We start from the raw sequence: 72,089 nt of genomic DNA, 5'->3' as shown, positions 1-72,089 counted from the left end.
GGCTGACCGATGGCTCTGGCAGCTCCTGGCTGACCGACGGCTCTGGCAGCTCCTGGCTGACCGACGGCTCTGGCAGCTCCTGGCGGACAGACGGGCAACTCTGGCAGCTCCTGGCGGACAGACGGGCGACTCTGGCAGCTCCTGGCGGACAGACGGGCGACTCTGGCAGCTCCTGGCGGACAGACGGGCGACTCTGGCAGCTCAGGACAGACGGGCGACTCTGGCAGCTCAGGACAGACGGGCGACTCTGGCAGCTCAGGACAGACGGGCGACTCTGGCAGCTCAGGACAGACGGGAGACTCTGGCAGCTCAGGACAGACGGGAGACTCTGGCAGCTCAGGACAGACGGGAGACTCTGGCAGCTCAGGACAGACGGGAGACTCTGGCAGCTCAGGACAGACGGGAGACTCTGGCAGCTCAGGACAGACGGGAGACTCTGGCAGCTCAGGACAGACGGGAGACTCTGGCAGCTCAGGACAGACGGGAGACTCTGGCAGCTCAGGACAGACGGGAGACTCTGGCAGCTCAGGACAGACGGGAGACTCTGGCAGCTCAGGACAGACGGGAGACTCTGGCAGCGCTGGGCAGGAGGAAGACTCTGGCAGCACTGGACAGGTGGGAGCACCTATAGGAAGGAGACGGAGAGACAGCCTGGTGCGGGGGGGCTGCCACCGGATAGACCGGACCGTGAAGGCGCACTGGAGCTCTCGAGCACCGAGCTTGCCGAACCTTACCTTGTTGAATGCTCCCCGTAGCCAGGCCAGTGAGGCGAGGTGGAATAGCCCGCACTGGGTACCCCGGCCCGAGGAGACGCACTGGAGACCAGATGCGCTGAGCCGGCTTCATGGCACCTGGCTCGATGCCCATCGCTGCTGCTGCTGCTGCTGCTGCCCGTTACCACGCTTGGTCCTTTGGTGGTGGGTGATTCTGTAACGGGATTCGTTCTCCTCTGACGAGGAGTATGAGAGATCGGACAAATATGCAGCGTGGTACGTGTTCGTCATGTTTTAAAGAACAAAATCACTGAACATGAAAATACAAAATAACAAATTGAAAGACAAAAATGAAAACCGAAACAGTTCCGTGTGGAACACACAGACACAGAAAACAATCACCCACCAAACACTGGTGGGAAAAGGCTACCTAAGTATGATTCTCAATCAGAGACAACTAACGACACCTGTCTCTGATTGAGAACCATACCAGGCCAAACGCAAAATACAACATAGAAAAACAAACATAGACTGCCCACCCTAACTCACGCCCTGACCATACTAAAACAAAGACAAAACAAAGGAACTAAGGTCAGAACGTGACAAACAGGTCCCTTTTAATAATTGAAATTAAAATAAAGAAAATATATACCAAGATATATACACACACACATGTACAGTACATATACATAAACATATTCACAGGACACTCAACGTATCTCTTATCTCTTTTCCTACATCAGATATGTAGGTGACATTTCCACCTGGATGACAGCACATAATCAGCAAGAAGGAGATGTTCTTCAATCCGAGGGAATGCCTGCCCATTCTCAGATGTTAGATAATCCGAGATGATCACATGTCATTTACATTCCAGCCCTAACCTGAACTTTCTGCTTCTTCCTCCACAACACCTGGCGATGTCACCAAGATACTAAGTCAGAGCCTTGTCAGCTCCAGATTTGACTACTTCAACTCACACCCTGCTGGAATCCCTGCATTCTCAGATTCCCCTCTGTTATTAATCTCTATATTGTAATCAATAAAGTGTTTCAAAATGTTGTACGTTTATTAACATATATGTTCAGATCATCTCTGAGAGAGAAGGGGTGTAATATCTCCAGATGGACATGTGGTACCCTTCCTCACCCATGCCAACAAGATGTTACTTCTTGTGGGGTCTTTGCCTTGAAAGTAAGTTTGAGAGTATAAGAGTATAAGTAATATACAATTAACCTACTGAAAGTATACTGACTAAAAGGCTAAATGGAACTGTTAAACTATATTATTGTCACGCCCTGATCTTAGAGATCCTTATTATTCTCTATGTTTGGTTAGGTCAGGGTGTGACTCGGGTGAGAAAGTCTATGTTTTCTATTTCTTTGTTTTGGCCGCGTGTGGTGCCCAATCAGAGGCAGCTGTCTATCGTTGTCTCTGATTGGGGATCATATACAAGTGGTAGTTTTCCGTTTGGGTTGTGTCTGTACCTGACAGAACTGTGCGCTTTCGTTTTCACTTTGGTTATTTTGTTTGAGTTTTTTTTTTTTTAAGATTGCCACTAAATTATTATATTATAAGAAACCTATACTATTCCCTTGTTCCCTGTTTGCTCAGAAAAATACATGTAAAGATGTATAGACTACTTGACATTATGTTCTTCTAGATTACCTGAGTCAACTGTGCCACTTCTGTGGGGAGGTGGACAATACTGAGGAAGACACTAACTGGGTAATTGCTTGTTCACTTCTAAAGGCAAATTTTTTTTCGAGTACGAATTTGTATGAGCAGTAATATTTCTAAAGGTAGTATCATCCGCTCTGTCTGATAATGAAATAACTGTAATTCAAGAAAATGTATTTCATGTTTTAAATATAGAAAACTTTGTCATCAATTTTAGATTGGTTGTGACCGCTGCCCACGATGGTTCCACCAGTCCTGTATGAAAACCATCCCATCATTGGAGGATTATGTCTATGCTGCCTGTCAGGACTAGGTTAGGCTTGAGTTCCAGTTGACGATATCACCTGAAACTTTTCATAACTTTTCATAGTGAACTAAATGTTCAGTCGAGCTGTTGCAGCTTTCTAATAATTGTTCATGTTTTTTATTGTCATTTTATATCTTATTATTGTCACAGTTGTGTGGAGAGACGGACCAAGGCGCAGCATGCTCTGAGTTCCACATAATTTTTTGTGAAACTTACAAAAACAAAAAAGGAAACAAACAACAACAAACATAAGAGGTGCAACATGCACTCACTCAAAACAAGATCCCACAAAACAGGGGGGAAATGGCTGCCTAAATATGATCCCAAATCAGAGACAACGATAAACAGCTGCCTCTGATTGGGAACCATACCAGGCCAACCTAGAAACAACCTAGATAGGAACAACACCCTAGTCACACCCCGACCTGACCAAAATAGACAATAAAAAAGGCTTTCTATGGTCAGGGCATGACAGTACCCCACCCCAAAGGTGCGGACTCTGGCCGCAAAACCTGAAACCAACTGGGGAGGGTAGGGGGGGTGACTTTTGTCGGTGGTGGCTCTAGTGCGGGTCTTTGACCCAGCCCAGACCACGGGTCCGGACATGGAACCGGGTAGAATGCCGTGCCTGGACTGGGTATTGGCGCAGAGGAGGGCCCCGGCCATGGAGCTGGGTTGGACGCCGCACCCAGACTGGGCACCGGCACAGAGGAAGGCTCCGGCCATGGAGCTGAGTTGGCCGCCATGCCTGGACTGGGCATCGGCGCAGAGGAAGATTTTACTGTAACGTTAGTTAGCTACAGTACTTGCTAATTTAGCTGCCTAATGTTAACGTTAGCTCTCTGTAATCCTCCATGGACATCTTACATTTTCATGTTGACCTGTTGTAGACCTTGGTTGTAGCTAGCTAGCAGACATTTTGATTTATGTTTAGTTAATTATAGTAAATACGTGTGTATGCGTGCGTGCGCGTGTGTGTGTGTGTGAGAGAGAGAGATATGATCACTAACCTTAGAAAACATTGTCATGTCAACGTTGTCATGCTAACTGTGTGTATCTGTGAGTGAAAGAAAGCGGGGGGAGATTATTATGATCACAATAACTTACAGAAAAGATTGTCATCATGTCAACCGTGTGTGTGTGTGTGTGTGTGTGAGAGATATTTTTATTTTATTTTGTTTTATTTCACCTTTATTTAACCAGGTAGGCTAGTTGAGAACAAGTTCTCATTTGCAACTGCGACCTGGCCAAGATAAAGCAAAGCAGTGTGACACAGACAACAACAGAGTTACACATGGAATAAACAATAAACAAGCCAATAACACAATAAACAAGTCAATGACACAGTAGAAAAAAGAAAGTCTATATACAGTGTGTGCAAAAGGCATGTGGAGGAAGGCAATAAATAGGCCATAGGAGCGAATAATTACAATTTAGCAGATTAACACTAGAGTGATAAATGAGCAGATGATGATGTGCAAGTAGAGATACTGGTGTGCAAAAGAGCAGAAAAGTAAATAAAATAAAAACTATGGGGATGAGGTAGGTACCCGATTGGGTGGGCTATTTACAGATGGACTATGTACAGCTGCAGCGATCGGTTAGCTGCTCAGATAGTTGATGTTTAAAGTTGGTGAGGGAAATAAAAGTCTCCAACTTCAGCGATTTTAGCAATTTGTTCCAGTCACTGGCAGCAGAGAACTGGAAGGAAAGGCGGCCAAATGAGGTGTTGGCTTTGGGGATGATCAGTGAGATATACCTACTGAAACGTGTGCTACAGGTGAGTGTTGTTATCGTGACCAGTGAACTGAGATAAGGCGGAGCTTTACCTAGCATAGACTTATAGATTACCTGGAGCCAGTGGGTCTGGCGACGAATATGTAGCGAGTGCCGGCCGACTAGAGCATACAGGTCGCAGTGGTGGGTGGTATAATGTGATTTGGTAACAAAATGGATGGCACTGTGATAGACTGCATCCAGTTTGCTGAGTAGAGTGTTGGAAGCTATTTTGTAGATGACATCTCCAAAGTCAAGGATCGGTAGGATAGTCAGTTTTACTAGGGTAAGTTTGGCGGCGTGAGTGAAAGAGGCTGGATCAGGGAATCACCCGCAGCAAGAGCGGCATCATTGATATATACAGAGAAAAGTGTCCGAGAATTGAACCCTGTGGTACCCCCATAGAGACTGCCAGAGATCCGGACAACATGCCCTCTGATTTGACACACTGAACTGTCTGCAAAGTAGTTGGTGAACCAGGCGAGGCAGTCATTAGAAAAACCAAGGCTATTGAGTCTGCCGATAACAATACGGTGATTTCCAGAGTCGAAAGCCTATGATACATGAATACACAAAACATTGTGTGGGTAAGACAGTAAGCTAGACTAATTATTGGAACTTGTACCCAATTTGGATGTGATTTTCTTGATTTATCAGCGATCCTTGTATTTTTGTGTATTTTGTATTTGAGAATACCATATTTTGCCAGTCCCTGCTTCCCCTCAACACACATTCTAACGTTACACCTCTCAACTGCCTTTGTCAATTCTTGATTCTCTGTTTTTGCAGGACTCTTCTAGCTTGGATGACAGGTTGGAGGAGGAAACAAAGGGAAGGAAGTTATCCAGCCGGCTAACTAAAAAAATTTAAATAGCCTATTCTTTGCTGTCTATCTCTCTATCTCTTTCCGTCTGTCTGTCTGCCAAATTGCTGAGGGACAGCATAGTCAATGCACTTGCTAGGCTAAGCCTAACTTAGTGAAGATCTTAGGTAATGGTTAATCATGATTTGTCTCTGTCTTTACAGTTCTTGAAACATGTCAATGATCTGATGTATGGCCTGTTACGGTGCGTGAATGAGGACCCAAAAGCGAATTAACGTAAACAGAACTTCTTTAATAACAAAACATAGGTAGGCTCAGATGGACCGGCAGATTCCGACAGGACAGGACAAGGTTGCAGCAAACATGACGATAGTCTGGTTCAGGCATGAAAAACACAAACAAGAATCCGACAAAGACAGGAACAAAAACAGAGAGAGATATAGAGGACTAATCAGAGGGAAAAAGGGAACAGGTGGGAAAAGGGGTGACGAGGTAGTTAGGAGGAGACAAGGAACAGCTGGGGGAGAGAGGGGGAGAAAAGGTAACCTAATAACGACCAGCAGAGGGAGACAGGGTGAAGGGAGAGGACAGAAACAAGACACAACATGACAATACATGACAGTACCCCCCCACTCACCGAGCGCCTCCTGGCGCACTCGAGGAGGAAACCTGGCGGCAACGGAGGAAATCATCGATCAGCGCACGGTCCAGCACGTCCCGAGAGGGAACCCAACTCCTCTCCTCAGGACCGTACCCCTCCCAATCTACTAGGTACTGATGACCACGGCCCCGAGGACGCATGTCCAAAATCCTACGGACCCTGTAGATGGGTGCGCCCTCGACAAGGATGGGGGGGGGGGGAAGACGAGCGGGGGCGCGAAGAACGGGCTTGACACAGGAGACATGGAAGACCGGGTGGACGCGACGAAGATATCGCGGAAGAAGAAGTCGCACTGCGACAGGATTAATGATCCGAGAAATACGGAACGGACCAATGAACCGCGGGGTCAACTTGCGAGAAGCGGTCTTAAGGGGAAGGTTCTGAGTGGAGAGCCAAACTCTCTGACCGCGACAATATCTAGGACTCTTAGTTCTACGCTTATTAGCAGCTCTCACAGTCTGCGCCCTATAACGGCAAAGTGCAGACCTGACCCTCTTCCAGGTGCGCTCGCAACGTTGGACAAAAGCCTGAGCGGAGGGGACGCTGGACTCGGCGAACTGAGATGAGAACAGCGGAGGCTGGTACCCGAGGCTACTCTGAAAAGGAGATAGCCCGGTCGCAGACGAAGGAAGCGAGTTGTGGGCGTATTCTGCCCAGGGGAGCTGTTCTGACCAAGACGCAGGGTTGCGAAAAGAAAGACTGCGTAAGATGCGACCAATAGTCTGATTGGCCCGTTTTGCTTGACCGTTAGACTGGGGGTGAAAGCCGGAAGAGAGACTGACGGAAGCCCCAATCAAACGGCAAAACTCCCTCCAAAATTGAGACGTGAATTGCGGACCTCTGTCCGAAACGACGTCTGACGGAAGGCCATGAATTCTGAAAACATTCTCGATGATGATTTGTGCCGTCTCTTTAGCAGAAGGAAGCTTAGCAAGGGGAATAAAATGAGCCGCCTTAGAGAACCTGTCGACAACCGTAAGAATAACAGTCTTCCCCGCTGACGAAGGCAGTCCGGTGACAAAATCTAAGGCGATGTGAGACCACGGTCGAGAGGGAATGGGAAGCGGCCTGAGACGGCCGGCAGGAGGGGAGTTACCGGACTTAGTCTGCGCGCAGACCGAACAAGCAGCCACGAAGCGACGCGTGTCATGCTCCCGGGTGGGCCACCAAAAACGCTGGCGAATGGAAGCAAGCGTACCCCGAACGCCAGGAGGAGAATCCCCTCGGGGTCAGTGGAGGCTACTGAAGAACTGAAGAGACGAGATAAAGCATCAGGCTTGGTGTTCTTAGAGCCCGGACGATAAGAAATCACGAACTCGAAACGAGCGAAAAACAGCGCCCAGCGCGCCTGACGCGCATTAAGTCGTTTGGCAGAACGGATGTACTCAAGGTTCCTATGGTCAGTCCAAACGACAAAAGGAACGGTCGCCCCCTCCAACCACTGTCGCCATTCGCCTAGGGCTAAGCGGATGGCGAGCAGTTCGCGGTTTCCCACATCATAGTTACGTTCCGACGGCGACAGGCGATGAGAAAAATACGCGCAAGGGTGGACCTTGTCGTCAGAGAGGGAGCGCTGAGAAAGAATGGCTCCCACGCCCACCTCTGACGCGTCAACCTCGACAACGAACTGTCTAGTGACGTCAGGTGTAACAAGGATAGGTGCGGATGTAAAACGATTCTTGAGGAGATCAAAAGCTCCCTGGGCGGAAACGGACCACTTAAAGCACGTCTTGACAGAAGTAAGGGCTGTGAGAGGAGCTGCCACCTGACCGAAATTACGGATGAAACGACGATAGAAGTTTGCGAAGCCGAGAAAGCGCTGCAGCTCGACGCGTGACTTAGGGACGGGCCAATCAATGACAGCTTGAACCTTAGCGGGATCCATCTTAATGCCTTCAGCGGAAATAACAGAACCGAGAAATGTGACGGAGGAGGCATGAAAAGAGCACTTCTCAGCCTTCACAAAAAGACAATTCTCTAAAAGGCGCTGGAGGACACGTCGAACGTGCTGAACATGAATCTGGAGTGACGGTGAAAAAATCAGGATATCGTCAAGGTAAACGAAAACAAAGATGTTCAGCATGTCTCTCAGGACATCATTGACTAATGCCTGAAAGACAGCTGGAGCGTTAGCGAGGCCGAAAGGAAGAACCCGGTATTCAAAGTGCCCTAACGGAGTGTTAAACGCCGTCTTCCACTCGTCCCCCTCCTTGATGCGCACGAGATGGTAAGCGTTACGAAGGTCCAACTTAGTGAAAAACCTGGCTCCCTGCAGGATCTCGAAGGCTGAAGACATAAGAGGAAGCGGATAACGATTCTTCACTGTTATGTCATTCAGCCCTCGATAATCTATGCAGGGGCGCAGGGACCCGTCCTTCTTCTTAACAAAAAAAACCCCCGCTCCGGCGGGAGAGGAGGAGGGGACTATGGTACCGGCGGCAAGAGCTACAGACAAATAATCTTCGAGAGCCTTACGTTCGGGAGCCGACAGAGAGTATAGTCTACCCCGGGGGGGAGTGGTTCCCGGAAGGAGATCAATACTACAATCATACGACCGGTGTGGGGGAAGAGAGGTGGCCCTGGACCGACTGAACACCGTGCGCAGATCGTGATATTCCTCCGGCACCCCTGTCAAATCACCAGGCTCCTCCTGTGAAGAAGAGACAGAGGAAACAGGAGGGATAGCAGACATTAAACATTTCACATGACAAGAGACGTTCCAGGAGAGGATAGAATTACTAGACCAATTAATGGAAGGATTATGACAAACTAGCCAGGGATGGCCCAAAACAACAGGTGTAAAAGGTGAACGAAAAATTAAAAAAGAAATGGTTTCGCTATGATTACCAGAAACAGTGAGGGTTAAAGGTAGCGTCTCACGCTGAATCCTGGGGAGAGGACTACCATCCAGGGCGAACAAGGCCGTGGACTCCCTTAACTGTCTGAGAGGAATGTCATGTTCCCGAGCCCAGGTCTCGTCCATAAAACAGCCCTCCGCCCCAGAGTCTATTAAGGCACTGCAGGAAGCTGACGAACCGGTCCAGCGTAGATGGACCGACAAGGTAGTGCAGGATCTTGAAGGAGAGACAGGAGTAGTAGCGCTCACCAGTAGCCCTCCGCTTACTGATGAGCTCTGGCTTTTACTGGACATGAAGTGACAAAATGACCAGCAGAACCGCAATAGAGACAGAGGCGGTTGGTGATTCTCCGTTCCCTCTCCTTAGTCGAGATGCGGATACCTCCCAGCTGCATAGGCTCAGCACCCGAGCCGGCAGAGGAAGATGGTAGTGATGCGGAGAGGGGGGCAACGGAGAACGTGAGCTCCTTTCCACGAGCTCGGTGACGAAGATCAACCCGTCGCTCAATGCGAATAGCGAGTTCAATCAAGGAATCCACGCTGGAAGGAACCTCCCGGGAGAGAATCTCATCCTTTACCTCTGCGCGGAGACCCTCCAGAAAACGAGCGAGCAAAGCCGGCTCGTTCCAGCCACTGGAGGCAGCAAGAGTGCGAAACTCAATAGAGTAGTCTGTTATGGATCGATTACCTTGACATAGGGAAGACAGGGCCCTGGAAGCCTCCTCCCCAAAAACAGATCGATCAAAAACCCGTATCATCTCCTCCTTAAAGTCCTGATACTGGTTAGTACACTCAGCCCTTGCCTCCCAGATTGCCGTGCCCCACTCACGAGCCCGTCCAGTAAGGAGAGATATGACGTAGGCGACACGAGCAGTGCTCCTGGAGTAAGTGTTGGGCTGGAGAGAAAACACAATATCACACTGGGTGAGGAACGAGCGGCATTCAGTGGGCTCCCCAGAGTAACACGGCGGGTTATTGATTCTGGGCTCCGGAGATTCGAAAGCCCTGGAAGTGGCCGGTGGATCGAGGCGGAGATGGTGAACCTGTTCTGTGAGGTTGGAGACTTGGGTGGCCAGGGTCTCAACGGCATGTCGAGCAGCAGACAATTCCTGCTCGTGTCTGCCTAGCATCGCTCCCTGGATCTCGACGGCTGAGTGGAGAGGATCCGAAGTCGCTGGGTCCATTCTTGGTCGGATTCTTCTGTTACGGTGCGTGAATGAGGACCCAAAAGCGAATTAACGTAAACAGAACTTCTTTAATAACAAAACATAGGTAGGCTCAGATGGACCGGCAGATTCCGACAGGACAGGACAAGGTTGCAGCAAACATGACGATAGTCTGGTTCAGGCATGAAAAACACAAACAAGAATCCGACAAAGACAGGAACAAAAACAGAGAGAGATATAGAGGACTAATCAGAGGGAAAAAGGGAACAGGTGGGAAAAGGGGTGACGAGGTAGTTAGGAGGAGACAAGGAACAGCTGGGGGAGAGAGGGGGAGAAAAGGTAACCTAATAACGACCAGCAGAGGGAGACAGGGTGAAGGGAGAGGACAGAAACAAGACACAACATGACAATACATGACAGGCCTCTACAGCAGTGCTTGGCCACCCACTCCCAGGGAAAGGAGAGAACAGAACCACCCCTCCTTAAATCCATACTCAATGCCAGTAAGTTGTGTGCAAAATGTTGATGTTTGATACTCTGATTTTCAATGTGTATAGATTCCTTCAAACCAGCTCTGTACAAACTACAGTAGGGTTGTACTAGCTATGCTGATGATCATTATTTTTTTTCTCTGCATCAGGTCTCACTGAGACTGGATTTCCCAATAGACATGCTATTCAGCTACCCATGATTGTTTGATCTTACACTCTTAGAAAAAAAGGTGGTATCTAGAACCTAAAAGGGTTCATCGGCTTTCCCCGTAGGAGAACCCTTTGAAGAACCCTTTTGGGTTCCATGTAGAACCTTTTCCACAGATGGTTCTACCTGGAACCAAAAAGAGTTCTCTGGGGACAGCCGAATAACTCTTTTTTCCCCCTAAGAGTGTAGTATAAGTAAACTCAGCAAAAAAATTAACTTTTTTTCGGAACCCTGTCTTTGAAAGATAATTCATAAAAATCCAAATAACTTCACAGATCTTCATTGTAAAGGGTTTAAACACTGTTTCCCATGCTTGTTCAATGAACCATAAACAATTAATGAACATGCACCTGTGGAACAGTCGGTCGTTAAGACACTAACGGCCCCAGGCACCCTCATTTGTTGACTTCTGTGATCGAAAAAGCCTTGGTTTCATGCATGTCAACATCAGAAGCCTCCTCCCTAAGTTTGTCTTACTCACTGCTCTAGCACACTATGCTAACCCTGATGTCCTTGCCGTGTCTGAATCCTGGCTCAGGAAGGCCACCAAAAATTCTGAGATTTCCATACCCAACTATAACATCTTCCGTCAAGATAGAACTGCCAAAGGGGGAGGAGTTGCAGTCTACTGCAGAGATAGCCTGCAAAGTAATGTCATACTTTCCAGGTCCATACCCAAACAGTTCGAACTACTAATTTTGAAAATTACTCTCTCCAGAAATAAGTCTCTCACTGTTGCCGCCTGCTACCGACCCCCCTCAGCTCCCAGCTGTGCCCTGGACACCATTTGTGAATTGATCGCCCCCCCCATCTAGCTTCAGAGTTTGTTCTGTTAGGTGACCTAAACTGGGATATGCTTAACACCCCGGCAGTCCTACAATCTAAGCTAGATGCCCTCAATCTCACTCAAATCATCAAGGAACCCACCAGGTACAACTCTGTAAACAAGGGCACCCTCATAGACGTCATCCTGACCAACTGGCCCTCCAAATACACCTCCGCTGTCTTCAACCAGGATCTCAGCGATCACTGCCTCATTGCCTGTATCCGCTACGGAGCCGCAGTCAAACGACCACCCCTCATCACTGTCAAACGCTCCCTAAAACACTTCTGTAAGCAGGCCTTTCTAATCGACCTGGCCCGGGTATCCTGGAAGGACATTGACCTCATCCCGTCAGTTGAGGATGCCTGGTCTTTCTTTAAAAGTAACTTCCTCACCATTTTAGATAAGCATGCTCCGTTCAAAAAATGCAGAACTAAGAACAGATATAGCCCCTGGTTCACTCCAGACCTGACTGCCCTCGACCAGCACAAAAACATCCTGTGGCGGACTGCAATAACATCGAATAGTCCCCGCGATATGCAACTGTTCAGGGAAGTCAGGAACCAATACACACAGTCAGTCAGGAAAGCTAAAGCCAACTTCTTCAGGCAGAAGTTTGCATCCTGTAGCTCCAACTCCAAAAAGTTCTGGGACACTGTGAAGTCCATGGAGAACAAGAGCACCTCCTCCCAGCTGCCCACTGCACTGAGGCTAGGTAACACGGTCACCACCGATAAATCCATGATTATCGAAAACTTCAACAAGCATTTCTCAACGGCTGGCCATGCCTTCCGCCTGGCTACTCCAACCTCGGCCAACAGCTCCCCCCCCCCCCGCAGCTACTCGCCCTAGCCTCTCCAGGTTCTCCTTTACCCAAATCCAGATAGCAGATGTTCTGAAAGAGCTGCAAAACCTGGACCCGTACAAATCAGCTGGGCTTGACAATCTGGACCCTCTATTCCTGAAACTATCCGCCGCCATTGTCGCAACCCCTATTACCAGCCTGTTCAACCTCTCTTTCATATTGTCTGAGATCCCCAAGGATTGGAAAGCTGCCGCAGTCATCCCCCTCTTCAAAGGGGGCGACACCCTGGACCCAAACTGTTACAGACCTATATCCATCCTGCCCTGCCTATCTAAGGTCTTCGAAAGCCAAGTCAACAAACAGGTCACTGACCATCTCGAATCACACCGTACCTTCTCCGCTGTGCAATCTGGTTTCCGAGCCGGTCACGGGTGTACCTCAGCCACGCTCAAGGTACTAAACGATATCATAACCGCCATCGATAAAAGACAGTACTGTGCAGCCGTCTTCATAGACCTTGCCAAGGCTTTCGACTCTGTCAATCACCGTATTCTTATCGGCAGACTCAGTAGCCTCGGTTTTTCGGATGACTGCCTTGCCTGGTTCACCAATTACTTTGCAGACAGAGTTCAGTGTGTCAAATCGGAGGGCATGCTGTCCGGTCCTCTGGCAGTCTCTATGGGGGTGCCACAGGGTTCAATTCTCGGGCCGACTCTTTTCTCTGTATATATCAATGATGTTTCTCATGCTGCGGGCGATTCCCTGATCCACCTCTACGCAGACGACACCATTCTATATACTTCCGGCCCGTCCTTGGACACTGTGCTATCTAACCTCCAAACAAGCTTCAATGCCATACAGCACTCCTTCCGTGGCCTCCAACTGCTCTTAAATGCTAGTAAAACCAAATGCATGCTTTTCAACCGTTCGCTGCCTGCACCCGCACGCCTGACCAGCATCACCACCCTGGATGGTTCCGACCTTGAATATGTGGACATCTATAAGTACCTAGGTGTCTGGCTAGACTGCAAACTCTCCTTCCAGACTCATATCTAACATCTCCAATCGAAAATCAAATCAAGAGTCGGCTTTCTATTCCGCAACAAAGCCTCCTTCACTCACGCCGCCAAACTTACCCTAGTAAAACTGACTATCCTGCCGATCCTCGACTTCGGCGATGTCATCTACAAAATTGCTTCCAACACTCTACTCAGCAAACTGGATGCAGTTTATCACAGTGCCATCCGTTTTGTCACTAAAGCACCTTATACCACCCACCACTGCGACTTGTATGCTCTAGTCGGCTGGCCCTCGCTACATATTTGTCGCCAGACCCACTGGCTCCAGGTCATCTACAAGTCCATGCTAGGTAAAGCTCCGCCTTATCTCAGTTCACTGGTTACGATGGCAACACCCATGCGTAGCACGCGCTCCAGCAGGTGTATCTCACTGATCATCCCTAAAGCCAACACCTCATTTGGCTGCCTTTCGTTCCAGTTCTCTGCTGCCTGTGACTGGAACGAATTGCAAAAATCGCTGAAGTTGGAGACTTTTATCTCCCTCACCAACTTCAAACATCTGCTATCTGAGCAGCTAACCGATCGCTGCAGCTGTACATAGTCTATTGGTAAATAGCCCACCCATTTTCACCTACCTCATCCCCATACTGTTTTTATTTATTTATTTTTCTGCTCTTTTGCACACCAATATCTCTACCTGTACATAACCATCTGATCATTTATCACTCCAGTGTTAATCTGCATAATTGTAATTATTCGCCTACCTTCTCATGCCTTTTGCACACAATGTATATAGACTCCCCTTTTTTCTACTGTGTTATTGACTTGTTAATTGTTTACTCCATGTGTAACTCTGTGTTGTCTGTTCACACTGCTATGCCTTATCTTGGCCAGGTCGCAGTTGCAAATGAGAACTTGTTCTCAACTAGCCTACCTGGTTAAATAAAGGTGAAATAAATAAAAAAAAAATAAAAAAATTACAGACGGTAGGCAATTAAGGTCACAGTTATGAAAACTTAGCACACTAAAGAGGCCTTTTCTACTGACTCTGAAAAACACCAAAAGAAAGATGCCCAGGGTCCCTGCTCATCTGCGTGAACGTGCCTTAGGCATGCTGCTAGAAGGCATGAGGACTGCGGATATGGCCAGGGCAATAAATGTCAATGTCCGTACTGTGAGACGGCGCTACGGGAGACAGGTAGCCCTCGCAGTGGCAGACCACGTGTAACAACTCCTGCACAGGATTGGTACAGCCGAACATCACACCTGCTGGACAGGTACAGGATGGCAACAACAACTGCCCGAGTTACACCAGGCACGCACAGTCTCTCCATCAGTGCTCAGACTGTCTGCAATAGGCTGAGAGAGGCTGGACTGAGGGATTGTAGGCCTGTTGTAAGGCAGGTCCTCACCAGACATCCCCGGCAACAATGTCGCCAATGGACACAAACCCACCAACGCTGGACCAGACAGGACTGGCAAAAAGTGATCTTCACTGACGAGTCGTAGTTTGTCTCACCAGGGCTGATGGTCGGAGTTACGTTTATCGTCGAAGGAATGAGCATTACACTGAGGCCTGGATCGACTTGGAGGTGGAGGGTCCGTCATGGTCTGGGGTGGTGTGTCACAGCATCATCAGACTGAGCTTGTTGTCATTGCAGGCAATCTCAACGCTGTGCGTTACAGGGAAGATATCCTCCTCCCTCATGTGGTACCCTTCCCGCAAGCTCATCCTGACATGACACTCCAGCATGACAATGACACCAGCCATACTGCTCGTTCTGTGCGTGATTTCCTGCAAGACAGGAATGTCAGTGTTCTGCCATTGAGCATGTCTAGGACCTGTTGGATCGGAGGGTGAGGTCTAGGGACATTCCCTGGGAAAAACTCTGTCCGGGACAATGTCTTCAGGATTATGGCCTCCTCCTGTTATGGGGTCTGAGACGCCGAAGCTTCCCACCATTTGCTCTGACAAATTGAAAACCGTAGTCATTGGTGACAGGGCTCTAACTCCTCTAGCTCCACAATGAAATAGGGTGCAGGCCAGGCAGCAGGCTGTTAGCCAGCCTGCCAGCTTAGTGGAGTCTGCCACTAACACAGTCAGTGTAGTCAGCTCAGCTATCCCCATTGAGACCGTGTCTGTGCCTCGACCTGGGTTGGGCAAAACTAAACATGGCGGTGTTCGCCTTAGCAATCTCACTAGGATAAAGACCTCCTCCATTCCTGTCATTATTGAAAGAGATCGTGATACATCACATCTCAAAATAGGGCTACTTAATGTTAGATCCCTTACTTCAAAGGCAATTATAGTCAATGAACTAATCACTGATCATAATCTTGATGTGATTGGCCTGACTGAAACATGGCTTAAGCCTGATCAATTTACTGTGTTAAATGAGGCCTCACCTCCTGGTTACACTAGTGACCATAACCACCGTGCATCCCGCAAAGGCGGAGGTGTTGCTAACATTTACGATAGCAAATTTCAATTTACAACCAAAAAAAAAAGACGTTTTCGTCTTTTGAGCTTCTAGTCATGAAATCTATGCAGCCTACTCAATCACTTTTTATAGCAACTGTTTACAGGCCTTCTGGGCCATATACAACGTTCCTCATTGAGTTCCCTGATTTCCTATCGGAGCTTGTAGTCATAGCAGATAATATTCACATTTTTGGTGACTTTAATATTCACAAAGAAAAGTCCACAGATCCACTCCAAAAGGCTTTTGGAGCCATCATCGACTCAGTGGGTTTTGTCTAACAAGTCTCTGGACCTACTCACTGTCACAGTCATACTCTGGACCTAGTTTTGTCCCATGGAATAAATGTTGTGGATCTTAATGTTTTTCCTCATAATCCTGGACTATCGGACCACCATTTTATTTAGTTTGCAATTGCAACAAATAATCTGCTCAGACCCCAACCAAGGAGCATCAAAAGTCGTGCTAGAAATTCACAGACAACACAAAGATTCCTTGACGCCCTTCCAGACTCCCTCTGCCTACCCAAGGACGCCAGAGGACAAAAATCAGTTAACCACCTAACTGAGGAACTCAATTTAACCTTGCGCAATACCCTAGATGCAGTTGCACCCCTAAAAACTAAAAACATTACTCATAAGAAATTAGCTCCCTGGTATACAGAAAATACCCGAGCTCTGAAGCAAGCTTCCAGAAAATTGGAACGGAAATGGCGCCACACCAAACTGGAAGTCTTCCGACTAGCTTGGAAAGACAGTACCGTGCAGTATCGAAGAGCCCTTACTGCTGCTCGATCATCCTATTTTTCCAACTTAATTGAGGAAAATAAGAACAATCCTAAATGTATTTTTGATACTGTCGCAAAGCTAACTAAAAAGCAGCATTCCCCAAGTGAGGATGGCTTTCACTTCAGCAGTAATAAATTCATGAACTTTGAGGAAAATATCATTATTATTAGAAAGCAATTTACGGACTCCTCTTTAAATCTGCGTATTCCTTCAAAGCTCAGTTGTCCTGAGTCTGCACAACTCTGCCAGGACCTAAGATCAAGAGAGACACTTAAGTGTTTTAGTACTATATCTCTTGACACAATTATGAAAATAATCATGGCCTCTAAACCTTCAAGCTGCATACTGGACCCTATTCCAACTAAACTACTGAAAGAGCTGCTTCCAGTGCTTGGCCCTCCTATGTTGAACATAATAAACTGCTCTCTATCCACCAGATGTGTACCAAACTCACTAAAAGTGGCAGTAGTAAAGCCTCTCTTGAAGAAGCCAAACGTTGACCCAGAAAATATAAAAAACTATTGGCCTATATCGAATCTTCCATTCCTCTCAAACTTTTTAGAAAAGGCTGTTGCGCAGCAACTCACTGCCTTCCTGAAGACAAACAATGTATATGAAATGCTTCAGTCTGGTTTTAGACCCCATCATAGCACTGAGACTGCACTTGTGAAGGTGGTAAATTACCTTTTAATGGCATCAGACCGTGGCTCTGCATCTGTCCTTGTGCTCCTTGACCTTAGTGCTTCTTTTGATACCATCGATCACCACATTCTTTTGGAGAGATTGGAAACCCAAATTGGTCTACACGGACAAGTTCTGGCCTGGTTTAGATCTTATCTGTCGGAAAGATATCAGTTTGTCTCTGTGAATGGTTTGTCCTCTGACAAATCAACTGTAAATGTCGGTGTTCCTCAAGGTTCCGTTTTAGGATCACTATTGTTTTCACTATATATTTTACCTCTTGGGGATGTCATTCGAAAACATAATGTCAACTTTCACTGCTATGCGGATGACACACAGCTGTACATTTCAATGAAACATGGTGAAGCCCCAAAATTGCACTCGCTAGAAGCCTGTGTTTCAGACATAAGGAAGTGGATGGTTGCAAACTTTCTACTTTTAAACTCGGACAAAACCTAGATGCTTGTTCTAGGTCCCAAGAAACAAAGAGATCTTCTGTTGAATCTGACAACTAATCTTAATGGATATACAGTCGTCTCAAATAAAACTGTGAAGGAACTCGGCGTTACTCTGGACCCTAATCTCTCTTTTGATGAACATATCATGACTGCTTCAAGGACAGCTTTTTTTCCATCTACGTAACATTGCAAAAATCGGACACTTTCTGTCCAAAAATGATGCAGAAAAATTAATCCATGCTTTTGTTACTTCTAGGTTAGACTACTGCAATGCTCTACTTTCCGGCTACCCGGTTAAAGCACTAAATAAACTTCAGTTAGTGTTAAATACGGCTGCTAGAATCCTGACTAGAACCCCAAAAATGGATCACATTACTCCAGTGCTAGCCTCCCTACACTGGCTTCCTGTCAAGGCAAGGGCTGATTTCAAGGTTTTACTGCTAACCTACAAAGCATTACATGGGCTTGCTCCTACCTATCTCTCTGATTTGGTCCTGCCGTACATACCTACACGTACGCTACAGTCACAAGACGCAGGCCTCCTAATTGTCCCTAGAATTTATAAGCAAACAGCTGGAGGCAGGGCTTTCTCCTATAGAGCTCCATTTTTATGGAATGGTCTGCCTACCCATGTGAGAGACGCAAACTCGGTCTCAACCTTTAAGTCTTTACTGAAGACTCATCTCTTCTGTGGGTCATATGATTGAGTGTAGTCTGGCCCAGGAGTGTGAAGGTGAACGGAAAGGCTCTGGAGCAATGAACCGCCCTTGCTGTCTCTGCCTGGCCGGTTCCCCTCTTTCCACTGGGAATCTCTGCCTCTAACTCTATTACAGGAGCTGAGTCACTGGCTTACTGGTGCTCTTTCATGCCGTCCCTAGGAGGGGTGCATCACTTGAGTGGGTTGAGTCACTGATGTCAATCTTCCTGTCTGGGTTGGCGCCTCCCCCTTGGGTTGTGCCGTGGCGGAGATGTTTGTGGGCTATACTCGCCCTTGTCTCAGGATGGTAAACTGGTGGTTGAATAGATTAGATTCTTAAGTGGGGGCCTCCCGGGTGTCGCAGTGGCTAAGGGTGCTGTACTGCAGCGCCAGCTGTGCCACCAGAGACCCTGGGTTCGCGCCCAGGCTCTGTCGTAACCGGCCGCGACCGGGAGGTCCGTGGGGCGACGCACAATTGGCCTAGTGTCGTCCGGGTTAGGGAGGGTTTGGCCTGTAAGGATATCCTTGTCTCATCGTGCACCAGCGACTCCTGTGGTGGGCCTGGCGCAGTGCACGCTAACCAAGGTTGCCAGGTGCACGGTGTTTCCCCTGACACGTTGGTGCGGCTGGCCTCCGGGTTGGATGCGCGCTGTGTTAAGAAGCAGTGCTGCTTGGTTGGGTTGTGTATCGGAGGACACATGACTTTCAATCTTCGTCTCTCCCGAGCCCGTACGGGGGTTGTAGCGATGAGACAATATAGTAGCTACGAAATTGGGGAGAAAAAGGAGTAAAATTTAAATAAATAAATAAAGTTGGTGGTTGAAGATATCCCTCTAGGGGGTGGGGGCTGTGCTTTGGCAAAGTGGGTGGGGTTATATCCTTCCTGTTTGGCCCTGTCCAGGGGTATCATCGGATGGGGCACAGTGTCTCCTGACCCCTCCCGTCTCAGCCTCCAGTATTTATTGTCACGTTCTGACCTTAGTTCTTTTGTTATGACTTTGTTTTAGTATGGTCAGGGCGTGAGTTGGGTGGGTTGTCTATGTTATTTTTTCTATGATTTGGGATTTCTGTGTTTGGCCTGGTATGGTTCTCAATCAGAGGCAGATGTCAATCGTTGTCCCTGATTGAAAAATTGTGATGTAGATTTGTTTTTGCCATTGCTTGATATATTTTAAATGTAAGAATATGATGCAGATTAACTTTAGTTGGTAACTATGGAAACAAATAGAAATGTAATGAAAAAAGTTTTCAATATCCAACTTTATCCTCAGCAAAACTTTTACAGTACACTCTTAGAAAAAAAGGTGCTATCTAGGACCTAAAAGGGTTATTTGGCTGTCCCCATAGGCGAACCCTTTGAAGAACCCTGTTTGGATCCAGGTAGAACTCTTTTGGTTTCAGGTAGAACCCTTTTGTGTTCTATGTAGGACCCTTTCCACAGAGGGTTCTACATGGAAACCAAAAGGGTTCTTTGTGGAACCAAAAAAGGTTATTCTATACGACAGCTGAAGAACCCTTTTGTAATCCTTTTTTCTAAGTGTGTAGGTAATAAGCTGTAGTCAGGTGGTCATTACCAGGTTATGATGAGGTCTTAACTATGAAAATAAAGGAGAGCCGCACACTCTAGGAGCTCAGATGCAAAAATGTAATACCAACGTTTCGACAGCCAAGCTGTCTTCATCAGGGTATCAGAGGTCTTAACTATGACCAGTAGGCTACATAATATAACACATAATATAGTGGTCAGAATTATGACCAGCTGGTCAGATATAGGTCACAATTATGACCAACTGGTTGTATGGCGGTCAGAAAAATACGTAATATTCTGGTCAGTAAAAAGGCGACTAAAATAAGACTAGAATAAGATGTCAGAAAAATACGTCTTTCAACCAGGTTTTGCCGACTGGTCATATGGTTGTCAGAAAAATATAATTTTTCAACCAGTTAGCGACCAGAATTGTACATCATACTGATGTCTTTTCAACCAGGTTTTTCCCACTAGGTATGCAATGTGAGGGGCGAGAAATCAAATCAAATAACATTTAATTTGTCACATGGGCTGAATACAACAGGTGCACCGTACCGTGAAATGCTTACTTACAAGCCCTTAACCAACAATGCAGTTCAAGAAAGAGTAAAGAAAATATTTACTAAATAAACTAAAGTAAAAATAAAAAAATTAAATAACAATAACGAGTCTATATATAGGGTGTACCGGTACAGAGTCGATGTGCGGGGGTAGAGGTTAGTTGAGGTAATTTGTACATGTAGGTAGGGGTAAAGTGACCACGCATTGATAATAAACCATGAGTAGCAGGAGTTAAAAACGATGTAAGTAGTCTGGGTGGACATTTGATTAATTGTTCAGCAGTCTTATGGCTTGGGGGTAGAAGCTGTTAAGGTCTTTTCGAACTAGACTTGGTGCTCCGGGCCCGCTTACCGCGCGGTAGCTGAGAGAACAGTCAATGACTTTGGTGCCTGGAGTCTTTGACAATTTTTTGGGCCTTCATCTGACACCGCCTAGTCCGCCTAGGTCCTGGATGGCGGGAAGACCCAGTGATGTACTGGACTGTACGCACTATCATCTGTAGCGCCTTACGGTCGGATGCCGAGCAGTTGCCATACCAGGCGGTGATGCAACCGGTCAGGATGCTCTCGATGGTGCAGCTGTAGAACTTTTTGAGGATCGGGGGACCCATGCCAAATCTTTTCAGTCTCCTGAGGGGGAAAAGGGGTTGTTGTGCCCTCTTAACGACTGTCTTAGTGTGTTTGGACCATGATAGTTTGTTGGTGATGTGGACATCAAGGAACTTGAAACTCTTGACCCACTCCACTACAGCCCTGTCGATGTGAAGTGGAGCTGATCAGGCCTACCACTGTTGTGCAAAGTGCAGATGAGACAACCAACATAAAAAAAATGCATTTTACATTCCAACAGGCAGACCATGAGGACAGGTATAATTTCTTCTCAGAACAGGGTGCCAATATTTATGTTTATGACATTTCCCCACTACCCCTGGGTGTGTGGTGTGGACATATAACACAAAGTTAGCCTAAGATAGAAATATTGATGTAGTTTCACAGGTAATTTGAGTTCCCCACAAAGATCAAATTTCTCCAAAACATAAGGACGATCTTTGCCGTTTATGATTATATTTATGTTTTTGTGTAACTTAGGTCTACCATTTCTCTTCTCTTAAGGTTGGGTTGGACGCACTTTTATTGTACAGTACAATTGAATCTATGTGCTCATATTATGAACATTACGGTAGTTGAGGCACGGTTACATGGGCTGATTTCCCTATCAGTGCGTATACTTGGCCATGTACATACTCAAACACTCCACCATATTATCGACTGGCGATACAAGAGGAATCTCAAGCAACTGTTTACGCCAACGGTTTGAAACTGATAAGAGGTAAAACAACAATAGTACAGGATTATTTTAGGACGTGATTGAAAAATGCTGCTACGTTTTTTTTTTGTTATATAGAGGGCAGTAAAAGAGTGTTATTTTTCTTGTTTGGTAACGTTAACCGACCAAACCTTAGTTAATTAAGGCGATATGTTAAGCGTGTTTTGGTCTTTCTCGCTCAATCGCTGGTTTACCAAATTATGCTCTTGTCATAATGTAACATTAAGTGTAACCAAACACGGTATCAAACTGAGGTCCATAATACGTTATCATACTGAGGTCCAGAATGACGTCGTTACCCACTATACTTGTCAAAAGGTGGCGCTATATCCCCATATTTTTTTTAACCGTATTTTCCTACAGTGTAGGCCCAGGCAAGATGAATGTATGCTGTTTGCAAAAGTTTCAAACATCACAACTTAAATTCACCATCCATTTTAATTCCCTTCCCTTTTTCCCCCCTCATCAGCTAATGGCCCTCTCAGGCTGGGTGTGTTTGGTGACAGGTGCCTCTCGTGGCATTGGAAGAGGCATTGCCCTGCAGCTGTCAGAGGCAGGAGCTACCGTCTACATCACTGGCCGCCAGGAGAAGACCCTGAAGGAAACTGCTGCTCAGGTGAACATTCATACTTTCATGTGTACTAAATGTCCCTAAAAACATGAAAGCTTAATGGAGGTCCCGTGAGGAAGGTGACAAACAAGGCTGAAAGATATTTCCTCTGAATACTGTTGTTGGGGGGGGGGGGGGTCAGAGAGACAATTAGAAGACATAGTGACCACTATGTTGTTTGGTCGAAGACTAATTAACCACTTTCCTTCTCCAATCTCAATGGCAGGTGACGGAGAGGGGTGGGAACTGTGTGCCAGTTGTATGTGATTCTTCAAGTGATGAAGACCTCAAATATCTATTTGATCAAATCCAACGTGAGCAGAATGGCAGACTGGACATCCTAGTGAACAACGCCTATGCTGGTGTACAGGTCAGTGACATCGTTGCAGGGAAAACTGTCAATAGACTACATGGCAATAAGTTATTGACAGGGTTTGAAAAAACGACACCGGTTGATTGACGTGACATCAGCGAATGGAGAGGGAATTTCAATCACTTCACACAAAAAAAGTGTAAAAAGTTTTTATGACTAATGATGATGATGATGATTTGTAATGTTATTTCAGGCCATTTTCACTAACATGGGGAAGAAGTTCTGGGAAACCGATCCAACCGTATGGGATTCCATGAACAACAGTGGCCTTAGGTACTCTCTCATTTGTTTAGTAAGGTCTTGCTTTGAACTGCACCCTAATTGCCGTGTTTCAGTCTCGTATGTTCTGATGGGCAGACAACTTTCAGCTCCTGACAGTCAACTCCACCTTATACTCACAAGTCAGTAGCAGATAACCAAAGCACTGTTGTCTACTTATCTGTACGTTTTGACACTTTCCCTTTTATTATCCGTCAGGGGACACTATTTCTGCTCAGTGTATGCTTCACGGATGATGGTGGCACAGGGCAGGGGCTTGATTGTGGTCATCTCTTCCATGGGAGGGTTGAGGTATCTCTTCAACGTGTCATATGGGGTTGGTAAGGCTGCGGTGAGTTCTGCCATCTCTGTGCTCCTAATTGTTAATTATCTGCTCGCCTCAATGACATGTCCTATGTTTAGTGTAAATAACTGTGGTCATCCAAAGTAACGCAGATCTTGGAACACATCACTCCCTCTTTAAGTTCAAGTTCATGTGTTGCTGTGCATTTTGATGCTTTATTTGATCTCAGCTCTGATACTCTAATCCATATCCTCTCCAGTGTGACAGGCTAGCTGCGGACACAGCAGTTGAGCTGAGAAGCAGGGGAGTAGCCTCTGTCAGCCTGTGGCCGGGAGCAGTTCAGACAGAGTTGGTGTCTCAACTCGTCATTGAGAAGGATGCTACACCGGACGTTGATCCTAAGGTATATGATAAACCATTAGACAGGGCCTAAAATGTACTTTTTGGTCCACATTGACCAACCGCCAACATGGCTAGTGAAATAGATATTCTTACCTGCCAATACTTAAATCTACCTGCATTTGGCTGGTGGCAGGTGTTCATTTTATGCCTTGATTAGAGTATTGCCATTCTGTATGGGTGGTTTGAGAGACTGATGCAGTTTTCTCCAAATTCAGTAACCTGAAAATAAGGCTGTGCGGCTTGTGCACCAGATTATTTTCCAAATTATACATTTTCATAGGCTTTACTAGTTCTTATTCTCTCTTACTGTATTGAGTTTGTGCAAATGACATAACTCCCTGTTTCTCTCAGTTCAGAGCCTTCTTTGCCAATGGAGAAACCACAGAGCTGAGTGGGAAGTGCATTGTTGAGCTGGCGAAAGGTACATTATGCTACAGCATGTACATGACCACGCAGCATTACATTTCCACAGTTGATAATAAAGCCACATTTATATTAAAATGGGGGGGGTAAACAAAAGTAGCTTCTAAGCAAAATACCATTTCTCAAGCAATAATTTAGCTATGACTGTCTGGGAGTGGCCTGAGAGAGGGGTCTAATTGGATGAGCCTAATGGGAGGGTTGTGTAACCTGAGAAATTGATTTTATTGCCAGGGAGGATGGCAAACTCTCTTTGTTATTGGTCTATTAACTTATACCGTGACGTCCAAAAACCCCACTCAGCCAAACAAGCTGAAACTTCAGGCGGTCTTTTTTTTTCATACAGCTCTTACACTAAAAGTGTAAACATTTCAGCAGTCATGCTTATCCACAGCGACTTACAGTAGTGAGTGCATACGTTTTGATACTGGTCCCCCATGGGCATTGAACCCACAACCAACTGAGCTACACAAAACCATAATTTTCACAATTTGACAGTATTATTGCAAACTCATAGTGTGGATACATACATTCATACATACATACATACATACAGTGCCTTGCGAAAGTATTCGGCCCCCTTGAACTTTGCAACCTTTTGCCTCATTTCATGCTTCAAACATAAAGATATAAAACTGTATTGTTTTGTGAAGAATCAACAACAAGTGGGACATAATCATGAAGTGGAACGACATTTATTGGATATTTCAAACTTTTTTAACAAATCAAAAACTGAAAAATTGGGCGTGCAAAATTATTCAGCCCCTTTACTTGCAGTGCAGCAAACTCTCTCCAGAAGTTCAGTGAGGATCTCTGAATGATCCAATGTTGACCTAAATGACTAATGATGATAAATACAATCCACCTGTGTGTAATCAAGTCTCCGTATAAATGCACCTGCACTGTGATAGTCTCAGAGGTCCGTTAAAAGCGCAGAGAGCATCATGAAGAACAAGGAACACACCAGGCAGGTCCGAGATACTGTTGTGAAGAAGTTTAAAGCCGGATTTGGATACAAAAAGATTTCCCAAGCTTTAAACATCCCAAGGAGCACTGTGCAAGCGATAATATTGAAATGGAAGGAGTATCAGACCACTGCAAATCTACCAAGACCTGGCCGTCCCTCTAAACTTTCAGCTCATACAAGGAGAAGACTGATCAGAGATGCAGCCAAGAGGCCCATCACTCTGGATGAACTGCAGAGATCTACAGCTGAGGTGGGAGACTCTGTCCATAGGACAACAATCAGTCGTATATTGCACAAATCTGGCCTTTATGGAAGAGTGGCAAGAAGAAAGCCATTTCTTAAAGATATCCATAAAAAGTGTTGTTTAAAGTTTGCCAGAAGCCACCTGGGAGACACACCAAACATGTGGAAGAAGGTGCTCTGGTCAGATGAAACCAAAATTGAACTTTTTGGCAACAATGCAAAACATTATGTTTGGCGTAAAAGCAACACAGCTCATCACCCTGAACACACCATCCCCACTGTCAAACATGGTGGTGGCAGCATCATGGTTTGGGCCTGCTTTTCTTCAGCAGGGACAGGGAAGATGGTTAAAATTGATGGGAAGATGGATGGAGCCAAATACAGGACCATTCTGGAAGAAAACCTGATGGAGTCTGCAAAAGACCTGAGACTGGGATGGAGATGTCTTCCAACAAGACAATGATCCAAAACATAAAGCAAAATCTACAATGGAATGGTTCAAAAATAAACATATCCAGGTGTTAGAATGGCCAAGTCAAAGTCCAGACCTGAATCCAATCGAGAATCTGTGGAAAGAACTGAAAACTGCTGTTCACAAATGCTCTCCATCCAACCTCACTGAGCTTGAGCTGTTTTGCAAGGAGGAATGGGAAAAAATGTCAGTCTCTCGATGTGCAAAACTGATAGAGACATACCCCAAGCTACTTACAGCTGTAATCGCAGCAAAAGGTGGCGCTACAAAGTATTAACTTATGGGGGCTGAATAATTTTGCACGCCCAATTTTTACGTTTTTGATTTGTTAAAGTTTGAAATATCCAATAAATGTCGTTCCACTTCATGATTGTTGTTGATTCTTCACAAAACAATACAGTTTTATATCTTTATGTTTGAAGCCTGAAATGTGTCAAAAGGTCGCAAAGTTCAAGGGGGCCGAATACTTTCGCAAGGCACTGTACATACATACATACATACATACAGTATGTATACAGTTGAAGTCGGAAATTTACATACACTTAGGTTAAATTAAAACTCGTTTTTCAACCGCTCCACAAATTTCTTGTTAACGAACTATAGTTTTGGCAAGTCGGTTAGGACATCTACTCTGTGCATGACACAAGTCATTTTTCCAACAATTGTTTACAGACGGATTATTTCACTTATAATTCACTGTATCACAATTCCAGTGGGTCAGAAGTTTACATGCACAGTCAACTTAGTGTCTTTAAACAGCTTTGAAAATTCCAGAAAATGATGTCATGGCTTCTGATAGGCTAATTGACATCATTTGAGTCAATTGGAGGTGTACCTGTGGATGTATATCAAGGCCTACCTTCCAACTCAGTGCCTCTTTGCTCGACATCATTGGAAAATCAAAAGAAATCAGCAAAGACCTCAGAAAAAAAATTGTAGACCTCCACAAGTCTGGTTCATCCTTGAGAGCAATTTCCAAACGCCTGAAAGTACCAAGTTCATCTGTACAAACAATAGTACGTAAGTATAAACACCATGGGGCCACGCAACCGTCATACCGCTCTGGAAGGAGATGCGTTCTGTCTCTTAGAGATTAACGTACTTTGGTGCGAAAAGTGCAAATCAATCCCAGAACAACAGCAAAGGACGTTGTGAAGATGCTGGAGGAAACAGGTACAAAAGTATCTACATCCACAGTAAAACGAGTCCTATATTGACATAACCCGAAACGCCGGTGCTGTGGTGGTGGTGCGTTGTGGTGGTGCTTCTCAAGACATCAGTCAGGAAGTTGACGCTTGGTCACAAATGGGTCTTCCAAATATACAATGACCCCAAGCATACTTCCAAAGTTGTGGCGAAATGGGTCAAGTCAAGGTATTGTAGTGACCATCACAAAGCCCTGACCTCAATCCCATAGAAAATCTGTGGGCAGAACTGAAAAAGTGTGTGTGAGCAAGGAGGTCTACAAACCTGACTAAGTTACACCAGCTCTGTCAGGAGGAATGGGCCAAAATTCACCAAACTTATTGTGGGAAGCTTGTGGAAGGCTACCCAAAACGTTTGACCAAAGTTAAACAATTTAAAGGCAATGCTACCAAATACTAATTGAGTATATGTAAACTTCTGACCCACTGGGAATGTGATGGAAGAAATAAAAGCTGAAATAAATACTTCTCTCTACTATAATTCTGACATTTCACATTCTTAAAATAAAGTGGTAATCCTAACTGACCTAAGACAGGGAATTGTTACTAGGATTAAATGTCAGAAATTGTGAAAAACTGAGTTTAAATGTATTTGGCTATGGTGTATGTAAACTTCCGACTTCAACTCTATATGTAAACACATAAACACAGGAAAATCACTTTTTTTGACAGCACGGCCCCTTTAACAAAACAGACTGACTATCATTTGAAGATTACATTGTTTTAGATCTGGGCTTTCACCTTTACTGTTTCGATTTGCAGATTTGTCATTCCAAAGCTTCATTTGTGTTTTGCATTCTCTTTATGATTTGAAGATAAAAACCTGATGTCACTGTCAGGAAAAGTGTTGATGACCTGTGACCTGTCTAGGCGATACGGAATACAAGATGTTGACGGTAAAATATCACTCCCATCACTCATTTTAGTTAAGTGAACGGTGACCATGCACATTTCCAATCGGCTAAATATCGAGGGTAGGCTATTATTTGAATGCTGGTGACATGATGATCGGTGCTTGGCTGACAATTATCATATACAATTATATTGCTCTTAAGCCATATGCCATCATATGTCTGTCCACTTAATCAGCCAACTCTGGTCTAGAGAGCATGTGCCAAAACCAGATTGGGCAAGTTTGCTATTTATTGCAACAGTTTTTGTGGCAAAACCATCGTTAGAGTTAAATGCAATGGAAACCCATTTAACTTGTCTTTTATTCAGTGCATTGGAACTTATGTGCTCTCTGTCATCATGCACAGCCTTTTATCTGCAACAAGTCAGTTTGTTGGCAACACCTCTAGTGGGGAAATGTGCATATTTTACAATATTCACATGAAAATCTGTCGCCAATTGGATGGAAACCTAGCTATTGTAGTGTGTATATCCCCCTCAAAAGATATCTATTTGCATGCAGAACTGTACATAGGCCTTCACAACACACTGTCTTAATCTTTTACATATTACTTCCTCTTTTTTTTCAGGCCGCAGTGTGACTGACTACACCTCCCTTAAATTCCTCCTGACCCAGGTCCCATATCTTTCCTGGCTCTCCTCGATTGTACCCTCATTCTTCCGGGTTCCCCGGTTTGTTCTTACCCTCACCAACGGACGTTTCTGAGCCACCCCAAACTCCCCTGTGACACACAGATTACTGCAGTGTCAGTAATCTACATTTATATGGTATTCCTATACATAGAATACTAAATCATTTATAATTCTGTGTTCGTATGCATAAGAAGGATCTGCACCAGTGTACTGAATGTACAGTATTATGAATATTACAAGAGTTTATAAGCTTGTATGTGATTAAACTTGCCTATTGCCTCTGACATACATTGGGAAATGCCCCATACAGTACATGTCAAAACCTATGAGTGGAATGGTATCCAAAACATCAAACACATGGTTTCCATGTGATTGATGCCATTCCATTCTCTCTGTTCCAGCCATTATTATGATATGTCCTCACCTTAACAGTTTAAACAAAAGGACTGATAACTTTCATTGACAAAATGCTATTTTTGAGGTGATCAAAATGAAGGTATGCTGAATGTAACATTTTTCAAAAATGAAGGAAGGTATGACTATAACACTATACTGAATATTTCATCATATGAAGAGAAATTCCAGCAGTGACGTTTTGCTGCATTTAAAAACACTAAGCAAATGTGAATGCATTTTGTAATACTGATAAGTAAATAAAATTATCTACATTCCTATACCAACTTGATACTATTTGTTATGTCTGTGAAGCAGGCACTTTACTTTTCACTCATCTAGCAAACTGGGGCCATACTTGCGAACATTAGACACAGTTTATCCGGCCTCACAAGTGGCGTAGCGGTCTAAGGCATGAGCCATGAGCTGGCGCACAATTGACCCAGCGTCATCCGGGTTAGGGGAGGGTTTTGCCGGGATTTATTTTCTGTCTTTGCAAGCTGACTTCGGTTACCAGCTGGACGGTGTTTCCTCCGATACATTGGTGCGGCTGGCTCCCCCAAGTCCCTAGGGGAGTTGCAGCCATAGGACAAGACTAACTACCAATTGGATATTACGAAAAAGGGGTAAAAGTAGGCCCCACCCAATTTGTTTTCTTCTTCACCGTCTCAAAATGCGCATCAGCCAATTAAAATAGTTGATTTTACTTGAACGTGATAGGTTACATTGTAGCTGGGCCCATCAGATAAATTTGTACACGTCAAATATGGTGGATAAATAAGAGTTTACTCAGGCCGTTTAACATGAAAAAACTTGTCAGGGTCCTGTCTGTGTAATTTAGTGTGCGTTTCCTCTCTGTTCTCGCGTGAGTTCACAGTTCGGCCATAATATCTAGGATGCTGCTTGGGTCGTGTCCAATGATGTGTATAAACCCTGGATGACTGATTTTAAGCCACCGCACAACCTTCATGGTACTCCTCAATTGCCTTCTTTTGGGGGGGGAGGGGATGCTATAGAAATACATTTATTCATGTCTACATTTGTTTTTGACACATTTATTCAATTACAGACACCTTAATGTGTACTTTTATATTTTATTATGTGAGCTAAACATAAAAATATATAAACATTTTCCTTTAGCATTTTTGTTGTTGTTGAGAGTACTAATGTTACTGTCCCCACTACTATAACAAAAACGTAATTTTGTCCTTGAAACATTTTAATTGAAGTACTGTAGAATTCCATTCATTCCTATGGAGGACTGCTCCTACTAGGAGGTGCCAATATGGACAACCGGTGGCTTCAAAGCCTCTCAGCGGCCAATACATAGCATCAGCAATCCAGGGTTATGTACAGTTGAAGTCGGAAGTTTACATACACCTTAGCCAAATATATTTAAACTCAGTTTTTCCCAATTCCTGACATTTGATCCTAGTAAAAATTCACTGTCTTAGGTCAGTTAGGATCACCACTTTATTTTAAGAATGTGAAATGTCAATAATAGTAGAGAGAATGATTTATTTCAGCTTTTATTTATTTTATCACATTCCCAGTGGGTCAGACGTTTACATACACTCAATTAGTATTTAGTTGCATTGCCTTTAAATTGTTTAACTTTGGTCAAACGTTTTGGGTGACCTTCCACAAGCTTCCCACAATAAGTTGGGTGAATTTTGGCCCATTCCTCCTGACAGAGCTGGTGTAACTTAGTCAGGTTTGTAGACCTCCTTGCTCTCACACGCTTTTTCAGTTCTGCCCACAAATTGTCTATGGGATTGAGGTCAGGGCTTTGTCATGGCCACTCCAATACCTTGACTTTGTTGTCCTTAACCCATTTTTCCACAACTTTGGAAGTATACTTGGGGTCATTGTATATTTGGAAGACCCATTTGCCACCAAGCTTAACTCCCTGACTGATGTCTTGAGATGTTGCTTCAATATATCCACATAATTTTCCCATCTAATGATGCCATCTATTTTGTGAAGTGCACCAGTCCCTCCTGCAGCAAAGCACCCCCACCACAATGCTGCCACCCCCCTGCTTCACGGTTGGGATGGTGTTCTTCGGCTTGCAAGCCTCCCCCTTTTTCCTCCAAACATAACGATGGTCATTATGGCCAAACAGTTCTATTTTTGTTTCATCAGATCAGAGGACATTTCTCCAAAAAGTATGATCTTTGTCCCCATGTACAGTTGCAAACTGTAGTCTGGCTTTTTAATGAAGGTTTTTGAGCAGTGGCTTTTTCCTTTCTGAGTGGCCTTTCAGTTTTTGTCGATATAGGACTCGTTTTACTGTGGATATAAATACTTTTGTACCCGTTTCCTCCAGCATCTTCACAACGTCCTTTGCTGTTGTTCTGGGATTGATTTGCACTTTTCACACAAGTACGTTTATCTCTAGGAGACAGAACGTGTCTCCTTCCTCAGCGGAATGATGGCTGTGTGGTCCCAAGGTGTTTATGCTGCGTGCTATTGTTTGTACATCTGAACGTGGTACCTTCAGGCATTTTGGAAATTGCTCCCAAGGATGAACCACAATCATACCATGAGTAGTAAATCATGAAACATACAACCCCTGCCCTTTTTCTTCCCAGAGATATATTTATTCCTGTCTGCACGATGAACTGAGAACCCAACTCTCTGTACGTACACAGATTGTATATCCCGAGAGAGCCATGTTTCCGTGAAACAGAGTATGCTACAATCCCTGATATCTCTCTGGAACAAAATCTCTGGGGTACGAACAAATGACCCGATTCGGGAAAGTTGTATTCCTGGTCATAATGCTGGTGAGTTACCGCCGCTCTGATATCCAAAAGTTCTTCCCGGCTGTATGTAATAACACCAACAGTTTCCTGGGCTAATAATGTAAGAAATAACCCATGAAAAAAAAAAAATACTGCAAAGTTTCCTAAGAGCTAGAAGCATGGCAGCCCTATCCGTCGGCGCCGTTTTCAGTCTCGAAGCAACGCTGCCGCCGCTGCTGATTCCTTGCTTCTACCAGAGAGCTACAGTACCTGACTGACAACAGTGGAGCTGTTGACATCACAGGCAATGTTCCCACACCTACATGTGACTGGCTCCGTCTCTTAACTTAAACATATTCTGGCTGTTCTGCCAGATGTTTCTAAGGAGAGGGTCATGACCGTCTCCCCCTCATATCTCTACCCAGCACCTACAGGAACCAATGATTATATGTACAATTCAAAGCTATCTCTTCAGACAACATTTCCCTCACATTCCCTCCTCATCACTCTGTGATAATCATCTTTACATTTTATGGTACGCATTAGATTATAGCTTCATTCAAAGGGAAGTTCTATCAAAATACATCATTATAAGTAAGCGAAATCAACACATAAAACAGGCACTTAATCCTTTCAAACCCTTCCTTCTGGGTTGACAATCCAATTTCTAAAACCATTGCAGTAGAATGTCTTAACTTAAGACCTTCGCTTCATGCAGTTACACATATGCTTCTTTATTATCCAATTTCATTCATGGTAATACTATCATCATAATAAATCATAATAAAGGTTATACTTCTATTCACAGGAGTGAATCAAATTTCATTCATAATCATCATAATAAAGATCAAATCTACAATCAAAGGTTATAATCAACGGGAGTGAGTATATCAAAAATGCACACACATACACAAGAGATCTGTAGATTCAGAGGTGAATAAATGTCCAAAGCTCTTAGCGCAATCGGGTTGCATTGACATATGTTCTGCATTAACTGCCCCTTGGACATCTACTTAGTCAAATCATAAAACCTGTTGTTTAACAGATCTACTAAGACCTACAAAAAGTTGGTGCTGGCTTATTAGCTCAGTGTTCCACGTAATGGAAACAGATTATTGGTTTAGATGACATTACCTTCTAAACTTGTTCAAATGAAAACAACCTTCAATCATTACTCATCATCCTTCTCTACAGGGGGGAATGAAAGCTGATAGCTGCTGAGATCTTATTAGCCAGAGAGGCACAGATAGCTTTACAGCATGTTAATAACACAATTAGGCAAACTAAGCAAAAAAATGCATGCTGTAGTATATTGGGCAATTTGGGATTCACAACTTGCAAACAGGGATTCCAACCAAGTTGCAAGCGTCCACTCTGGTTTTGGGGGATTTTTCTTAGCAACAGTCACAATGTATTCGGCAAGATTAGTCACATTAGAAGAGTGGTTACCCTGAGGAAGGCACAGTGATGCCAAAACGTTGGTAAATACCAATTCAATTGCTGGGAGTTTATACATGGGAGTGTGTGACTTTCTTCATTTTGATAGTTTATAGTTTATTCGCCGTTAGTCAGCACCTCCACACAAACGATTTTTTTCTGGGTGTGTGCCAGCTCATGTTTTTTAATCTGGGACAAAAATACAAGCTTCATTGCCAATCATTACACAAGTGCCCCCTTAACCTGCCAGAAGAGAGTCAAGAGCCTCTCTGTTTTGCAGAGCTAACTTACGCAATTATTTGAGTTCATTGCCAATTTTCTCTATGTGTCTAGAGATGTCACGAATTTGGCCTAGGGCACATGCAACTCCATACCCAGGGAAGAGCACACCAAATAACCTGGAGGCAGGTGTGTGAGTGATGTCAATTAGTGACCTCTTATCTCCCCTCATTCCAGGAGGTTTGTAGTCTCTTAACAGAGCCTTCAGATCCCTCTAATTATTTGGAACGGTTCTCATAGCTGTCACCACAAAGCTGTCACCACAGCCATCTTACCACACAGCCAATAGGTTCCATCAATAGGTTCCATTTGGAGCTCCTCACAAAGGGATAATAACATTATAGACTGAAATACCATAAGCAACATTACCAGGTTCCCCAGTGTCGGCATTGTTAATGGTTAACTGTGGTTGTGTAATGCAGAAAACATCAATGGGTCAGGGTTATGTGGCATCTCTACTAAGAATGGTAAGGCCATTTGCATAGTCAGATTTACCCCACTGGGAACTCCCACAAGTGGTAAACCTGCTCCTACCTTAACTGGCCCCAACCCACACACCAAACACACTTTTTGTCCAGACGTAAGATTAGCAACCATATCTGCTCTAGAGAGGAACAGATTGTCATCATGGTTATGGGGGCCCAGCAGGGCTCTCCTTCTCTGATGACCATCTACTTCTTGGCCACTACTCTGGGCCTGCGTTGTTCCCTTTGGCTTAGGACTCATCTCATCTACTTCTGTCAGGTTTCCCACAAGAGGACAGCCTACTGTTCTTATTAGCACTCCTGTGCTAATTCAGAGGAGGGCCACACTGCACCACCGGAACTGGCGAGGCCCCATCTTCTTCTCGTCTGCAGTGCGACTCATGGATCCAGGTATCTCTCTCAGCAACCTTCACCGCAGTGGGCGTGGTCAGATGAACTTGGTATGGGCCTCTCCAACGGGGTTCCTTCCAACTCTTTCTCCTAAAGTCTTTCACCACCACGAAATCACCTGAATTCAAACAGTGTTCAGCTCCACCTGCTAGATTTGGCAAAGACGCCTTCACCCGGGGGAAAACACTGTTAAGGGTGACACAATACTCAACCATGTCTTCCTCCATTCCTTGCAGGGACAACCTGTTCTGGGGAAAAGGTGTATTTGTCATCCACATGGGACGGCCAGTCAGCACCTCGTGTGGAGAGAGAGCAGTGACTGTATGGGATCTGTATCTCATACTTGTCAGTGCTAATGGAACTTAAATACGTTGTACCTAATTTCCACCAGCATGTCACATGGGCAACCAGAGGAAAAAAACTCTAGACCACCTTTACTCCACACACAGAGACGCATTCAAAGCTCTCACTCCATTTGGAAAATCTGACCATTATTCTATCTTCCTGATTGCTGCTTACAAGCAAAGACTAAAGCCAGTGACTCGCTCAATACGGAAGTAGTCAGATGACGCGGATGCTACGCTACAGGACTGTTTTGCTGGCCTGAACTGGAAAATGTTTCGGGATTCATCTAATGGCATTGAGGAGTATACCACCTCAGTCACCGGCTTCATCAATAAGTGCAACGGCGACGTCGTCCCCACAGTAACCGTACGTACATATCCCAACCAGAAGCCATGGATTACAGGCAACATCCGCACCAAGCTAAAGAATAGAACTGCTGCTTTCAAGGAGCCGGACACTAATCCGGACACTTATAAGAAATCCTGCTATGCCCTCAGACGAACCATCAAACTCACTGTTTATTATCTATAAACAGTCACTTTACCCCTTCCTACATTTACAAATTAACTCAACTAACCTGTACCCTCGGACATGGACTCTGTACTGGCACCCCCTGTACAGAGCCTCGTTATTGTTATTCTATTGTATTACTTAAAACATGTCTTACTTTAGTTTATTTTGTAAATATTTTCTTAACTCTATTTTCTTAAAACTGCATTTTTGGTTAAGGGCTTGTAAGTAAGCATTTCACAGTAAGGTCTACACCTGTTTTATTAGGCGCATGTGACAAATAACATTTGATTTGAAGCGCTTTCACTCATGTCAGCCTTGTTTCACCAATCAATTTGGTTAATTTAGTTTTCAAAGATTACTTCATCCTTTCGACCGTGCCCCCAGATTGAGGATTTGTTCTCAAATCAATCTGCAAAGCCTCTGAACACAAAATCACAAAATGTGACCATTGTCAGAATACATTTTTGATGGCAGAGTCCACCTAGGTATGATCTCTCTCACGAGTGCTTTCACCATAGCAACTGCTGTGGCTCTCCTACAAGGGAAAGCTTCAATCCATTTAAAAAACATGTCAACAATCAACAAATAATACTTATTCCCCTCACAAGAGGTCAACTCAAGGAAGTCCATCATTAAGTGCTCCAAAGATCCTTCGGGCCTTGGATGGGACGCAGGGGATACTGAAATGCCACATCCAAAATGGTTAGTCATACAAATCTAAATGTTCTGCAAACACAGTAAAATCTACTGTACATCAATATTAATTTACAAGATCCACCATCCCTCCTTTGGACACAAGGTCTGGACCATGTGACAATTTTGCGAGGAACTGGAAAGTACAACGGGGCATGGCAGGTCTGCTCCACTCAAGCAATACACCCGAGGCGTCCTTATGACAGCGCCCCGCCCACTTGAGTTTTAGCCATGGCCTGTAAAGCAACGACATCATTAAAAGAGAAAGGGTTAGTGCAAACAGGAAATGCTACCATTTGCATAATTGTTTTATTTAACTAGGCAAGCCAGTTAAGAACAACTTCTTATTTACAATGACGGCCTAGGATCAGTGGGATTAACTGCCTTGTTCAGGGGCAGAATGACAGATTTTTACCTTGTCAGCTCAGGGATTCGATCTAGCAACCTTTCGGTTACTGGCCCAATGCTCTAACTACTGGGGAAACAGAAGAAGAAGCAGCTGCACAGTCAGCCTTGGCATTCCCCAGATAAATGTCATCTTTAGAGGGAGTATGGGCCTGACACTTCATCACCAGGATTGATGAGGAGAGTTGAACAGCCTCCAACAGAGGACAAAAACCCTCTATTCTTCCACAATGTTCCAAAATCATGCACTACACCACATGCATGCCTACTGTCAGTGTATATGTTAACATGTCCTTTCCACACTCACACAACTCTCACATCCACATTCACTTAGTACTATTCCCAAACACACTCATTAATCTCCCGTATTACTCCATGTGCATCTTCAACGGTTCTTTTGAAGCTACTTGCTATACATGTAAAATAACAACCACATGCTCAATAACATCTTGTGCTATTAGTAGTGGCTGCAGACCATGTAGACACTTCAATAAAATGCCTACAAACAGCTGTCAGCGGGGCTTGCCATTGGTACCTTCCCTGCCCTCGCTCTAGTCTTCTCTCTAAGACTAGTTAATAATAGCCTTCTAATACTAGTGAATAGTTTTAATCGATTTTGTAATCTTTTATTTTTATAAAATTATTTAAATTGCCTTACTAAAATTCAGAAGACATGTCCCACAGAGGTTCGTGGATCAGGTATCTTCCCCCGGGCTGCTCAGGAAAAGTCTGGTCTAGGCAGATCCACATCGTCTTTGGTCAGACGGGAAATTCCTTTACGCTTTCCCACTATGGAATGCAGCACCAGTGTCTCCCTCGCAGAACTTCACTGGGATGCTCCTCAGGTGGAATCACTGATCTTGTTAGTTGTTGACAAATTGTAGTGGAAATTCAACCCAGGGACACTCAAAGGCAATATTCAATGAATCACTCTTTATTGTAAGCAAGCTGGAGAGGTCACAGTCAAACTTAGATGCATAAAGTACCGGTCTGAAGTGACATCTAAAAGGGCTACATAAAAACCTACATAAACATGATTCATTGGATTGGTTCCTACATGTGACTGGCTCCGTCTCCATCTCTTCAGACAACAACATTTCCTTCACACGCTCATGCTCGTGCTGCTCCATTACTAGTGCGCAGGCGGAATAGTCCAAGAAAAACCGTAACTAGCAAGATGGCAGCAACCACGAAACGACGTATGCGAACCACAGGTATAATAAGAACTGGAGACTGCGTCCAGACGTCCGACCGTTGTTTTCTAGGCAATGTTCTCAAGTTCACACCAATGGGCCAGGGTTTCGGTCTAGAAGAACAGTTTAAACTGCTCCTACAGTTTTTCTTTGGTACTGCAAATTAATTAATGTGACCCATTTCACGAAACTAGGCGTATGTCGCAAGTCACAACTTCACAGGAGAGCCATTTGAACTTTTTTTATTTTTTATTCATCAAAATTGATTTTGGGGGGGGCAGAAATGCCTTCTGGAACATGTGAACTTTCATGTGCCTTAATAACAAACTTGTATGCCATCTGTAAATACAAATATAACTGTTAAATTACGAGCCTTGTTGGTTAAGCCACAGAAAAAGCCAGCAACCTTCCCACTATCCATGATTGGCTGAGATAATGAGTGGGCTGGACATGCCGAGAGAGGAGTTCGGATTGGTCTGCCATACAGAAGGCTTCTGTCTATTTGAGCTGGTCAGTCTGTGTTGGTAATCCTGTCAAACGCGGCTTTAAAAAAAATGTATCATGTAGTGGAGCGGCATAAGTGTTGCTCTCCACTTTCTGGAGGATCGAGTTTTGAAACTAGTGGAATTAGAGTATGATAGTTAAGGAAATGGAGAAAAATTACATCTTCAAACTAAGGGCAACCGTGGCATGGCATCTGTGACAGGGAGACGCGCCCATCATGCATGATGATGTATATGGGTAAGATGGTCCTGCTAGCTACATTTTCAGATATTACACATTTCTAATTTTGACAGAAAGTGGTTTCATTTCAAGCCTAAGTGTACTGTTAGCTAGCTAACGTTAGCTGGCTGGCTCCTTAGCTAACATTACGTGTATGATGTTATTATTTGTATCCCAGAACCATTTGTTTAGCTAGTTAGAACCTAATGTTAGCTAGCAAACATTGAACCTGGTTGGTTAGCTCTCAGCAGATTCATGCAGGGTAGTAACAACATGATTTGGCACTATGTTCATTGTTGTTCAACCAGCTAACATTAGCTGGCTTGTTAGCTAACGTTACGTGACGTGTGTTATCTTACACATTGTTTACCTAGCTAGGTTCATTGTTTACCTAGCTAGCTAGCTACATGTGTTAAGCTAAAGTGTACAACACCCGTAGGCTGGTGTCAATAAACGTCGGCAAAAAAGCGTAATGAAATTGTTGCCAGCAGAGCTGGTTAGGCTATTTTCATGATATCCAGAGGCAAATAAACCATCGGCCAGAACATCAAGTGTGCGCTCTGAACACTCCGAGAGTGAAATGAGATGGGTGGGGCTAAAGCTTAAGAGGGTGTGAACAATGCTGAATGTGTGTAGACAAAGAAGAGCTCTTCACTAGATACCAAAACATTCAAAGGCCATTTTCTCAAAAGTGAGTTTACAAGTTTATCAACTTTCAAAGTAGAATTACTTTACCATTGTTCCTAAAAAATGCAGGGTATGATATACCATTGTGTAGCTCTGTGTCTCTACTTTTATCCAATGTAAAATAAAAATAAACATTTAAAATGTTGCTACATATGATCAAATCCAGGTGGTGAGTCACATATCACTAGCACTCAGTGCACACAGGGAGTAGCAACATTGTCAACATGTCATCCGAGTAGATTATGTTGATCTTGGACGCTGTCTCCAGTTCATTATACCTTAGTGGTCTCGCACTTGGGTAACCAGTCTGCAGGGCGGGGGAAATAAGTAGACCAGAGTGGCCCCACCCCAATCATAAAAAATGAGGGGGTGGGGTGTCTCGCTTTCTCTACCATCTCTGGCACATGTCAGCCCTATGCTAACCTCAGTGGTTCTGACTAGAGGGAGTACAGCTACAACCTAAATTCACTTCTTCGTAGCAGATTAGGAGAATTTATCCAGCAGGTTAGGATAATTAATGTAGCAGATTAGGAGATTTAGATTAAGGTAAGGAAAAGTGTTAGGGTTAGCTAAAATGCTCTCCTAAAAAGCTACGAAAAGTCACTTCAGGTCATAGCTGTACTCCCTCTAGTCAAAATCTCACCAGATGACAGTGATGATCAAAATTCACATTTTTGCCTATCCATTTCACCCACATTTGTGTGCTTTCACAGCACTAAAGATGTATGAGGATTATACAACATGCACATTTATATTCATATTCGTACATGGTCTTGTCAAATACACTGAACAAAAATATAAACGCAACATGTAAAGTGTTGGTCCCATGTTTCATGAGTTGAAATAAAAGATCCCAGATTCACAAAAAGCTAATCTCTCAAAAATGTTGTGCACAAATTTGTTTACATTCCTGTTCATGAGCATTACTCCTTTGACAAGATAATCCAGTCACCTGACAGGTGTGGCATATCAAGAAGTTCATTAAACAGCAATATCATTACACAGGTGCACCTTATTTTGAGGACAATAAAATAACTCTAAAATGTGCAGTTTTGTCACACAACACAATGCCACACGTCTCAAATTTTGAGGGAGCTTGCAATTGGCATGCTGACTGCAGGAATGTTCACCAGAACTGTTCGCTAGAGAATTGAATGTTAATTTCTCTACCATAAAGCACCTCTAACATAATTTTACAGAATATAGCAGTAGGTCCAACTGGCCTCTGTAGATGAACATGTACTGTATATGTTTACAGGAAGAATTTCCATTCATTGAATGTTCAGATCATCTGTGATGCCCGTATGCAACTACCCAATGTATGCTCCAAGTGGCCAGGGTCTACGCACGACTCATTCATTCTGCGCCACAGCAGAGTAGGCCTGCGTCTAGAAGCTGGTGAGGATGGAGGCGGATGGCTTCTTGTGAGTTCTTTTTTTCGTGTATAATAGCCTATTAACCGCGTAAAATAATGTAACACAACGGTTTTACCCTATTAGGTGACCGGGGCTATCCACTGAAAACATGGCTTCCCTTTTTGCCGATCCCTGAACACCAGATGAAATGCCCTACAATTTAGAGCATGGCAGAACAAGGTTGGTTGTGGAGCTGCTGAAGGGCATGTGGCGTTGTCTTGATGCATCAGGTGGAAAACTCCTCTACAAGCCAAAGGTCACTTCTTTAATAAAAATACAAAACTTACATTTTGTTTTAAAATGGGTCAAGTTAAAGCAACATATACCAACATTTTATATTTAGCATTGTATTGAAATTGCATACCCAAAGGTTATGGTCAAATATCTGAAAACAGTTTTTAATTTGGCCCTACGGTCACTGAGATGTCCCATTGAAGCTTGTTCATTTTGTGTATGTCACGTTCTGACCTTTATTTCCTTTGTTTTGTCTTTATTTAGTATGGTCAGGGCGTGAGTTGGGGTGGGCAGTCTATGTTTTGTGTTTCTATGTTTGGTTTCTGTTTCGGCCTAGTATGATTCTCAATCAGAGGCAGGTGTCGTTAGTTGTCTCTGATTGAGAATCATACTTAGGTAGCCTGGGTTTCACTGTTGGTTTGTGGGTGTTTGTTTCCTCTGTCAGTGCCACACGGGACTGTTTCGTTTATATGCACTTTGTTATTGTGTATTGTGGCATGTTCAGTTTATACTATTAAAACATGGACACTTACCACGCTGCGTTTTGGTCCGATCCTTGCTACACCTCTTCAGACGAGGAGGAAGAAATCTGTCGTTACAGTGTAAATGAATGGAATCAGGTGATTCCTATAATTTCCACTAGCATTGCAACAAAATGTGAACAGATTTCAAGGGGACATCTCAGTAACTATAGAGCCCATTAACAGTACAAGTTTGTTTGGCAAGAACATTGTGCAATTTCAAACCTAAATATATATATATATATATGTTGGCCTGTTTCCCTCCCCAATCAAAGGTGACACGCATACTGGCATGTGGTGTGCTCCACAACATATCCCCGAGGCATGGTAATGAAATGGATGCAGAGATTAGAATGGACCCCGAAGAGCCTCCAAACCCACCACCCAAAGGAGCACCTTCCCCGGCTGATGCAGTGAGAAGGAGGCGGCAGCTCATACAGAAATTGGTGGTAAGAAACAGAATGCCAGACAATATACAAAGCATAGGTTTTGTATTCATGTGGAAAAAGTGCAACAATTGCATTATCTAAATTAATCAAAACCCTGCGTATTCTTCCGAGTTCTGTCGAACCAATGTGTTCAACTCGTTCTGGGTTTGAGGTGGTCAACACGCGAACTGTAGACGTGGATGGACCCTCGACACCTGTGGCCAAACTTTCCCCCTCACTCCTGGCCCCTGCTGATTTGGGAGCCTCGCGCACTTTATCCCTGGGTGGAGGGCTCACGGGCTGCAGCGCAGCTTCCCTTGGTGGAGGGGGTACCCTCACCTGGCGCACGGGCTACAATGCAGCTTCCCCCATTTCTATGTGAGTAAAATAAATCAGTGCATGTCTTGTATATTAAGTTACTGACAAGCAAGTTTCATATTCTCTTAATGACTTACTATGATCCAGTGATGCAGTCGTAGAGGGTTTCGCGCACTGACTTCACTGTTTCCGATGTTACTGCTAAACAAAGTAAAAGTTGGGATGAAACCATGGGAACATTTTTAAATAAAGCAAAATAGAAGAAACTGACCTTTTTTGAAACATTCACTGCTGCCGTCGGAGCATGTGCCAGTGTATGCACTTTCCCCAATGATTGCCCAGATGCGCTGGTCCATTTGGGAGAGCTCCGGAGTGCCAGGCCCCCCTCCAGTTCAAATCAAATCAAATGTATTTATATAGCCCTTCGTACATAAGCTGATATCTCAAAGTGCTGTAGAGAAACCCATCCTAAAACCCCAAATAACAAGCAATGCAGGTATAGAAGCACGGTGGCTAGGAAAAACTCCCTAGAAAGGCCAAAACCTAGGAAGAAACCTAGAGAGGAACCAGGCTATGTGGGGTGGCCAGTCCCCTTCTGGCTGTGCCGGGTGGAGATTATAACAGAACATGGCCAAGATGTTCAAATGTTCAAAATGACCAGCATGGTCAAATAATAATAATCACAGGCAGAACAGTTGAAACTGGAGCAGCAGCACGGCCAGGTGGACTGGGGAGAGCAAGGAGTCATCATGCCAGGTAGTCCTGAGGCATGGTCCTAGGGCTCAGGTCCTCCCGAGAAAGAGAAAGAAAGAGAGAATTAGAGAGAGCATACTTAAATTCACACAGGACACCGGAAAGGACAGGAGAAGTACTCCAGATATAACAAACGAACCCTAGCCCCCCGACACATAAACTACTGCAGCATAAATACTGGAGGCTGAGACAGGATGGGTCAGGAGACACTGTGGCCCCATCCAATGATACCCCCGGACAGGGCCAAACAGGAAGGATATAACCCCGTTGCCTTAATGCTGCGGTTATGTATGGCTATTCTTTTTTCCCTTGCAGTTTAAGGTCAGACCATTTCTTATGACAAGTATATGACAAGTATAAATCTAAGAACATTTTTATAAATGAGGACCCAGGTCATCTGATGCAGCACTCCATCCCTCTCCTTGGTCAAATAGCCCTTACACAGCCTGGAGGTGTGTTGGGTCATTGTCCTGTTGGAGAAAAAAAAACACCAAAGCTGTCATCAAAGCAAAGAGTGCCTACTTTGAAGAATCTCAAACATAAAATATATTTTATTTGTTTAACACTGTTTTGGTTACTACATGATTCCATATGTATTATTTCATAGTTTTGATGTCTTCACTATTATTCTACAATGTAAAGAAAAGCCCTGGAATGAGTAGGTGTCCAGACTTTTGACTGGTACTGTATCTGTGACCAATAGATGCATCTCTGTATTCCTCGTAATGTGAAATCCGTAGATTAAGTTCTAATTACTTATTTCCTCATATGAACTATAACTCAGTAAAATAGTAGAAATTGTTGCATGTTGCATTTATATTTTTGTTTAGTATAGATGTAATTTACCATAATTCTAAAACTAATTGAGAGCAATGGTGTCTTTTGTAGGCACTAACGTAGGCAAACTTAAAAATGCACAAAAAGTTACTTGAGCTGATTTAGATTCTCTCATAGGAGATCTTGTACGTTTTGTTCTAAGCTTGTGTTTACAACAGATCTTAATTTCAGCATTTATTCAAACACCCTCCAAACCCCCATTAAGTATTTATGTAATCAAAACAAGCAGATAAAGGCTTCAATATTCATAAAGGTCATGTTTAATATATTATTCCAAATCATTTGGGTTCATGGAATGCCTCTGCTGATCCTACAGCTATACAAAGCAGTAATCATGTGCCTATGAACCAGATGTCCTAGTAGGGAGTCCACTGTGTGCAGCTCACCCTGCACTAACATAACATGAGCATGTATACTTCTGCTAAGCTTCCCAGTAAAGCAATGAAAACAATCAAGCATCCCAGAAAAGTGCAAAAAATAGCCCACGTTAATGTTCATGAAATTAATAATTTGCTAGTAAAAGATGATTAATATTCTGACAATCTCTGAAACTCACTTAGATAATACCTTTGATTATACAGTGGTAGCAATAAATGGTTATAAACAAGACAGAAATGTCAAAGGTGGAAGTGTTGCCGTTTTATATTCAGAACCACATTCCTGTAAAGCTTAGAGAGGATCTCATGATACTGTTGAAGTATTATGGCTACAGGTTTATCTGCCTCACCTAAAGCCCATTCTGGTGGGAAGCTGCTATATACAGTGCCTTGCGAAAGTATTCGGCCCCCTTGAACTTTGCGACCTTTTGCCACATTTCAGGCTTCAAACATAAAGATATAAAACTGTATTTTTTTGTGAAGAATCAACAACAAGTGGGACACAATCATGAAGTGGAACGACATTTACTGGATATTTCAAACTTTTTTAACAAATCAAAAACTGAAAAATTGGGCGTGCAAAATTATTCAGCCCCTTTACTTTCAGTGCAGCAAACTCTCTCCAGAAGTTCAGTGAGGATCTCTGAATGATCCAATTGTAACGACGTTCGTCTGTAGGAGGAGAAGCGGACCAAAAAGCAGCGTGGTGGTTATTCATGTTCTTTAATGGAAAACTGAACGATACATGAAATAACTCAAATCTACAAAACAACAAACGGAACGTGAAAACCTATACAGCCTATCCTGTGACAACAAACACAGTGACAGGAACAATCACCCACCAACACACAGTGAAACCCAGGCTACCTAAGTATGATTCTCAATCAGAGACAACTAATGACACCTGCCTCTGATTGAGAACCATACTAGGCCGAAAACATAGAAATGCCCCAAAACATAGAAAAACAAACACAGACTGCCCACCCAACTCACGCCCTGACCATACTAAATAAATACAAAACAACAGAAATAGAGGTCAGAACGTGACAGTACCCCCCCCCCAAAGGTGCGGACTCCGGCCGCAAAACCTTGACCTATAGGGGAGGGTCTGGGTGGGCGTCTGTCCGCGGTGGCGGCTCTGGCGCGGGACGCGGACCCCACTTCACCATTGTCTTAGTCCGCCTTATTGTCCGCCTCCCTGGCTTACTCACCATGGCCACCCCTCTCAATGACCCCACTGGACAGAGGGGCTGCTCGGGACAGAGGTGAAGCAGCTGCTCGGGACAGAGGGGCGGCAGCAGCTCGGGACAGAGGGGCGGCAGCAGCTCGGGACAGAGGGGCGACAGCTGCTCTGGACAGAGGGGCAGCTGCTCGGGCGGCCCCTGGCTGACTGACGGCACTGGCGGCCCCTGGCTTACTGGCGGCCCCTGGCTGACTGGCGGCACTGGCGGCCCCTGGCTTACTGGCGGCCCCTGGCTTACTGGCGGCACTGGCGGCCCCTGGCTGACTGGCGGCACTGGCGGCCCCTGGCTGACTGGCGGCACTGGCGGCCCCTGGCTGACTGGCGGCACTGGCGGCCCCTGGCGGCCCCTGGCTGACGGGCGGCACTGGCGGCCCCTGGCAGACGGGCGGCACTGGCGGCTCCTGGCAGACGGGCGGCACTGGCGGCTCCTGGCAGACGGGCGGCACTGGCGGCTCCTGGCAGACGGGCGGCACTGGCGGCTCCTGGCAGACGGGCGGCGCTGGGCAGACGGGCAGCACTGGCGGCGCTGGGCAGACGGGCAGCACTGGCGGCGCTGGGCAGACGGGCAGCACTGGCGGCGCTGGGCAGACGGGCGGCGCTGGGCAGACGGGCGGCACTGGCGGCGCTGGGCAGACGGGCGGCACTGGCGGCGCTGGAGAGGAGGAAGGCTCTGGAACCGCCGGACTGACGGGCGGCACTGGCGGCGCTGGGCAGACGGGCGGCGTTGGCGGCGCTGGGCTGACGAGCGGCACTGGCGGCGCTGGAGAGGAGGAAGGCTCTGGAAGCGCCGGACTGAGTAGCTCTCGTAGCGCCGAACAGGCGGGAGACTCCGTCAGCGCTGGAGAGGAGGAAGGCTCTGGTAGCGCCGGAGAGGCGGGAGACTCCGGCAGCGCTGGAGAGGAGAGAGCCCCTGCAAGGATGGGCCGGAGAGACAGCCTGGTACGGGGAGCTGCCACCGGAGGGCTGGTGCGTGGAGGTGGTGACGGATAGACCGGGCCGTGCAGGCGCACTGGAGCTCTTGAGCACCGAGCCTGCCCAACCTTACCCGGTTGAATGGTCCCGGTCGCCCTGCCAGTGCGGCGAGGTGGAATAGCCCGCACTGGGCTATGCAGGCGAACCGGGGACACCGTGCGCAAGGCTGGTGCCATGTAAGCCGGCCCAAGGAGACGCACTGGAGACCAGATGCGTAGAGCCGGCTTCATGGCACTTGGCTCGATGCCCACTCTAGCCCGGCCGATACGCGGAGCTGGAATGTACCGCACCGGGCTGTGCACCCGCACTGGGGACACCGTGCGCTCCACAGCATAACACGGTGCCTGCCCGGTCTCTCTAGCCCCCCGGTAACCACAGGAAGTTGGCTCAGGTCTCCTACCTGGCGTAGCCATACTCCCTGTTAGCCCCCCCCCCAAGAAATTTTTGGGGCTGACTCCCGGGCTTCCTTGCCAACCGTGTTCCCTCATATCGCCGGCTCCTCTCTCCGGCTGCCTCTGCTCTCCTCGCTGCCTCCACCTGTTCCCATGGAAGGCGATCCTTTCCCGCCAGGATCTCCTCCCATGTGTAGCAACCCTTGCCGTCCAACACATCATCCCAAGTCCATTCCTCCTTGTGCTGCTGTTGCCCGTTACCACGCCGCTTGGTCCTGTTGCGGTGGGTGATTCTGTAACGACGTTCGTCTGTAGGAGGAGAAGCGGACCAAAAAGCAGCGTGGTGGTTATTCATGTTCTTTAATGGAAAACTGAACGATACATGAAATAACTCAAATCTACAAAACAACAAACGGAACGTGAAAACCTATACAGCCTATCCTGTGACAACAAACACAGTGACAGGAACAATCACCCACCAACACACAGTGAAACCCAGGCTACCTAAGTATGATTCTCAATCAGAGACAACTAATGACACCTGCCTCTGATTGAGAACCATACTAGGCCGAAAACATAGAAATGCCCCAAAACATAGAAAAACAAACATAGACTGCCCACCCAACTCACGCCCTGACCATACTAAATAAATACAAAACAACAGAAATAGAGGTCAGAACGTGACACCAATGTTGACCTAAATGACTAATGATGATAAATACAATCCACCTGTGTGTAATCAAGTCTCCGTATAAATGCACCTGCACTGTGATAGTCTCAGAGGTCCGTTAAAAGCGCAGAGAGCATCATGAAGAACAAGGAACACATCAGGCAGGTCCGAGATACTGTTGTGAAGAAGTTTAAAGCCGGATTTGGATACAAAAAGATTTCCCAAGCTTTAAACATCCCAAGGAGCACTGTGCAAGCGATAATATTGAAATGGAAGGAGTATCAGACCACTGCAAATCTACCAAGACCTGGCCATCCCTCTAAACTTTCAGCTCATACAAGGAGAAGACTGATCAGAGATGCAGCCAAGAGGCCCATGATCACTCTGGATGAACTGCAGAGATCTCCAGCTGAGGTGGGAGACTCTGTCCATAGGACAACAATCAGTCGTATATTGCACAAATCTGGCCTTTATGGAAGAGTGGCAAGAAGAAAGCCATTTCTTAAAGATATCCATAAAAAGTGTCGTTTAAAGTTTGCCAGAAGCCACCTGGAAGACACACCAAACATGTGGAAGAAGGTGCTCTGGTCAGATGAAACCAAAATTGAACTTTTTGGCAACAATGCAAAACGTTATGTTTGGCGTAAAAGCAACACAGCTGAACACACCATCCCCACTGTCAAACATGGTGGTGGCAGCATCATGGTTTGGGCCTGCTTTTCTTCAGCAGGGACAGGGAAGATGGTTAAAATTGCTGGGAAGATGGATGGAGCCAAATACAGGACCATTCTGGAAGAAAACCTGATGGAGTCTGCAAAAAACCTGAGACTGGGACAGAGATTTGTCTTCCAACAAGACAATGATCCAAAACATAAAGCAAATTCTACAATGGAATGGTTCAAAAATAAACATATCCAGGTGTTAGAATGGCCAAGTCAAAGTCCAGACCTGAATCCAATCGAGAATCTGTGGAAAGAACTGAAAACTGCTGTTCACAAATGCTCTCCATCCAACCTCACTGAGCTCGAGCTGTTTTGCAAGGAGGAATGGGAAAAAATGTCAGTCTCTCGATGTGCAAAACTGATAGAGACATACCCCAAGAGACTTACAGCTGTAATCGCAGCAAAAGGTGGCGCTACAAAGTATTAACTTAAGGGGGCTGAATAATTTTGCACGCCCAATTTTTCAGTTTTTGATTTGTTAGAAAAGTTTGAAATATACAATAAATGTCGTTCCACTTCATGATTGTGTCCCACTTGTTGTTGATTCTTCACAAAAAATACAGTTTTATATCTTTATGTTTGAAGCCTGAAATGTGGCAAAAGGTCGCAAAGTTCAAGGGGGCTGAATACTTTCGCAAGGCACTGTAACAGTCAACAGAGAGGTACATTTTCTGGGTGATTTAAATATTGACTGGCTTTCATCAAGCTGTCAATTCAAGAAAAAAGCTTCAAACTATAACTAGTGCCTGCAACCCTGGTTCAGGTTATCAGACCAATTTACCAGGGTATTTACAAACAGCACAGAAATGAAATCATCAAAATGTAGTGATCACATCTTTACTAATGCTACAGAAATGTGCATTAAAGCAGTATCCAAATCCATCAGATGTAGTGATAACAATATAGTAGCCATATTTAGAAAAACCAAAGTTCCAAAGGCTGGGCCTGATATAGTTTATAAGAGGACATACCATAAGTTTTGTAGTGATTCCTATGTTGTTGTTGTAAATACTATTTGTTGGTCTGTGTTGTGTAATTTGGAGCAACCAGATGCTGCACTTGACACATTTATGAAATTGCTTATTCCAGTTACTAATAAGCATGCAACCATTAAGAAAATTACTGTAAAAATTGTTAAATCCCAGTGGATTGATGAGGAATTAAAAAATTGTATGGTTGAGAGGGATGAGGCAAAAGGAATGGTAAATAAGTCTGGCTGCACAACCAATTGGAAAACGTACTGCAAATTGAGAAATCATGTGATGAAATTGAATAAAAAGAAGAAAAGAAAACTATACAATGAAACAAAGATAAATGATAGTAAAAACCTTTGGAGCACCTTAAATGAAATGTTCGGAAAAAAGGCAAACTCAGCTCCATCATTCATTGAAACAGATGGCTAATTCATCACAAAACCCACTGATATTGCCAATTACTTTAATGATTTTCTTTCATTGGCAAGATTAGCAAACTTAGGCATGACATGCCAGCAACAAACGCTGACACTACACATCCAAGTATAAATATAACTGATCAAATTATGAAAGACAAGCATTGTAATTTTGAATTCTGTAAAGTGAGTGTGAAAGAATTGAAAAAATGACTGTTGTCTATCATCAATGAGAAGCCACCGAGGTCTGACAACTTGGATGGAAAATTACTGAGGATAATAACAGACGATATTGCAACTCCTATTTGCCATATCTTCAATCTTAGCCTACCAGAAAGTGTGTGCCCTCAGGCCTGGAGGGAAACAAAAGTAATTATGTTACCCAAGAATAGTAAAGCCCCCTTTACTGGCTCAAATAGCCAACCAATCAGACTGTTATGAACCCTTCTTAAACTTTTGTACAAAATTGTGTTTGACCAGATACAATGCTATTTTACTGTAAACAAATTGACAACAGCTGTTTTGTTAGACTTCGGTGTGGCTTTTGACATTATCGATCAGTCTGCTGACAGAAAAACATATGTGTTATGGCTTTCCACCCCCTGCTATATTGTGGATAAAGAGTTACCTGTCTAACAGAATACAGAGGGTGTTCTTTAAAGGAAGCCTCTCCAACACAATCCAGGTAGAATCAGGAATTCCCGAGGGCAGCTGTCTAGGCCCCTTACTTTTTATTTAGTTTTTACTAATGACATGCCACTGGCCTTGAGTAAAGCCAGTATGTCTATGTATGCGGATGACTCAACACTATACACGTCAGCTACTACAGCAAGTGAAATCACTGCAACACTTAACAAATAGCTGCAGTTAGTTTCAGAATGGGTGGTAAGGAATAAGTTAGTCCTAAATATTTCAAAAGCTAAAAGCATTGTATTTGGGACGAATCATTCACTAAACCTCAACTAAATCTTGTAATAAACAATGTGGAAATTGAGCAAGTTGAGGTGACAACTGCTTGGTGTAACCCTGTCATGGACATAACATACTGATACAACAGTATCTAAGATGGGGACAAGTCTATCCATAATAAAGGGCTGCTCTGACTTTTCAACAACACTATAAACAAGGCAGGTCCTAGTGGCTCTAGTGTTGTCGCACATAGACTACTGTTCAGTCGTGTGGTCAGGTACCACAAAGAGGGACCTCGGAAAATTACAATTGGCTCAGAACAGGACAGCACGGCTGGCCCTTAAATGTACTTGGAGAGCTGACATTAATAATATGCATGTAAATCTCTCATGGCTCAAAGTGGAGGAGAAATTGACTTCATCACTACTTGTATTTGTAAAAAGTGTTCACATGCTGAATGCATGGAGGTGTCTGTTTAAACTATCAGCACACAGCTCGGAAGCCCATGCATACCCCACAAGGCATCCCACCAAAGGTCTCTTCACAATCCCCAAGTCAAGAACAGACTATGGGAGGCGCAGAGTACTACATAGAACCATGGCTACTTGGAACTCTATTCAACATCATGTAACTGATGCAAGCAGTGGAATCAGATTTTAAAAACAGATAAAAATACACCTTATGGAACAGCGGGGACTGTGAAGAGAAACACACACACAGGCACAGACACATAAACACATGATAAGACACACACTCTACACACACTTACACATGGATATTGTATTGTAAATATGTGATAGTGGAGTAGTGACCCGAGGTAACACACTAAATAAATTGGGTAAAATGTTATGAAATGTAATCTCATGTAATATTTTCAATTGTATATAACTGCCTTAATGTTGCTGGACCCCAGGAAGAGTAGCTGGGGATCCTTAATAAATACAAATGCAAATAGAACAAAATGCATAAGAACTCCTAAGCCTGTGTTAACCTCAGACCTTATTTAAGGCATTGATCCCAAAACCCCATTCTTTCCCCATTAATTTCCTCCATAGGAATGGCCAATGAACCAGAAGTAGAAACCGCTAACTCATATCCGTTTTTTAGGACTACAAGCTGGCGACCTCTACTGCTGGCGTGATCCACTAAGGCGGTAAGACCAGAGACCCTATACGGTAAAGTAATATATGGCCATATATGACCTTATTTACATAAGAAATCAAGTGCATCCTCAGGTTCATCCTGTTTCCATTGATCATCCTTGAGATGTTTCTACAACTTGATTGGAGTCCAGCTGTGGTAAATTCAATTGATTGGACATGATTTGGAAAGGCCCACACCTGTCTATATAAGGTCCCACAGTTGACAGTGCATGTCAAAGCAAAAACCAAGACATGAGGTCGAAGGAATTATCCGTAGAGCTCAGAGACAGAATTGTGTCAAGGCACAGATCTGGGGAAGGGTGACAAAAAATGTTTGCAGCATTGAAGGTACCCACAGTGGCTTCCATCATTCTTCAATGGAAGAAGTTTGGAACCACCAAGACTCTTCTTAGTGCTGGCCGCCCGGCCAAACTGAGCAATTGGGGGAAAAGTGCCTTGGTCAGGGATGTCACAAAGAACCCAATGGTCACTCTGACAGAGTTCCAGAGACCCTCTGTGGAGATGGGAGAACCTTCCAGAAGGACAAATATATTTTCAGAACTCCACCAATCAGGCCTTTATGGTAGAGTGGCCAGACGGAAGCCACTCCTCAGTAGAAGGCACATGACAGCCCGCTTGAAGTTTGCCAAAAAGCAGCTAATGGACTCAGATTTTTTAAAATGCATTTTATTTCACCTTTATTTAACCAGGTAGGCAAGTTGAGAACGAGTTCTCATTTACAATTGCGACCTGGCCAAGATAAAGCAAAGCAGTTCGACACATACAATGACACAGAGTTACACAAGGAGTAAAACAAACATACAGTCAATAATACAGCAAAAACAAGTCTATATAAGATGTGAGCAAATGAGGTGGCAAAGTAAATACAATATAGCAAGTAAAACACTGGAATGGTAGATTTGCAGTGGAAGAATGTGCAAAGTAGAAATAAAAATAATGGGGTGCAAAGGAGCTAAATAAATAAATAAAATACAGTAGGGAAAGAGGTAGTTGTTTGGGCTAAATTATAGGTGGGCTATGTACTGGTGCAGTAATCTGTGAGCTACTCTGACAGTTGGTGCTTAAAGCTAGTGATGGAGATAAGTGTAAGATGATGAGAAACAAGATTTTCTGGTCTGATGAAACCTTGATTGAACTCTTGCCTGAATACCAAGCCTCACGTCAAGAGGAAACCTGGCACCATCCCTACGGTGAAGCATGGTGGTGGCAGCATCATGCTGTGGTGATGTTTTTCCGCGGCAGGGACTGGGAGACTAATTAGGATCGAGGGAATGATGAACGGAGCAAAGTACAGCGAGATCCTTGATGAAAAACTGCTCCAGAGCGTACAGGACCTCAGACTGGGGCGACGGTTCACCTTCCAACAGGACAACGACCATAAGTACACAGCCAAGATAATGCAGGACTGGCTTCGCAACAAGTCTCTGAATGTCCTTGAGTGGCACAGCCAGAGCCCGGACTTGAACCCGATCGAACATCTCTGGAGACCTGAAAATAGCTATGCGCCGACGCTCCTCATCCAACCCGACAGAGCTTGAGAGGATCTGCAGAGAAGAATGGGAAAAACTCTTCAAATTCAGGTGTGCCAAGCTTGTAGCGTCATTTCGGCCAGAGGTGATTCAACAAAGTACAGAGTAAAGGTTCTGAATACTTACGTAAATGTGAAATTTCTGTTTTTTTTAATACATTTGCCAAAATTTCTTAACCTGTTTTTGCTTAGTCATTATGGGGTATTGTGTGTAGATTGATGAGGGAGAAAAACAATTGAATCAATTTTAGAGTAAGGCTGTAACGTAATAAAAAGTGGAAAAATGAAAGATATCTGAATACTTTCCGAATGCACTGTATATTTAAAACTCATATATAAACGTGACATATTTTTAAATATATTATCATATATTTTAAGAACATAAATATCACACCCCCATACAAAATAATATATTAGTTCGTATTTTCATCATGAAAAATGTTCCACGAATTTTTTTCCCCATCAATTTATTTATTTATTTGAACTGTGTTCCAGAAAAGTTCGTTTTATGGCATATTTTTAAAAAACCCACAAATCTCACACATAGGGATGAATTACTTTCTAATTGCATTTGGTGTTAGGCAACCTTATGATTACCATGTTCCTTGTAGGTACTGTAGATGATAGTTGCCATCTCATTTTGAGACTAGCTTGAGATGGCGTATACAACAATAGAGGGCTCGCAGTTGACGTACGACGCCTCCTGGCTGCCATGTTGGAAGACCACCGCCTTTATTCTTCTGACAACAACAACCGAGTGGCTTCTCCAAACTAAATGATAACAGTGCCTAAAACGAGTTGATTCATTACTACGATAATTTTCTGTAGAGTATTTGGCTGCTCTAATAAGGCAGGAAAGACGACGGGAAAAAAACATGTTTAAAGATTCCCCGCAATCATGAAACACCATTGGTGACACCAGTGAGATAAGACTCAAAAACTGTCAGAAAAGCGAAGAAACCGTTTTGCTTGTAAAGGCCTGATCACAGACAGCTGTCAGTAACTGGTCTGCTACGATAATTTCATCACTGGTAAATCAAGTCTGATCGATTTCGAGTTTTGTTAGCAACAACACTAAATTAGCTAGCAAGATGGCTGGTAGTCTACCAATTAGCATGTGTTTAAAGTTTTAGGGAAGCTATTTTTCACCATTAAAATGCACCTTTATAACAAAGAATGGTGTGCCTCTATCATCGCATTTGCAGACTAATGTAAATGTACTAATCATGTGATGAGTAGATTGGATAGTGATAATTTAGGCTATTAATAAGCGCCTAACGTTAGCGACATAGGTTCATAAGCAATATCAGAGCTGTTTCCTTCGCATGGGAATAATGTGGCCTTTTGATAAACTTTTCATGCAAATATACCATACGTTATATGACTGGAGGAATAGGCAGAATGTTTTTTAATACGATGGTAGCCTACCCTACTGACACCGACAACAGACCAATAAAAACGACCTTGTCTTGAATGCAACCATGTTATCAAGGCCTATGAAAGAGGGGTCTTGGCTAAAAGGGATCCAGCTTTTGATATTTGCTACGGAATATCAAATGACGTTCATTTTTACAAAAACTGGATCCCTTCTAGCCATGACCATGAAAAGGGGAGCCACAAATTGTACAATATGACATCCATATTGCCTGGAGGACATTATTTTCCAAAAAAGCTCCGGTGGTTATATGTTCATATGATAACCCACTGAAAATTTGTTGAGAACTTTTATTCATAAGAGTGAAAATGTATGGACATTACAACATAGGAAAAAGGTCTCAATAGGATAGGACAACCTGCTGCGTTGACTATTGCTTGTTCCAGCCCAACAATAGATGTAATCTTTATATGGCATTAAAACACCAGAATGAATTAAACACAAACAAGCAATTAACAGACCTGATGGTATAGGTGACCTGAAGAAGTGATATTCTAACATCAGGTGTGCTTTTCATTTGACCTCTATTATTAAGACACCCATGCTGACTGGATACCCACTGTGAAGATGAGCAATGCTGCAGAAGCATCCGTTTCTACTTCTACTGCTTTGTCCTTTTCCAGATATGAAAGGAGACTTCTCTCAATTATACAAGATGGTTGTTAAATGATATGCTTTGGTCAATCTGAATGGTTCTGTTGTGCCATTTGAGTAGAGCACCTTCACTTTGTCAAGACAAAACTGTATGAATATGTAAAATGTAATTTGGAACATGTAAAATACTGTTTATGATATTGTAAACATACTGTACTTTAATAATAGGCTACATTGTTGTATGGGTGAAATTAAAATAGTAATCTTTGCTTTGCCTAGTCCCATTGAATATAAAGTATTTCTTATAGCCTAACTATTTTATTTCTTAACAATTTAAACACATTTAGCATAGACAATGTAATTGTTGTGGTAGTCTTCGTCAAACCATCTTTATCACAGTGCCACTCAGACCATGGAGAAAAGTATCTGGCATTGGACTTGGTAGTAGTAGTTGTGTGTATGTTTTAAGCTAAGGATCCCATCTCGTGCTTCCAGACATTTCACCACCTAGATTTCAAGGGTTGTATTTGAAACAAAATATGTAATGTCAGCACAAGGCATGTACAAAATCTAGTATAATGACTAGCTTCATATACATTGTCTACTGGTATCGTTTTTAAGTTGAGAACATATAGAGAATATAGAGAACAACATGTAAACTGTGTGATTTAAGCTATCCTATGCTTCAGATGCATAATGTCAAGGGGTTCATTGCAAATGCCCAAAAGGCAAAGGCCATTATACTGTGGGCCAGTGGTTCCCAACTCCGATCCTTGAGTATCCCCAACAGTACAGCTTTAGTGTAGCCCCGGACAAACACACTTGTCAACTAATTATCAGGCCCTAATTATCAGGCCCTCATTGACTAATTATCAATGAGTTGAATCAGGTATGTTTGCCTGGGTCTACATCAAAAATGTGTGCTGTTGGGGGTATTCAAGGACTGGAGTTGGGAACCACTGTAGGCCTATGGCTGCACTGGCATTGTATGCCATTATCAGCTGCAAAATGGGTTCACATGGTTGATATCCTGGAAAAAATAGCGAGAATCAAATAAAAATAATTGGAGAGCTTATGACTGAACAAAAAGGTAATGTTCATTTGAGAAAACAACAGACAAATTAGAGACAGATTCCATTCCCCTCTTTATTGCAGGAATGTGATCTGTGATTAATCAACATCAACACTAGTTAATCTTGAATAATAGTTAACAATTAAAACAAGTTTAAACGCAACTTCAAAGAATCAACAATTTCAATGTGTATAAGTAAGCTAACGCATATGTAAAGGTTAGACATTTTAGTAACAAGTAGGCTATTATTACCAAAACAATTTCCGGTGAACCAAAAAAAGACAATACCAGTGTTGGCCAACCTCAAGCCACTTATCCCTGATCTACTGGGTGAGCAAACTAGGACACTGGCTTATTAACTAATTAGGCTTGATATATTGAATAAGGTGTTTTAGTGCTGGGCTAAAACAGAAGCATGCACACCCAGCAGGGTTGGTCTGCTCCAGTTGTAATAGGTTTCTACATTGTGTGACTTTTAAAACGGTATATACTCCATGGCATACAGGGATGTACCCTTACTCTCTTGGGAAATTCACTGGGACCTCTTCATCTGCAGACAGGCTTCGACAGCTCTCTGTATCTGAAGACAGAAAACATCACAAGGAAACAGGCTGCATTTTTTCCTTTCCATTATACTCAAGTTAGACAGCCCTTAATATTACGATGCTATATCACTCTGTCCTCAGTTTCTCGCTAGGGGCTGGAACTTCCCTAGCCCGAGTAGCCTACTCTCCCTTCTGACACCTGGAAGTGCTAGCTAATCCTTTCACCCTCTTCCATGGCTGTTAGCTAGCTAACGTTACCTACCTAGCTACAAATGCATTTTGGTGTTACAACGATAAATAAAGTACATCAAGATAGCTAATATGAAGTTGGCAAGCTGGTGATATGTAAAGTTAACTAGTGACATTTTCACTTACTTTAATAGGTTCTCCCACTGCCTCTGTTTTATGGGTCCTTGGAAAACTAAATAATGATTGTAGCAAAACGCAGCCAGTCATGTTGACGATTGGAGGTCTTTCATCTCCTATGAGGTTAACGAGGGTTGCATCCAATTTGTTGCATTACTGCCAGACCTACAAGACCTTATACTTTACTTAAAGTAGAACAATTTACTAAATACCCATCTAACACTATATTCACTAATTTCAAAATTATTATATGTATTTATTCCTACCTCATGCCATCACCCTAAAAGGATGGGAAATCACCACATCCTGTAACTCTCCTGCTGTCAAGTCCTGCACACCCAAATGCCTCTCTACAGCTGCCACCACAACCTCAATTTTCTGAGACTGAGATCTATTCCTACAGTACAATTAATAACCATTGCTGTAAATGCTAAAAATCCAATCTTACTGAAACTTATTTCACTTTTTGGCCTATCCCTCTGTACTGGTATATCTTTACTACTCTCACCACTTCTCCCATCTTCCTCTACTTTCTCCACCGCCTCAGCATATGACAACTTCTGCTCTACTCTTAACTCTAGAAACCTCAACCTGTTTCTCTCGCACGGGACATTTCTGAACCCCAGCTCCATGGGCACCCCTACAATTAACACATTCCACTACTTTCCCCAATACAACACAATCCTTTGTCTCATGCCCTTATGCACATTTCTCACACCTTGGTCCCTCCCTCCTACACACTGCTGCCACATGCCCATAAGCTTGACACCTGTAACATCTTAACATATTCGGCACATACGCTCGTACAGGATAACTTATATATCCCATCTTCACTTTATCAGGCAAAGACTCGGCTTCAAAACTCAAAAGAACAGACACTGACTCTGTTTCCCCACCCTGTCTGCGTCGCATCAAACGCCGAGCATCACATTCACCGGGAATATTTGCCTTCAACTGGTCAACGTCTATATCTACCCCAAGTTATATCTCCTTTTATTGGTGCCTTTTTCTTGAACGAAACGCTTCACTTTACTTACCTCCATTCGTTTTACTTCAAGCGCATTATTCCTCTGCCCAACAGAAACACAAACAATTATCACTAGACCACTTCCAGTTACCCTCACCGATTCCACATGACCCAACACTTTTTTTCCACCCACCGTGAAACCACAAATCGATCAGCCAAAAGGCAAGAGTCCACTTTCTACATAAACTTCACACCTACTGTCACAGATTCTTCTTCATCCTGATCATCGGTGCATACATCAATCTCCGATGACTTTACCGCACCTACCACCTCCGATACTTCGCCCTCATTCACTTCCATTTCGCCTCCTGTCTTCTATCCGGCGTACAGCTCACTCTGCTTACACTTTCTTCCAATCTCCCTTTTTTCCGCCCGCCCGCTAACCGACTCAAACACCCTTTCCTCCTTCTCTCTTCGACCTCATCTGCCTCTCTTTTCCCCTCTATTCCTCCCCCGTATTCCAAGTATACCTTTCCTTGTGATAATACTGCACTTTTCCTCCTGACATACATATTGTTCTTGTCCTCGCAAGGGATGCCATTTAACTGTCTTTTCAAGGTAAAGGCGCTCTTCCAACCATCATCAACTCTTTCCCTCCCGAAAAGTCTGATGTTATTTTGGGATGTAGCTAAGTAGTCCATGGCCGTGTTCGATAGGATCAAAACCACAATGTATCATGGGTAAATTGTGACTGACTGACTGATCTACAAATAACAAATTGTAGGTTTATAATTTGTGACGTTTATTTATAATTAGTTTATTTTCATACAGTATAGTTGTGGCTGCCCATAAGGTAATGTAAAAATGGTTTAGATATTGTTGTGTCAAACAGTGGGTTGCGCCCACAAGGGGGAGCGCGCAGGTTCGGCAGGAACTCAGTCCGTCTTTAAATTTACCTTTGAAAGTTTTAATAGTAGAATGTACAAGGTGCAATTTTGAAATTGGGTCAAATGCATCATCAATTCCTATTGTCATGTTAGTCATTGCATACCTTAGAGAGAGATGTATAACTTTTCAGAAATGTCCAGATCAATTAGCTCATTTTTTTTTAATTGCGATTTTTTTAGATCATAGATATTGTTGTAATTTTTTAGACACTCATATCACATGAATACACATTAGACATGGCCAAATGCATAGAATTGCAAGAACATTTGCTTTAAACCTGTTTGTGTCATGAACAGTGTCTGTGCCCACAGAAATAGACTTTACCGCACCTACCACCAATTCTGGAAGGGAGGCCCCGATTGAAAAAGTTGGGGAACCCCTTGTATAACTATTATTCTGGTCTTCCAACGATTTCCATTGGGAATTGTTTATACATGTTGCCACCAGCAGGGGTCGCAAAGGAGAATGAGCACAGTGGTTTGCTTCTCCCTCCTATTGCTTTGTTTTGTTAAAAAGGTAGGTACACAGGTAACAATTTGAAAGATTTTACTGAGTTACAGTTCATATAAGGAAATCAGTCAACTGAAATAAATGAATTAGGCCCTATTCTATGGATTTCACATGACTGATCTGTTGGCCACTGATACCTTCAAAAAAAGGTATAGGCGTGGTTCAGAAAACCAGTCAGTATCTGGTGTGACCACCATTTGACTCATGCAGCGCGACAACTCCTTCGCATAGAGTTGATCAGGCTGTTGATTGTGGCCTGTGGAATGTTGTTCCACTTCAATAGGTGTGCAAAGTTGCTCGATATTTGCTGGAACTGGAACATGCTGTCATACACGTCGATCCAAAGCCTCCCAAACATGCTCAATGGGTGACATGTCTGGTGAATATGTAGACCATGTTAGAACTGGGACATTTTCAGCTTCCAGAAATTGTGTACAGATCCTTGCGACATGGGGCTGGCTGTACATTATCATGCTGAAACATGAGATGACGGCTGCGGATAAATGGCACAACAATGGGCCTCAGGATCTCATCATGGTACCTCTGTGCATTCAAATTGCCATTGATTAAATGCAATTGGGTTCATTGTCAGTAGCTTATGCATGCCCATACCATAATCCCACCATGGGGCAATCTGTTTAACACATTGACATCAGCACACTGTTCGTCCACAAAATGCCATACACACTGTCTGCCATTGCCCGGTACAGCTGGGATTAATCCGAGAAGAGCACACTTCTCCAGTGTGCCAGTGGTCATCAAAGGTGAGCATTTGCCCACTGAAGTCGGATACTACGCCAAACTGCAGTCAGGTTAAGACTACAAGCGAAGACGTTTTCGGACAGAAATTATTTGGTTGCGCAACTCCACTGTTTTTCATCAGCAGTCTCAGATGGTCCCGCAGGTGGAGGAGGTCCTCGGCTGGGGTGGTTACACATGGTCTGTGGTTGTGAGGCCGGTTGGACGCACTGCCAAATTCTCTAAAACAATGTTGGAGGCAGCTTATGGTAGAGAAATGAACATTCAATTCTCTGGCAACAGCTCTGGTGGACATCCCTGCAGTCAGCATGCCAATTGCACACTCCCTCAAAACCTGAGATATCTGTGATATTGTGTTGTCTGAAAAACTGCACATTTTAGAGTGGCCGTTTACCAGCACAAGGTGCACCTGTGTAATGATCATGATTAATAATCAGCTTCTTGATATGCCACACCAGTCAGGTGGGTGGATTATGTTGGCAAAGGAAAAATGCTCACTAACACGGATGGGAACACATTTGTGCACAACATTTGAGAGAAATAAGCTTTTTGTGCATATGGAACATTTCTGAGAATATTGTTTCTCATGGTCTTTAGGTGGCTTTTGCCAAACTCCAAGCGGGCTGTCATGTGCCTTTTACTTGAGGAGTGGCTTCCGTCTGGCCACTCTACCATAAAGGCCTGATTGATGGAGTGCTGCAGAGATGGTTGTCCTTCTGGAAGTTTCTCCCATCTCCACAGAGGAACTCTAGAGCTCTGTGAGTGACCATCGGGTTCTTGGTCACCTCCCTGACCAAGGCCCTTCTCCCCAGATTTCGCAGTTTGGCCGGGCAGCCAGCTCTAAGAAGAGTCTTGGGGGTTCCAAACTCCTTCCATTAAATAATTATGGAGGCCACTGTCCTTTGTGACATTCAATGCTGCAGAAATGTTTTGGTTCCCTTCACCAGATCTGTGCCTCGACACAATCCTGTCTTGACACTCTACGGACAATTCCTTCGACCTCATGGCTTGGTTTTTGCTCTGGCATGCACTGTCAACTTTATATAGACAAGTGTGTGCCTTTCCAAATAATGTCCAATCAATTGAATTTACCACAAGTGGACTCCAATCAAGTTGTAGAAACATCTCAAGGATGATCAATGTAAACAGGATGTACCTAAACTCATATTCAAGTCTCATAACAAAGAGTCTTAATACTTATGTAAATAAGGTATTTTTGTTTTCAATTTGTTATAAAATTAGCAAACTTTCTAAAAACCTGTTTTTGCTATGTCATTCTGGGGTATTGCGTGTAGATTTCAGAGGATTTTTTTTACATATACATTTAATACATTTTAGGATAACCAAAGGCGCTGTAAGTGACCGACTGGCTCGATTCGGTTTAACATGGGATAAAAGTAGAGACTCAGAGCTAGAAAATTGTATATCAAACACTACAGTTGAGGAACAATGGGAAAGTAATTTTGCTTTGAAAGTTGATAAACTAGTAACCTCACTTTTGAGAAAATGTCTCTTGAATATTTTGGTACCTACTGGAGAGCTCTTTTTAGTCTACACCCATTCAGCATCGTTCTCTTAAAGCATTAGCCTCACCCATCTCTTTAAGGATTCACATGTGAGGCTTTGTACTATACAACCAAAGATTTCAAGACTAAAGACTGGCTTATACTGTGGGTGTATTCGTAAATTGAATCTGCAGTGCCAGAGTGTGCTCTGGGCGTTCGTAAACTCAGAACGCTTTGATCTCGGAGCGTTCAGAGCGCACACTGGGCACTCTGGCCGAGGAGTAGGGTTGATCCAAGCGTTCTGACCTAAAAACAGCAGTCAAGCACCCAAGCTAACTGGCTAATGTTGGCTAGCTTTCTAGCTACTTCCAGACACAAATGAGAGAACAGCTCACTCTGACCATTTTACTCACCCTAGCAGAGCTGGTTAGGCTGTTTTTATGTTATCCAGATCGTTGGTTACTGCAGCTGTTTGCTGGCAACAATTTAATGAAGCTTTTTTGCCAACGTTTACTGATGGCAGACGGCGCACTGGAGTCTCATGTGGGCATCATTCCATACCTCTTCTGCAAGCCTAAACCACTCGTCCACCGCAGGAGTTTCGGTCTGGCTCGGAGTTCACGGGCTGATAACCCAGAACACACTAGAAGGGAGTCAGCCCCGTGGAGGAGTGTTGCAATGAATTCTGCGCGTATTCAGCCCAGTGAAGGAATCGTGCCCATTCCCTCTGCCAGTACTGGCATTGGCCCCTTAAGAACCTCCCCAGCTCCCGGTTCATCCTCTCCACCTGCCCATTAGACTGAGGCTGGTACCCGGAAGTGAGGCTGACCGTGACCCCCATCTTCTCCATGAAGGCCTTCCATACAAGTGATGTGAATCGGGGGCCATGCTCAGAGATTATAGCCTCCTGGAGGCCATAGTGCCAGAAGACCTGCAGGAACAGTGCCTCGGTGACCTGGATAGAAGTATGGAGAACAGAGAGAGGGATGAAACAACATGATTTAGAGAATCTGTCCAATATCAAAAATATGGTGGTAAAACTAGAAGAGCGGAGATCGTGACAAAATCAATAGACAGATGAGACCAAGGATGCTGAGGCACGGGGAGGAGATTCCCTGCTGGAGCGTTCCAGGGGGATTTGGATTAGGCACATATGGAACAGGAGTTGTCATAACGAGTGACATCCTGCACCAAGGTGGGCCATCAGTACTTTCCAGAGAGATTGAATGGTGCGGGTGATACCTGAATGACCAGTGATGACAGCTGTGTGCTCCCAGGTGCACAGCCGATCCCTTATTCCCCTGGGAATGTAGGTGCGCTCAGGAGGACAGGTAGCAGATGCCGGTTCCCTCACCAAGTCCTGGCGAATGTCCACATCTACATCCCAGAGCACGGGGGCTACTACTCGAGAGGGCAGAATTATGGGTGTACTCAAGACAGGAACCTCTCCCGAATTGTAGAGATGGGACAAGGCATCAGCTTTGATGTTTTTTTAACCTGGGAGATATGTCAGTGTGAAATCGAATCTGGTGAAGAAAAGGGCCCACCTGGCTTGGTGCGGGTTCAGTAGCCTCACTGTCCATATGTAGCGTTTAAGAGCAGTTAGCTTGGGTGCTTGACTGCTGTTTTTAGGTCAGAACGCTTGGATCAACCCTACTCCTCGGCTAGAGTGCCCAGTGTGCGCTCTGAAGGCTCCGAGATCAAAACGTTCTGATGTTGCTCTTGCTGCGGGCGATTCCCTGATCCACCTCTACGCAAACGACACCATTCTGTATACTTCTGGCCCTTGCTTGGACACTGTGCTATCTAACCTCCAAACGAGCTTCAATGCCATACAACACTCCTTCCGTGGCCTCCAGCTGCTCTTAAACGTTAGTAAAACCAAATGCATGCTTTTCAACCGTTCGCTGCCTGCACCCGCACGCCCGACTAGCATCACCACCCTGGATGGTTCTGACCTAGAATATGTGGACATCTATAAGTACCTAGGTGTCTGGCTAGACTGCAAACTCTCCTTCCAGACTCATATCAAACATCTCCAATCCAAAATCAAATCTAGTCGGCTTTCTATTTCACATAACAAAGCCTCCTTCACTCACGCCGCAAAACTTACCCAAGTAAAACTGACTATCCTACCGACCCTCGACTTCGGCGATGTCATCTACAAAATAGCTTCCAATACTCTACCTAGCAAACTGGATGCAGTTTATCACACTGACATCCGTTTTGTTACTAAAGCACCTTATACCACCCACCCCCGAGACCTGTATGCTCTAGTCGGCTGGCCCTCGCTACATGTTCGTCGCCAGACCCACTGGCTCCAGGTCATCTACAAGTCTATGCTAGGTAAAGCTCCGCCTTATCTCAGTTCACTGGTCACGATGGCAACACCCACCCGTAGCACACGCTCCAGCAGGCGTATCTCACTGATCATCCCTGAAGCCAAAACCTCATTTGGCCGCCTTTCCTTCCAGTTCTCTGCCTGCTGCGACTGGAACGAATTGCAAAAATCTCTGAAGTTGGAGACTTTTATCACCCTCACCAACTTTAAACACCTGCTATCTGAGCAGCTAACCGATCGCTGCAGCTGTACATAGTCCATCGATATATAGCCCACCCAATTTACCTACCTCATCCCCATACTGTTTTTATTTTATTTACTTTTCTGCTCTTTTGCACACCAGTATCTCTATCTGCACATGTTCATCTGATCATTTCTCTCCAGTGTTAATCTGCTAAATTGTAATTATTCACTCATATGGCCTATTTATTGCCTACCTCCTCATGCCTTTTGCACACAATGTATATAGATTCTTTTTTTCTACTATGTTATTGACTTGTTTATTGTTTACTCCATGTGTAACTCTGTGTTGTTGTCTGTTCACACTGCTATGCTTTATCTTGGCCAGGTCGCAGTTGCAAATGAGAACTTGTTCTCAACTAGCCTACCTGGTTAAATAAAATTTAAAAAAAATGTACTCCAGGTTCTGATGGTCAGTGAGGATGAGAAATGGGTCCTCTAATGCCAACTTCAGCGCCAGGAGCTCCAATTCATCAACATCATTGTTCCTCTCTGCAGGAGACAGCTTTTTAGAGTAATATGCGCGTTTTCTTTGGATTAACTTGACGTTGGGACAGGATAGCACCCACACTTACTTCTGAAGCATCCACCTCCACCACGAAGGGCAGCGTAGGATCTGAATGTTTGAGCAATGAGGCGGAGGTGAAACATCCCTTCAGTAGGCAGAAGGCAGGATTCCACCCCTATTTCCGGGGACCATCCTTGAGGAAAGAAGTGAGAGGAAAGGCGATCGGGCTAACGTTCTTAATGAATCAGCGGTAGTAGTTGGCAATCCCCAAAAACGTTCGAACACCTTTATGGGGGTTGGGACTGGCCATGACCTGACATCATCCACCTTCTCATCCATCATGACTCCTTGCGGGCCGATCTAGTAACCCAAAAAGGAGACATCCCCCTGATGGAATAGGCACTTCTCCGATTTGACATACAGGTGGTTTGCCAGGAGGCGTTCCGAGACTACTCGGACGTGAGCAATGTGATCCTCTAAGGTAGACCAGGATGTCGTCGATATACACAACCACCTGGCATCCAAGCATGTTCCGGAGCACCTCATTGACGAATGCCTGGAACACTGACAGCGCATTGGCTAATCCAAAAGGCATCACCAGCTACTCGTAGTGACCATTTGGAAAAGAAAAGAAGAGCCGCACACTCAGATGCAATAATTTAATAATTTAATAACCAACATTGATAGACAAGCTGTCTTCATCAGGGTATAATGACAAACACTGCGGGTCACTAGTTTATAAAGTGTAAAAGAACACACAATCATGGCCTGATAACATTGGTTAATTCTCAGATAATAAGAACATACAAAAACATGAAAGGATAGCATACGACAATAGATATATAGTTCAGATCAAAGTCAACGTTGAGACCGAAGGGAGCAAGGGTCTTTAAATTAAAGATCCATGCAGCCTCTCGTTTTAACAATAAATGGTCGAGGTCACCCCCTCTCCAAGGGAGGGCGACATGTTCAATGCCGATATACAGTTGAAGTCGGAAGTTTACATACACCTGGAGTCATTAACTTGTTTTTCTTGCTAACAAACTATAATTTTGGCAAGTCGGTTACGACATCTACTTTGTGCAAGACATAAGTAATTTTTCCAACAATTGTTTACAGACAGATTATTTCACTGTATCACAATTCCAGTGGGTCAGAAGTTTACATACACTAAGTTGACTGTGCCTGTAAACAGCTTGGAAAATGCCAGAAAATGTCATGGCTTTAGAAGCTTCTGATAGGCTAATTGACATAATTTGAGTCAATTGGGATGTATTTCAAGGCCTACCTTACAACTCAGTGCCTCTTTGCTTGACATCATGGGAAAATCAAAACAAATCAGTCAAGACCTCAGAAAAATAATTGTAGACCTCCACAATTTGGTTCATCCTTGGGAGCAATTTCCAAATGCCTGAAGGTACCACGTTCATCTGTACAAACAATAGTATGCAATAAACTCCATGGGACCACGCAGTCATCATACCGCTCAGGAAGGAGACGCGTTCTGTCTCCTAGAATTTAATGTACTTAGGTGCAAAAAATGCAAATCAATCCCAGAACAACAGCAAAGGACCCTGTGAAGATGCTGGAGGAAACAGGTACAAAAGTATCTATATCCACAGTAAAACAAGTCATATATCGACATAACCCGAAGGGCCGCTCAGCAAGGAAGAAGCCACTGCACCGAAACCGTAGCCAGACTACGGTTTGCAACTGCACATGGGGACAAAGATTGTACTTTTTGGAGAAATGTCCTCTGGTCTGATGAAACAAAAATATAACTGTTTGGCCATAATGACCATCGTTATGTTTGGAGGAAAAAGGGGGAGGCTTGCAAGCCAAAGAACACCATCCCAACTGTGAAGCACAGGGGTGGCAGCATCATGTTGTGGGGGTGCTTTGCTGCAGGAGGAACTGGTGCACGAAGGGAAATTATGTGGATATATTGAAGCAACATCTCAAGACATCAGTCAGGAAGTTAAAGCTTGTTCGCAAATGGGTCTTCCAAATGGACAATGACCACAATCATACTTCCAAAGTTGTGGCAAAATGACTTAAGGACAACAAAGTCAAGATATTGTAGTGGCCATCACAAAGCCCTGACCTCAATCCTATAGAAAATGTGTAGGCAGAACTGAAAAAGTGTGTGCGAGCAAGGAGGCCTACAAACCTGACTCAGTTACACCAGCTCTGTCAGGAGGAATGGGCCAAAATTCACCCAACTTATTGTGGGAAGCTTGTGGAAGACTACCTGAAACGTTTGACCCAAGTTAAACAGTTTAAAGACAATGCTACCAAATATTAATTGAGTGCATGTAAACTTCTGACCCACTGGGAATGTGATGAAAGAAATAAAAGCTGAAATAAATCAATAATTCTCTCTACCATTACTGACATTTCACATACTTAAAATAAAGTGGTGATTCTAACTGACCTAAGCCAGAGGATTTTTACTAGGATTAAATGTCAGAAATTGTGAAAAACTGAGTTTAAATGTATTTGGCTAAGGTGTATGTAAACTTCCGACTTCAACTGTAAGTAGGGACAAAATCAAGGGGTTCGCTTCCAAAAAGTGGGCTGCAACTGGGTAAGTTGTGTTTTTGCACCTAATGGTACTGCGATGCTCTGAAATTCATACATTTAATTTGCGCTTTGTTTTACCCACATTTTTTTATCATTTCCAACACATTTCCAATACTGTCATCGAATCTTAGAATGTGCCAATGTTTGAACGATTCCCTTAATTTGTTCAGAGAACTTTGAATAGCGGGTAGTTAGAACGCAAGAATGCTTATTTTTGCAAGGCTGTCCTTGAAAGAGATCATGTCTCAATTTGTTTAGAATTTTCTCAATGGCAGTATTAATCTGACTATTTGTGTACCCCCACACCTTGAATTTTCTTTGCATCTCAGCCATATTCTTGTCGAAAATCTGACTTTTTTGCAAATTCTTTTAATTTGACAGAATTGGCAGTAGGACAAACTGTGTTTCAAGGGAAGCGGGTGACAACTCGTAGTGACCAGACATCGTGCTGAAGGCTGTCTTCCATTCATCCCCCTTCCAATGAAGATCAAATTGTAGCTCCACAGAGTTGTTTGATCGCAGCCGGTACCAACGGGAGAGGGTAGCGGTACTTCGTGGTGATGGATTTCAGATTTCTGTAATCAATGCACGGGCTCAACCCTCCGTCCTTCTTGCCATGAAGAAGAAGCCTGCCGATGCAGGGGAGGTGGACGTGCGAATGAAACCCTGCTGGAGCGCCTCCTGGATGTACACCATAGCATTGGTTTCAGCCACCGACAGAGGGTAAATGCGGCCACATGGAGGCACAGAGCCTGCAAGCAGGTTGATGGCACAGTCCCAGAGGCGATGAAGAGAGAGACAGGTGGCGCAGGTCTTAGACAAAACCTCCCGAAGATCAATCAAATATATTTATGAAGCCCTTTTTACGTCAGCCAATGTCACAAAGTGCTGAACAGAAACCCAGCATAAAACCCCAAACAGCAAGCAATGCAGATGTAGAAGCATGTTGGCTAGGAAAAACTCCCTAGAAAAGCCGGAACCTAGGAAAAAACCTAGAGAGGAACCAGGCTCTGAGGGGTGGCCAGTCCTCTTCTGGCTGTGCCGGGTGGAGATTATAACAGAACATGGCCAAGATGTTCAAACGACTTGTAGTAGAAAATTCTCTGCTGTTGGATGCCCCTTAAGTAATGTTGACTCGTTGAAGAACGAGGAGGACCTCATCCATAGCCGTTCCCAAAAATGAGCCAGCTGGTCATGGTGTTGACAAAGTAGGTGTCCCTGTTTGCTGACCATCTGTGAGATTAACTCCTGCTTCCATTTGTTAAGGTAGTATTCTGTAATGTAGACGCAGGGAGTCTGGTGCATTTAGTGAGTTTAATGATAACGAATATGGAATGATACAAAACAAGAGTCTGACCTGAAAACACAGACAATACTACCTGATGACTGACAAAAGTGTACTAGATACATTTTAAGTAATGTAGGTAGTAATGAAATCCATGTTACGCTCGTCGTTGTAAGAATGGTCAGACCAAGGTGCAGCGTGGTAGGCGTACACCTTACTTTATTCAATGAACACCGAAAAAAATTATAATACAAACAAAACATAAAGTTTAGTAGGGCTAAACAGCACAGTACCAAAACAAGATCCCACAAACTACAGGTGGGAAAAAAAATGCCTTGGTATGATCCCCAATCAGAGACAACAATAGACAGCTGCCTCTGATTGGGAACCATACCCGGCCAACAAAGAAATATAAAACATAGATTGCCCACCCTAGTCACACCCTGACCTAACCAAAATAGAGAATTAAAAGTTAAATTAAAATCTAAGGTCAGGGCGTGACAGATTATTATTTTTTTACCTTTATTTAACTAGGCAAGTCAGTTAAGAATAAATTCTTATTTACAATGACGGCTTATCCCGGCCGATGCTGGGCCAATTGTGCACCCCCCCTATGGGACTCACAATCACAGCCGGATGTGATACAGCCTGATGATATGATCGTAATGATGGTTGCCAGGTGTGCATAAAGATGGATTGCCAGTACCGGTGGTTACTAGACCGGTGCCAGAGCGGGAGTAGACACAACAAATACGTGTCACACATACAATAACAGTCAAAAGTTTGGCCACACCTATTCGTTCCAGAGTTTTTATTTATTTGTACTATTTTCTACATTGTAGAATAATAGTGAAGACATCAAAACTATGAAATAACACACATGGAATCATGTAGTAACCAAAAAAAAGTGTTAAACAAATCAAAATATATTTTATATTTATCATGACACTAGGCGAGACCCAAATGCGGACAGGAGGCAGATGGTTGGAGTTTAAGATCTTTAATAAATCCAAAGGAAATAGGCAAGAGAATGGTTGTGGACAGGCAAAAGGTCATAGGTACAGTGGCAGGCAGGCTTGAGGTCAGGGTAGGCAGAATGCTCAGGCAGGCAGTAAACAGAGTCCAGAACAGGCAAGGGTCAAAACCAGGAGGACTGGGAAAAGGAGAAAAGGCAAAGCAGGAAAAACACTGGTAGGCTTGTACATTCAAGACAAACTGGCACAGAGAGACAGGAAACACAGGGTTAAATAGACTGGGGAAAACAAGCGACACCTGGAGGGGGTGGAGACATTGTTGCATTAACGAGGACAGGTGAAACAGATCAGGGTGTGACAATATTTTAGATTCTTTAAAGTAGCCACTCTTTGCCTTTGACATCTTTGCACACTCTAGGAATTCTCTCAACCAGCCTCATGAGGTAGTCACCTGGAATGCATTTCAATTAACAGGTGTGCCTTGTTAAAAGTTTGTGTGGAACGTCTTGCATGTATTTTCATAGTTTTGATGTCTTCACTATTATTCTACAATGTCAAGAAAAGCCCTGGAATGAGTAGGTGTGTCCAGACTTTTGACTGATACTGTATCTGTGACCAATAGATGCATCTCTGTATTCCAAGTAATGTGAAATCCGTAGATTAAGTTCTAATGACTTATTTCCTCACATGAACTATAACTCGGTGAAATATGGGCATATATGAATCCTACTACACTGGCTTTGACGCTTGTCGTATGTGGCAGGGCTAGCAAACTATTACGGACTACAAAAGGGAAACCCAGCTGTGAGCTGCCCAGTGACACGAGTCTACCAGACGAGCTAAATGCCTTTTATGTTCGAGGCAAGCAACGCTTAAGCATGCATGAGAGCACCAGATGTTCCAATGTGATCAAGACAGGTCAACATTCGCAAGGCCGCGGGGCCAGACGGATTACAAGGACGTGTACTCAGAGCATGCGCAGACCAACTAGCAAGTGTTTTCACTGACATTTTCAACCTCTCCCTGACAGAGTCTGTAATACCTACATTTTTCAAGCAGACCCCCATAATCCCTGTGCCCAAGAAAGCGAAGGTAACCTGCCTGAATGACTACTGCCTGTAGCACTCACGTCGGTAGCCATGAAGTGCTTTGAAAGGCTGGTCCTGGCTCACATCAATACCATCATCCCGGAAACCCTAGATCAACTCCAATTTGCATAACGTCTCAAGAGATCCACAGAGGATGTATTCTCAATCGCACTCCACACTGCCCTTTCCCACCTGGACAAAAGGAACCTATGTGAGAATGCCTACAGCTCAGCGTTCAACACCATAGTGCCCACAAAGCTCAGCACTAAGCTAAGGACTATGGGACTAAACACCTCCCTCTGCAACTGGATCCTGGACTTCCTGACGGGCCGCCTCCAAGTGGTAAGGGTAGGCAACAACACATCTGCCACGCTGATCCGATCCTCAACACAGGGGCCCCTCAGGAGTGCGTGATTAGTCCCCTCCTGTACTCCCTGTTCACCCACAACTGCGTGGCCAAGCACGACTGCAACACCATCATTAAGTTTTCTGATGACACAACAGTGATCACCGACAACGATGAGAAAGTCTATAGGGAGGAGGTCAGAGACCTGGCAGTGTGGTGCCAGGACAACAAATGTGAGCAAGACAAAGGAGATGATTGTGGACTACAGGAAAAGGAGGACCGATCACGCCTCCATTCACATTGACAGGGCTGTAATGGAGCGGGTCGAGAGTTTCAAGTTCCTTGGTGTTCACATCCCCAACAAACTTAATGGTCCAAACACACCAAGACAGTCAAGAAGAGGCACGACAACACCTTTTCCCCATCAGGTGACTGAAAAGATTTGGCATGGGTCCCCAGATCATCAAAAAGTTCTACAGCTGCACCATCGAGAGCATCATGACCGGTTGCATTACCGCCTGATATGGCAACTGCTCGGCATCTGACCATAAGGCGCTACAGAGGGTAGTGCGTACGGCTCAGTACATCACTGGGGCCAAGCTTCCTTCCATCCAGCACCTATATACACAAGACAGTGTCAGAGGAAGGCCCAAGAAATTGTCAGACTCCAGTCACCCAAGTCATTGACTGTTCTCTCTGCTACCGCACGGCAAGCGGTACCGGAGTGCCAAGTCTAGGTCCAAAAGACTCCTTAACAGCTTCTACCCCCAAGCCATAAGACTGCTGAACAATTAATCAAATGAAAATGATTTACATTGACCCCCCCCACACACTTTTTTACACTGCTGCTACTCGCTGTTTATTATCTCACTTTACCCCTACCTACATGTACAAATTACCTTGACTAACTTGTACCCCCACACGTTCACTCGGTACCGGTAACCCTTGCATATAGCCTCTGTAGTTATTTTATTGTGCTACTTTTCATTTTTTTACTTTCGTTTATTTAGTAAATATTTTCGTAACTCTTTCTTGAATTGCATTGTTGGTTAAGGGCTTGTAAGTAAGCATGTCATGGTTAGGTACACCTGTTGTATTCGGCATGTGACAAATAAAAAATAATTAGATTTTATATATGGGCAAACACACTACATGACCAAAAGTATATGGACACATGCTCATCAAACATTAATATGGAGTTTGTCCCCCCTTTG

General features: G+C 44.2%; 1 protein-coding gene and 2 long non-coding RNA genes across 3 annotated transcripts; 1 reads left to right on the top strand and 2 right to left on the bottom strand.

Moving 5' to 3' along the window:
* Positions 1 to 21,684: 21,684 nt before the first annotated feature.
* dhrs1 (dehydrogenase/reductase 1) lies at positions 21,685 to 29,327 on the top strand. Its single transcript, XM_021589020.3, has 9 exons — positions 21,685 to 21,851; positions 22,318 to 22,464; positions 22,685 to 22,828; positions 23,025 to 23,104; positions 23,309 to 23,441; positions 23,653 to 23,796; positions 24,147 to 24,216; positions 27,918 to 27,998; positions 28,584 to 29,327. Exons 2-9 carry the CDS (start codon positions 22,321 to 22,323, stop codon positions 28,718 to 28,720), a joined length of 933 nt encoding a protein of 310 aa, XP_021444695.1. The 5' UTR covers positions 21,685 to 21,851; positions 22,318 to 22,320; the 3' UTR covers positions 28,721 to 29,327.
* Positions 29,328 to 51,931: 22,604 nt separating this feature from the next.
* Positions 51,932 to 54,304, bottom strand: LOC149970708 (uncharacterized). The gene is made up of 2 exons (XR_016492819.1): positions 54,238 to 54,304; positions 51,932 to 52,825 (listed from the first exon to the last, which is right to left on the bottom strand). It is a non-coding gene; the product is annotated as an uncharacterized LOC149970708 (long non-coding RNA).
* Positions 54,305 to 55,970: 1,666 nt separating this feature from the next.
* LOC110508479 (uncharacterized) lies at positions 55,971 to 58,472 on the bottom strand. Its single transcript, XR_016492818.1, has 3 exons — positions 57,859 to 58,472; positions 56,831 to 56,986; positions 55,971 to 56,490 (listed from the first exon to the last, which is right to left on the bottom strand). It is a non-coding gene; the product is annotated as an uncharacterized LOC110508479 (long non-coding RNA).
* Between the last annotated feature and the right edge of the window lie 13,617 nt (positions 58,473 to 72,089).

The sequence above is a fragment of the Oncorhynchus mykiss genome, chromosome 28, assembly GCF_057628025.1.
Source record: "Oncorhynchus mykiss isolate SJ-2025 chromosome 28, ASM5762802v1, whole genome shotgun sequence".
Lineage (NCBI taxonomy): Eukaryota > Metazoa > Chordata > Actinopteri > Salmoniformes > Salmonidae > Oncorhynchus > Oncorhynchus mykiss.
The sequence above is the reverse complement of the archived record's forward strand: the minus strand, read 5'-3'. Positions and strand labels throughout refer to the sequence as shown.

Excerpts from the sequence above, each read along its gene's own strand:
- dhrs1 (XM_021589020.3), top strand. The coding sequence starts at position 22,321 with ATGGCCCTCTCAGGCTGGGTGTGTTTGGTGACAGGTGCCTCTCGTGGC. Across the intron at positions 22,465-22,684 it reads TGAAGGAAACTGCTGCTCAG|GTGACGGAGAGGGGTGGGAA; the intron begins GTGAACATTCAT and ends TCTCAATGGCAG. Across the intron at positions 23,442-23,652 it reads ATGGGGTTGGTAAGGCTGCG|TGTGACAGGCTAGCTGCGGA; the intron begins GTGAGTTCTGCC and ends TATCCTCTCCAG.